This window comes from Castor canadensis, chromosome 13 (genome assembly GCF_047511655.1).
Source record: "Castor canadensis chromosome 13, mCasCan1.hap1v2, whole genome shotgun sequence".
Classification (NCBI taxonomy): domain Eukaryota; kingdom Metazoa; phylum Chordata; class Mammalia; order Rodentia; family Castoridae; genus Castor; species Castor canadensis.
The window spans coordinates 19,480,814-19,552,902 of NC_133398.1; the positions used below are offsets into that span (position 1 = coordinate 19,480,814).

Genomic DNA, 72,089 nt, shown 5'->3' on the forward strand with positions numbered 1-72,089 from the left:
CTCAACTTCACCCTCTTGCTTAACCTGCCATGTAGTTTGAGATGACAGGTGCATGCCACTGTTCCTGGCTATTGGTTGAGATGTGGGGTTTTGCAAAAATTTTGCCAGGGCTGATCCTCCCAATTTCAGCCAAGTAGCTAGGATTATAGGCATGAGTCACTGGCACCAACTCTAAAAAGTGTATTTTTAGTGACCTTGAGTAGAAATCCCCACGCATGGACCTTCCTTCAAAATTGTTATCAAATCACACTTGATGGTTAGGGGGGTGGATTTTCTTTCTCAGCTTCAGTTTCTGGGAAACATTACTTAAGGGAATGAGATCAGATTTGAGCTACATTTCTCAGAGTGAGCTCCAGAATAACAGCATTTATGTGTGTGTGTGTGTATGTGCACGTACACACGTCTTCATGTGCACACACACATATACACATATATGGATTCCTGCAACCCTAACCCAACCTACTGATTAGAATTTCCAGGCATGAGGTATAAAATGTTGCATTTGAAATAAGTAGCCCAAGGGATGCCCACTGATGTTGGACTAAACAGTTCAAGATTTATTGATGCTCATTGAAAATGTCCAAAAGGAGGAAAAATAAGGGAGGGATCGGGGAAGAAGGAAGGGAAGGATAGAAGACAAGGTAAATACAGATCCCAGAAAATCTTATTTTTTCCTATAGCTACTGTGAGAAATAAATGATAAGATGGATGGATATATAGTGGGTGAAGAAAAAAGCAAGGATGACCACGAATATGGTGAAATTTTAGTGTACTGGTACACATATTCTGATATTTGCACTCACATCTATCTCTATCTGACATAGAGTGCATGTCAAGTCCTACTTGTGGTACTTGGCATGACATTCAAAACATAAGAGGAGCAGAAGCAGCAGTGTTGACTTGGTTGTTTTATTTTATATTTTTCAGTGATGTCATACTTGAAGCTTGCACTTATCATTGTCATCCACTCTGAAACCCTTATTTCAAGCCTGGCCCTATGATTGGTGTGTCCTGTGCACAATGAAAATCTGGGCTGCTAATTCAGTCATGATTGACAGCATCAAGTCAGCAACATCAGAACAAGAAACTATCCCCAGGCCTCTACTAATCACAGGACATGTAATGCACAGTTTGCACATCCACAATATGGCCCTGGTCCTGTTAGGACCAATTGCCCTCCTTTTGTTTTTTTTTATTTTTTTATTTTATTGTTTTATTATTCATATGTGCATACAAGGCTTGGGTCATTTCTCCCCCCTGCCCCCCACACCCTCCCTTAATACCTACTCCGCCCCTTCCCTCTCCCCCCCCACCCCTTCAATACCCAGCAGAAACTATTTTGCCCTTATTTCTAATTTTGCTGAAGAGAGAGTATAGGCAATAATAGGAAGGAACAAGTGTTCCTGATTGAGATAAGGATAGCTATACAGGGAGCTGACTCACATTAATTTCCTGTACGTGTGTGTTGCCTTCTAGGTTAATTCTTTTTGATCTAACCTTTTCTCTAGTTCCTGGTCCCCTTTTCCTATTGGCCTCAGTTGCTTTTAAGGTATCTGCTTTAGTTTCTCTGTGTTAAGGGCAATAAATGCTAGCTAAGTTTTTAGGTGTCTTACCTATCCTCACCCCTCCCTTGGGTGCTCTCGCTTTTATCATGTGCTCAAAGTCCAATCCCCTTGTTGTGTTTGTCCTTGATCTAATGTCTGCATATGAGAGAGAACATATGATTTTTGGTCTTTTGGGCCAGGCTAACCTCACTCAGAATGATGTTCTCCAATTCCATCCATTTACCGGCAAATGATAACATTTCGTTCTTCTTCATGGCTGCATAAAATTCCATTGTGTATAGATACCACATTTTCTTAATCCATTCGTCAGTGGTGGGGCATCTTGGCTGTTTCCATAACTTGGCTATTGTGAATAGTGCTGCAATAAACATGGGTGTGCAGGTGCCTCCGGAGTAACCTGTGTCACAGTCTTTTGGGTATATCCCCAAGAGTGGTATTGCTGGATCGAATGGTAGATCAATGTCTAGCTTTTTAAGTAGCCTCCAAATTTTTTTTTCAGAGTGGTTGTACTAGTTTGCATTCCCACCAGCAGTGTAAGAGGGTTCCTTTTTCCCGCATCCTCGCCAACACCTGTTGTTGGTGGTGTTGCTAATGATCCTTTTGTTTTCTACCAGCATTAGACTGTAGCAACAATAACAGTAATGGCATTTGGATCATTGCATTCTTTTGTTGTGCAGAACCTGGCACATAATGTAAATGATGATTAACTGCCTGAGAAGAAATACAGTTTACTTAGTTGCAGACATAACATACAAAGCGGGCTTCTGCAGGTCACCCGAAGATTAGTCATTTGCTGCAGGTAACATGGGGTTAGAAGAATTACAAGTGTGAAGGGCAATTTGAACCAGTCTCTTGAAGGTCTTGCATGCTAATTCTGACCATCTACACAGTATGCAGTAGTCAAAGAAGGATCACTAAACATTTTTCTCATGGGTTATCTTATGTGGCTTGGGTAAAGAATAAAGGAATTTTTTTCTGTTCTTTGACAATGACAATTATAATTACTCTGATATCTCTCCCTCTCTCCATATATATAAACATGTATATATGTTTATACATATATAAATTTATGTACATGAACATGCAGATACACACATATAATACATACATTGTTTATTTTTTCTTTAAACATAACAGGTATATAGGTTAATTAAAGAAAACATAGGATGTAGATCAGTACAAAGAATATTAAAATAACTCAAACCCCATATGAGAACCATTAACACGTTAGACTATGTCCTGAAAATTAATAAATGTGTATAATATTGTATCAGACTCACTTCAGAGATTTATTTACAACCATTAAGTTAATGAGCCCCTGCTGCTATTTATTCTAGAATGTGTAATAATGTTGGCCAAACAAGAAGCAGCTGGATCTCACATCAACTTTGCAATGTAGGGCACACTCCCCTGTGATTAATAAAACACTTACATAGCACTTGCTCTAGCAGTACTGTTCTTAGTGTGCTCGAAAATATTAACTAATTTAATATACAGAACTGTATCAGACAGGTATTAGTATTATCTTCATTTTATAGATTAAGAAAACGAGGGTTGAAATGGTTTAAATAACTCATCCAAGTTCACTCTTCTTTTTTGTTTGCATGTGTATTTTATTTTAAAATAAAATATTATTAGCTGTCAAAGTGGTTCAATTGGTAGGGTACCTGCTTAGCAAGCCTGAGTGCAAATCCAGAACTGCCAAAAAGTATAAATTTATTGGTGCATATTATTGTACATAATAATGGGTATATCATAATAGTTTCACATCTGAATTTAATATACTTTGATACTATGCATCCCTTTATAATCCTTCACTGCCTACTCCTTCCCATTCTCTTAATTTCCTTCCTCTTTTTTATTAGTCCTTCTACTATTTTCATGTCTTCATATTTTTCTAGATGCCACGTATGACAGAAAATATGTGATAATTATCATTTCAAGTCAGGCTTATTTCAGTTAACATGATGATCTCCAATTCCATCCATTTTCTTAAAAATGAAGTGATTTTGTTCTATATGCCTGAATAATACTCCATTGTATGCATATATACACCACATTTCTTTACCCATTCATCAGTCGATGGGCACTTAGTTGATTCCATAGCTTAGTTATTACGAATAATGTCACAAAAGTGCAGGTATGCAGGTATCTCTAGTGAAGGCTGACTTTGATTCCTTTGGGTATAACCTGAGAAGTAGTATAGTGGTATAGTACTGGATCACATGGAAGTTCTAGTTTTTGTTTTCTGAGGAGCCTTTATTCTACGTGCAGTCTTTAAAAGATTTACACTTACAACTTTTTTTCATTTTCTCTACCTATGTCCTATTAAAAATGATGTGGTAGGCAGAAAAATACCCACCCCCAGGGATATCCATACCCTACTCCTTGTACCTGTGAATACATTGGCTTGAATCTCAAATGTTATTAATTTAATGATGGGCAATGTCAACCCAAGATGCCATATAAAGGGGATACAGGGACATTCAGAGCAGAGATGAGGAATTGTAATAGCAGAGCAAAGATTGCAGCAATTTGGGTCATGGGTCAAGGAATGCAGGAAGCCTCCAGAAAATATAAAAGACCAGGAAACAGATTATCCACCTGGAGACACCTTGATATTTAGGTCTGCATGACCTCTTTTCAGAACGGACCTCCAGAGTATTAGGATAATAAGCTTATGTAGTCTAAAGCCTATAAACTTGTAGTCTCTGTAGTAGTACTAAGAACCTAACACAGACACATCTAGAATTTATCTCCTCTGCCTTTGAAGTGTCAATCAGAGTGCCACAGGTGCTACCTAAATCATATTTTAAATGAGAGGATCCCAAAGTCTGGCACCAAACTATCTATGTAATGATCCATCAGTTCATTAGGAGTTGGACATTAATAGCTTTCCTTGATGCAGCTGAGTCTCCCAGAACATCCATCGCCACCTGTTGATATAGGACCAAGAGCTGTGGAATTGGTTTTGCCACTTGGCTCATCCCCTCAAGTTCTAGTACAGAGAGGATGCTAAAGGGTTGATCAGTGAGAGGAGGTGTCTGAGAATTTCATATCTGCCCTGAAATATAGTGAGTACAAAAACATGAACTTGACTTACATATGAATAGACCTAATGAAAAAGATTTGCTGAAGGGGTCTGTAGCATCTGGGGTTTAAGGTGGCTGTTGGAATCCCTCTCCTGCCATGGTGGGGTAAATGCACAAGTGTTCTCTTGAATGAGACAAATCACAAGCTTTCTGGCATAATGGATGAGACTCTGCTGAAGCTGATGCAGAGTGATAAACCATAATAGTGTAGTCAATGTAGTGTATAGGGAGGAATTGGTCATAAATATTTAGCCAGAGGATCACTGGCATCAGGAATTAGCTACCTAAAGAGCCCTGTTATAGCTAGGTTAAAGCAGGAGAACTCCTGATAATCCCCAAGGCACTTCACAAAGAAAGAGCCTACTTTCAAACACCTCCCACAGTCAGTACGATGTCAGCTTTAAGTTGTGCTGGTCAGTAGGGCTGCTTCTTCCTACATTCCCTGTTGAAAATTATAAAAAATACACCTTCCTAGAGTAGGCAGTAAAGCACTAAATATTAAAAAAAACACTTTTGTGATAACTAACTAGCAATAACACACCCTTTCTCCGGGAGGGTGCAGCCCCTCACCAGAGTATATAGCTTCCTTTATGAAAAGAGCAAGATTTCTGCATGGATAACCTTGTGCAGTATGTAAACTACACAATCGTATGCAACAGTCCTGCAAAGCAAGTGAGACATCCTTTGCCTCATTCCTTTCTCACTTCACCCTGACCTTTCAGAAGAGCATCAAAGAAGCTATAATTATGGAAATAGGAATAGAAGAGCACTGTGGGGAAATAGTGAAGAGGGTAATCGCAAATCTCTTTACCTCTCTCTGATTTTCCAATTGTGTCATGCCAAAGCTTGGGAAAGGAAAAGTGTGTTTATATTGTGCATATTGAAGATTCTCAACATGGTGTTTTGAAATAGTTATCTTTTTTTCTCTCTCTTTTTGAGACAGGCTGTCATGTAGCTCAAACTTGCTTTAAACTCACAGTCTTCCTGCCACTATAACCTGAGAGCTGGGTGATAACTTGACATGCATGTTCATAGTTAAAATGATTGCTACAGTCCAGAAAATTAACATAACTATCTTTTCATATTCCTTTTCTTCCTTCTTCTCTCCTTTCTTTCTTTCCTTGTGTTGCCCTCTCCTTTCTTTCCTTCCTTCCTTCCCTTCTTCCTTCCTTCCTTCCTTTCTTCCTTTTCTTTTTTTCATCTAAAGTGTTGGGAAGTTACCAATATGCAATACAACATTGCTAACTATAAACCTCATGCTCTTTAGATGTATTTGTCTCAATAACTGCAACTTTGCACCTTTACACCTTCTGACTTACATCTTACTATTTCCCCCTGCCCCTCCCTCTACACTAGTAAGCATCATTTTATTCTGTATTTCTTTATATTCGAAATTTAAATTCTACATATAAGTGAGATCATGCAGTATTTTTCTAACTTTGTCTGGATGATTTCATTGATCATAATGCCCTATAGGTTCATCCATATCATTGCAAATGGCAGGACTACCATATGACCCAGTCATCCTTCTTTTTTTATAATGTATTTTTAATGAATTTTTATTAAGATATATTCATTACAAAAGGGGGATTCATAGTGACCATTCTGCTTAGACTTATATTGTACATTATTTACATTGCTACCATCGTCTCTCCCCCCCAATCCCCTCCCTTCCCCACTTAAAGCAATTGCAAGAGGTTTCTTAATTCTGTTTCATATAGGTATATGAAGTCCATCTACCATATACTGTCACCTTAATCTCCTTCATTTACCCTTCCCCTCTCTCATACTCCCCCCACACACATACTGTACCTATTTTACAGTCCTGGTTTTCATTATTAATATTTAAATTGATGTTCAAAGGGGTGTTTCAATGTGTGCCCACTGTGAGTGTACTCAACTTTGGTCTGTTCAACCCCTTCCATTATTCTCCCTTACCCCTTTACCTTCCACGCCCCATTTTTCAACAGTTTTCAATACACATCCTTATATCCTGTAAACTTTACATCTTATGTCATGCGATATTACTGATGGTCTATCATTCTTCTCTTTTCCTTTCCCTCTTTCTCCAAGTTCCATAGAATTACAAATATGTTATACAACTGAGTTTGTACATGATCATGCTTGTTTTTATTTATATGTTTATCTTTGGATCTATCTTCTATGCAAGAGAGAAAACATGTGACTTTTGTGCTTCTGATACTAGCTAACTTCACTGAACATGATTAATATGTATATATACAATTTCTTGATCCATTCATCAGTTAGTTGTAAGGCACCTGGGTTGTGTCCAAAGCTTGGCTATTAAGAATAGTGCTGCAATTAGCACTGGTGTACAGGTTTCTCTGCTGTATCCTGTCTTACAACCCTTTGGGTAGATGCCCAGGAGCAGTATCACTGGATCATATGGCAATTCTATCTCTGGTTTTTTGAAGAATCTCCATACTGCTTTCCTTAGTGGTTGTACTAATTTGCATTCCCACCAGCAGTGTATAAGGGTCTTGTTTTGCCACATCCTCACCAGTATTTGTTGTTGTTATTGCCCTTGATTATGGCCATTTTATTTCGTGTGAGATGAAATCTAAGAGTTGTTTCAATTTGCATCTCTTTTATCACCAGGGAAGTTGACCAATTCTTCATGTATTTACTGGCCATTTGCATCTCTTCTTTTGAGAATTCCCTGTTTAATTCTTGTGTCCATTTCTTCATTGGGTTGTTGATTCTTTGGGGGCTGAGTTTTTTAATTCCCTATAGATTCTGGATATTAGTCCCTTATCAGATAAGTAGCTGGCAAAGATTTTCTTCTATTCTGTGCACTGTCTCTTAAGTCTGGTGACTGTTTTCATTGCTGTCTCATCTTTATTCTGCATACATAATCAAAGGAAATGAAATCATCAATTTATGAAGTTATCTGTACTTCTATTTTCACTGCAGTGCTCTAAGCAATAGGTGATATATAGGAACAAAGTGTTTGATGACTGATAAAGAAATTATGATATATGCATATGTGTGTATGTAAGTAATATATATATGCATTACATATTTATCAATATTATTTATTAATCATTATATATAATGGCATATCACTCAACCTTAAAATAAAAAGAGATTTTGCTATCTTCAATAGCATGCGATATTTTTTAATTGACTGAGATTGTCTTTAGTTTTACATTAAGTTGGACATCTTAGTACCTAGAAAGCAAAATTATGTATTGAAACATGAGAAAGACCCAAGAAACTATTGGAATCCCCCAGGATATAAATAAGCAGTATGGGAAAATTTAGTTTGGACGGTAAGTTTAAGTTTTTATACTGTGTATAGTTATGCAAAAACATTCATCTTCTGTTTGTGTCTATGTAGATCAGTGCATCCAATAAGTATAAGTCAATTGAAAATACTGTAAGAAGTATCTTTTAAGTATACATTAGGAAGAGCTCTGTCAGAAACTTCAGTTGGAGAGGTGGCACAATAGTTGCTTAATGACCTGTTTCCACTTCAGTCATAGCAGGTCTTCTATCAATCAGTTGTATTTACTTGTCATCTTTATGAAATTTCTCTTAAATGAAAATTTTACAGCCAAGAATGCTTGGATGCCATTAGTGTAAGACAATTTTTAATAATTGTTGATGATTAATTATGTCCTTTTTTGGCACTGGAGTTTGAACTCAGGCCCTAAACTTTGAGCCACTTAACCAGCCCTTTTTTATAATGGGTTTTTTTGAGATAGGGTCTTGGAACCTATTTGCCCAGGCTAGTTTTGAACCTCAAATCTCCTGAATAGTTAGGGTTACAGGTGTGAGCCCCTGGCGCCTGGCAAATATGTCTTTTATTGTCACAGACGTTGTATACATTTAACTGTCCCTACTGTAATGTACAATTCTTTTAAGAGTATTATTTAATTCCTTTCTGTGTCTGCCAGAATGCCTAACAGTCAGAAAGTTTCTATTTTGCTCACCAAATGAATGAATGATTCTCTACTCCTACCTGTTCCATTGTAATTACAAACTCAATGACTTTTTTTTTTGTCTTTAGGTAATGATGAGATTACAGTTTGAAAGGAAAATGGACTATGCTTCAATCCTTGTATTTAATTACATGAAACTAGGACTTTGATCCATATTGTCTCTAAGTATAGGATTTGGTGATAAATATGAAACAGCCTGGGCTACGAAAATTCATAATGGGTCCAAGTGCCTCCAAGTATTTAAGTGTCACTTGTAGCAGGAAATTGTTGACTTGGGACTGACATAAAGTGGAAAATTATTTCATGTCAATGGATGCTGAATGGCTTCATTTTTACTAAGCAGATGCAAAATGGTTGTATGTGCAGGAAACATTTAGCATTAAGTGAGCTGACATCGATTTGGTTATGAGGTCAGAGGTTCAAGAGGAATGTGGGAACTGAGAACGCCAGAGGAAGACCAAAGTTGTCACATCAGATGAAGTCAGCATGCCTTTCTTTCAGTCACTAATTCTTTTGGGATGCCTGGATGGAAGAGAATCAAGAACCTCAGTCCCTAGGTTATGTGTGGAATGCCATGGAAAGCAGGTGTGGAGTTTTGTTCTTGAAAATACTCTCCCTCAAAATTCACATATTATTGTGTAATTTGGCTTGGGGTTTGCCACTAACCCACTGTGTGACCTCATGACAATTATTTCTTCTTTCTTTGTGTGTGTTTGCTGATCTGTTTGATCTACAGACTCAAGTTTTCCCTTTCATGTTCATATATATATATAAAATATATATCAAACATGCATCTTATATCATATATATGTGAACACTGTACTATGTGCTCAAGAAATATCTTCCTCAATACTCAATGAAAATTCTAAAAAGTGGGCCTCACCTTTGTCAGGTATGCCAGGCAGATTATGGTCCCCTACTGATACCCATGCATCAATATCCAGAATCTGTGAATAGGTTATCTTACATGATAAAAAATACTTTACCTACGTACTTAGAATTAAAGCCTTTGCAATGGAAAGATTATACTTTCCATCAGGGTGGAGCCAATTTAATCATGCAAGTCCTCAAAATGAAAGTGAAAGCAGTCAGCCAGATCTATTATGACAGAAGAAGAGACAGAAGAGATGGAATCGTAAGAAGGATTTAACATCATGTTGCTGATTCTGAGATATAGGGGATCTCTAGGAGCTAAAAGTAGTCCTCACTTCATTGTAAGTAAAGTCACAGTTAATTCTTTAACCATATGAGTATTAGTCTGTTTTAATTACAATAGGGAAATACCTGAGTCAGACTAATTTTATAAAGAAAAGAGGTTTATTAATGTTATAATCATACAAGTTCAAAGGCATGATGCCAGTAGCAGCTCAGCTCTGATAAAGATCTCATGATGAACAATGTCACAATAAGGAGATTGTGTATGGAAGCAAGAGATCATGTGGAAATTACATGCTCTCCCTCATGTGCAGATTACAGACAGAAAACAAATGCAGTAATATTATTGGACATGGGTCACACACTAAGGGGAGAACACATACAGGAGGAATAGGGAAAGGGAAGGAAACCTACAACTTGAATGTGGTTGATGTGCTCACTGTAGAGGAGCAAATATAGTGATCTTAAACTGGCTGAGGCAACTATTGGAAGGAGACTAAGCAGTAGTGAAGAGGTCTGGTAGAGATGAACCAATGTGGGTTGTAATACATATGGGCATGGAAGCAATGCTAGGAATCTCTCTGTATAGCTATCTTTATTCAAGCTACCAAAAATGCTATGTCTTTCTTATTATCGCTTATATTTTCTCTTCAACAAAATTGGAGAAGAGGGCAGAACAGGTTCTGCCTGGAAGTGAGGGGGGAGGGTAGGAAGGGGGCAGGAGCAGCGGGAAGAGATGGCCCAAACAATGTATGCACATATGAATAAATGTATAAACAATTAAAAAACAGAGAGCGATCATGTGGCCAGATGGGGAGCCAGAGAAGCTGAGGCCATATGACCACTACAGAGGGCATGCTCCCAGTGACCTAAAACCCACTTACTAGGCTCTGTCTCTTAAAGATCCATCACTCTCCCATCTCCACAAAGAGGACCAAGTTTCCAACACATTAACTCTTGAGGACAAACCACATCCAATCCATAGAAACATGGAACAGAACTGGTTTCTTTACTAGAGTCTCCAAAAAGGAACACAGCCTCTCATACCTTGGTTTTAACTGTTTGAGATTTGTGCCAAACTCATAACCTACTTTATATAAATCAACAAATTTGAGTTGTTTTAAGACAGTAAGTTTATAGTAACTTTCTACAGCAGTAATAGAAAAACAATGCATCAACTGTAAAGTATACATATCAAACCAGACACTGGCAGGATGGAAGCAAAGACAGAGGGAACATAAAACACAAGTCTGCTTGTAGAGGAGAAGCAAAGGACATCCAGAGATACTAAAAAGTACAGTAACGGAAATCTGGAGGTTCCTTGAAGACTTTGCTGTAAGAGCACTTGCTTTGGGGAGAAGTTTAAAAGAAGAACATAGTGCTTTATTTTTGGAACCAATTTAAATTTTTTTTTTTAAATCTTAGAAATAACTCAAAATCCCTGGCCAAAGACAAATTAAACGTGACAAGGCATTTCTAAATTGCTTATAATCTATCCTAGTCTCTTGGGTTGTCACATTGAAGTCTGAACTGAATTACACTGGATGAGATTGCCAAACTTGGAAAAGGACAAACACTAATTAATTCAATGTTATTCAGGGGCAAAGGGGGAACTTTATTCCAGTGTAAGAGAAAAAGAAATAACCTGTAGGCTCTATTCTTATCCTCAATTAAATTACCCTTTGCTGTAATCCTTTATTGGCTTTGACTCTAAATGTACAGGGATCTGTGATGGCCAGAAGATGTCTCTAGAGAAAAGATACATAGTGGTTTGAGCTCAGACACTGAGGGCCTGATGTACCTTAGCCTGACATAGTTCTAGCTCTTTCTTCTTCACTTGGTACACTCTGCTTTTACTCCCCTTCTCCATATCTCAGTCTTTGAATCTTACTTTCTCATATCAGTTCAAAATGTACCTTTCTGAATCTTATCATATATCAAATAAATGCTTCTTATCCCACAATTTTATCTCTATTTCAAACTTTCTCTCTCAGAGCCAAATTCGTATATTTCATAGTCTGTTTGATATCTATATTTGGAAGTTTCAAAATGTACCTTAAATTACCGGAATTCCAAATCCCATCACTATGGTGCAACCCATTTTCACTTTTCTCCTGGATTTGGAAAGACTCCTAACTGGCTCCCTGGCTTCCTCAAATGATCCCTGACATCTACTGTCTACATAGAAGCCAGAGATCTTTAAAAAATGAAAATTTCCTCCAGGAGCGAATATCATGGAAATATTAAAGTTATTCTTCTGTTTCTTCTACAGAATCTTCCTTTAATTGATCATCTAACCTTAGCCTAAAACTCTGTTTTTTTGCAATTCCCACCCACTGGTCTGAGTTCCATTTGAAGACTCTACAGAGAAAGCTTAGTATCTCTTGCAAATGTCAGATTTTTCACATCCTATTTGTGTATAACTATAATGGGACTTTTTAATTTGATTGATGTAGCTTGGTGAAAAGAACACTCAAGTGGGAAAGGCCTACTGAATTGATCAAGAATTCAGCAAAGTTGGTAATGTAGTGGACTCAGGGGAAAGCAGAGATAACAGCAACACTGAGACTGAAATCTAGGTCTTCTGACTCTGAGACCAGTGCTCTCTCTGTGCCACCTTACTAATTCCAGGCCATAAAGACATTGGTGACAGAGTCTTCATCTTAGGATATGACATCACCTCTTAGTTCTATGAGGTCCACATGTCATTTCCTTCACCAAATACCCAATTCTGTCCTTGTTTCAATTTCAACTAGACACTGTCTGGAAAACATGAAAGAGTGGAAAGTTTTTATACAAGACCAGAACTCCAAGTTGGTCAAAAAGAATGTATCCAAAGCACTTAGCATATCTGGAAAGCACACATAGCTGCTCAAATGTGTGTATTTTCATATGGAAGGAGGTATGATTTGGACGTTGGTTTTGGTAAAATGGGTATTTTTCCAAAGAGTGTAAGAAGTTAGTGATCTGTGAAATATTAGAATTAGCTCCAGGCAAAAAAAAAATTGTCTCATGAGATCTTTGGTAATAAGAGAGCATTACTTTGTATTTCTTTATGATCATGTGATTAAAGTTTCTGAACATGGGGAGTCCTAGTACTGACAGATGTCCACCAACGCCCTATGTGTGCTATCTTCACGTGAGCCTGCCTATGCCTCATTCCACAGTTGTGGAATCTTACAAAATGGATTGGATGTGTACAGGGGGAAGGAAGAGAGGGATCAAGGTATTAAATTAGCATGAAAAATCATCCTCCAGTGGTATGTGTCCACAACTCAGCCACAAGGAGAATAACGGAACTTTGGACTAGAAACCCAGAGAGAGGTCCCAAGTTCTGCTCCTACTTGCCATTACAAGCAAGTGACTCAAAATCTCTGAGCCTCTGATTCCCCAGGTTCAAACTATATCAGAACTCCTCAGAGCATATCGTATGGAAGAGCATTTCTTGATACTGACTAAGGAATCTGTGCTAAAATGAATTTAGGAAATGTTACGACATACCACACTTTATGATTCGTGATGCATATTAGCCATCAAGAGCTTTGATGAACCCTTTAGCAATGAAACTCATTTTTCCATAGAATCACTTAAATGCACTCTTCAGTAACAAAGACCTATAGAATGTCTGGGGAAAGAATGGATGAAGCTCTTTCAAATATTTCTTTGGGATTTAACCTATGATCCTGCGGAAGGAAGGTTCACTACACTTGTCCAGGATTATCTTTCCTTAATTTACTTTCCTTTCCTAGACAACTCACATACATTCACTTCTTACATTTGTATTAGTAATGAATTTTTTAGTCTCTAATTATAAAGTCCTAACTAAAACCATCCAAAAAGATGGGTTGGGAATGAATATATTGACCTGAAAACATGAAAATTTCACAGATAGTATAGTGTAATCATTATCCCCAAAGATGCCCAGGAACAACACTCATCTCAAAACCCCTCAAGACACTCTTCCTATCAGAAATGGAGTCTACTTCACTATCCTTGACCTGGGTTTAAATTTGGTGTGTGGGGGGGTGGCCAATAAATTAAGGCAGAAGTGATGCAGTCCTAATCTTGACATAGCCCTTAAGAAGTTTGATTGCTGAGAGAGAACTGAGACTGGAGTAAATAGTGAATACCATGGAATGTTTGAGACCCAGCCAAGCTGTGAACTGAATAATACATCTTTATCTTTTTACCTTTAGACCCTTGTCAATACCTTATGAAGCGAAAGAACTCCCAGCAGATCCCCAAATAATCATATATTGTTTAAAAATCTTTTTTGTTTTGAGTCACTGAGTGACATTAAGGATTTTAGATAGACCTAGAAAACCAAATAAATAAATTAGTGTTACCATACTAAAAATATAAAAGACATGACTGTAGCTTCTGGACCAGGCTACAGGAAGAGGCCAGAAGGATGGTGAGGAAACTCTTACTGGAGAATGATAGAGAAGTATAGAAGTTGCTACTGGTGGCTGCTGAAAGTGTGCTATGCTATGGATGGTAACATTACTGCCTACAGCAAAGTAGAAAGTTTAAGAAAAAATAGACCCAATGAATTTGTGAGTTTTGCCAAGGACATATTGACTCTGTAATTGGTTCATTTATCTGCCTATTAAGGCAATGGAAAAATAACTTAAGAAAGATCTGTCTCATTTCCAAGCAGAATTTAGAGAGAATATTTCCAACTCAGGCTTCACAGGGTTGGAAAATGAAATCATTTTTAATTCTCAGCTACTCCAGCTGGCATATAATTATAAAAGTAAGAAATATCCCCTACGCAAATATCAAAAATACTGAATACTGCCAGTGAAACGTGAGGATGGAATCAAGATCAATCCAAAAGTGTAGTTATGAGACCTGGTCTCATAGCTCAGATATTTTTAAGCTGATGACATTAAACCTTTCTAAAATAACCCATATTAAGATTATTGTTCCACAGCACCTTCATTAAGAGTCCAAAATAGAGAGATGTCAAGGTAGGGAATTATCTATAGAGTAGATTATAATTTGATATGTAGACAGCTTACAAAATTATGTTGTTTATGATATTCTAATGTTAATAATCTTAGTATCTTTTTAAAAGGTAATTTTATTGGTGAAAACTTATAAAGTTTGCCACTTTTGGTGTACTACTGAATAGTAATAATCATGAATAATAATAAAAAGTTAAAAAAAGATCTTGATTGTTTCACCATCAACAAATAATGAGTGTTCATATCTTATCCATGAACATGGTGTTTCTCTCCAGTTCCTTAGATTCTTACTACCTCTTTGCAATCTTTCAATGTTTTGTAGCTTTCAGTGTAGTCTTTGCATACATTTTAAATATATCCTTTAAATAGTTCTTAATTTTCACATAATTGTAGATATTACCTTTTAAGATTGATTTATTTACAACAAGTAGTTTTCAAAAATAAATTTCTGAGGTGAAATTCCCACAATATAAAAATTAACCATTTAAAAATTTACAATCTAGTATCATTTAGGATATTCACAATGTCATACAATCATCATTTCTATCAAGTACTAAAGCTCTTACCAACTAGACAATTTGTTCTCAGCCCTCCACCTCCAATCTGCTTTCTGTCTGTATGGATTTAATATTCTGAATATTCATATATATGAAATTAAATAATAAATGAAATTAAATATAGGGTAACCTTTTGTGCAATTTTTTCACACAGTATATTCTTGGAGTTAACTCACATTATAGCATGCATTAATATTGATATTTAATTCTTTCTGTGGGTGTATAATACTCTATTGCACGGATATCTCCTAGCGGCATCACTGAATTGGTGACTCATTGTCGTTTTGCTTGTGTTTCCCTAAACTAATAATGTTCAGCACTTTTTACTTGCTTGTTGATTATTTGCATATTTTCTATGGAAAAATATTATTCAAGTATGATCCTCTTTTCATTTTTAAAATGTGTTCTTTTCTTTATGTGATTGAGTGGTAAGAATTTTATATACAGATACAGATATATAATGTTAGGCCCTCATCAAATACATAACTTGCAAGTCTTCTCCTATTTCTTCAAGTGTAAACCCAGTTTGACCCAGGATCATGTTCATTAATTGGTTGTTCTTTCTCCATTTGAATGATTTTGGTACATTTGTTGTAAAATGAAATGACACACATAAATTGGTTTATCTCTATTTCTCAATTCTATCTTATTGGTTTTTTTGTGTGTGTTTTTTCTTATGTATAGTTTAGTAGTAATGCTGAAATCAGGAACTGTGAGTCTTACAATTTTATTCTTTTTCAAGGTGTTCAGTCTATTTGAACAGTTACAATTCCACATGAATTTGAGGATTGCATACTCGGGTTGTTCATAAAAGGCCACTGGAATTTTGGAAGAGTGCATTGACTCTGTAGCTTGCTTTGAGTAATATTGATAACTTGACAATGTTAAGTTTTCAACCCATGAACACAGGATTATCTTCCATCATTTTGGGCCTTAACTTCTTTCAACAATGCTTCAAACTTTTCCATTTCATTCATTCATTTTCTTGATGACAATTGATTCTAGATATTTTATTTCACTCATTCATTTTCTTGATGACAATTGATTCTAGATATTTTATTCTTCTCTGTAGTAATTTTCTTTTAATTTCCTTTTCAAAATATTCATGATGTGCAGAATAACAACTTTTTTTGTTTGTTTCTCTTATATCCTAAAAATGTGATGGCAAAGCAACTGGTCTTTCACCATTAATGTTATATTAGTTGTAGGTTTTTGTAGACACTAAATACTTTTAAGAGTATACATTTAATCTTGTGAAATTATCTTTATGCACTTATTGAGAGAAGTAATTTTTAAAGTCTAATAATATGATTGATTGTATTAATTTTTCCCATGTATATTAAATTTGAAGTTAAACCTGCTTCATCATAATATACTGAGTATTTTAAATGTTCACAGATTTAATTCCCCACATGTTCTGTCTCCCTAGTAAGCCAAGTAAACAAAGGGTGTCATTAAATAATGATTGACTTCAGTTAATATGTTTCCCCAAACTTTTGTGGTGTAGAGTGAGATATTAAATGTGTTCCTCCTTTCTTTTTCTTAAGTAAGAAGTGTGTGTAATCATCACATTTGGTAGTAAAGCAGGCAAATAAAGAGAAGACACGGAGCTTGAAGTTAGGAAATTACATGTTCTATGAAGAGGTAGTTAAGATGCAAAACTTTTATATAGATGCAAGAATTTCTGGGGTTACTTTTTTATTTCTGACAAAGAATCATCATAGTAGTAAGTTTGCATAAAATTAACCATCTAGGGAAAAGTGTCACATATTCAGAACAATATTAAAAAAAAACTTGTAAATACCTTTGGTCCCTCTGCCTGCTGTAAACCCTCTTACAATTGAACACCAAATCTTACGTATTCTACTTTCTGTATCTACTTATTCCATGGAGCTACTTTCATACCACAGCCACTACCCTAATTCCAAGCACCATCAATTCTCCTCTGGTTAGAGTAGGTCTGTAGTTGCCTCACTGGCTACCTGCTTGCCCTTGTCTTATAAAATCCATTCTACAAACTGCAACCTCAATATTTTAAGGACCATTATCTTATTTTGACATTCCTTGTATTTATAGTCAAAATCATTTTAATATATCTTTAAAGATCTTTAACAACATGGGCTTATATTCAGTTTCTGCCATTGCATGTACTAGAGACAATAGCTAAAATAGATATAGCTGTCCTTATCTCAACTAGCAAAAATGCTATGTCTTTCTTATTATTGCTTATTTCTACTCTTCAACAGAACTGGTGAAAAGCACAGAACAGGTTCTGCCTGGAACCGAGGGGGGAGGGAGGGAGAGGGTGGAGGTGGGGGCAGGGGGAGAAATGACCCAAACAATTTATGCACATGTGAATAAATGAATAACAAAAAAAGAGAAAAATAAATAAATAAAAATCAAAACTGAAAAAAAATAGTTCAAACCACATCCATAAGATGGTAACAATAATATTACTATTGCTATTAGTAATGAGATAGTTTAATGAGCCAGTTTCACCTATTGGTGTGATTCAGAAAATATCATAATTAAGAGAAGACTTAAATACACGTTGAACAAAGTTAAACTATGGAAAAATTAAAAAATTAATTTCCAATTCAATATCTTTGATAAGTTTAATAATAACTTGAAATAATTGAAGTTCATTCTCAATAAATTTCTAGGTGACCTGGAAAATAACTCTCTGTCCATCTTCCCAATCAGTCATTTGTGCATTTATTTGTTCACCCATTTACTTTGGCCATTTTTATTGATTGATAAAACTTTTAGTAATTAAAATTTGCCAGTAGTTCTTCAAAGATCATTTATTGATTGTCTACTTGAAAGACCATATTATAGATACAAGAACAATTATACATGATCGGACTTTTTTTCCAGATACGTCCAAAGTGTTAAGGAAGTTTTAGGCAAAGAGAAATTTGGGAAATGCCTGGTGGGAGCATTCCCCAATTTCAATAAAACACAGAGAGTGAAATGAACTGCATCTATAGGTACTGAACATCAGCCAACAAAAATGAAGAGCAAGTCTTTTTTATCACTTTTACATTTACTCACATATGTATACATTGTATGGGCCAGCTTCACCCTCAGACCCCCAGCTTCACCCTCATGTTCTCTGATTTTGTTGAAGAGAAAACATAAGAGATAACAAGAAAGACATTGCATTTTTGCTAGTTTGAGATAAAGATAGCTGTACAGAGAGATTCTTAGCATTGCTTCCATGCACATATTTTTTTGTGTGTGTAAAAGTTTTATTTAATAAAATGTATATACATACACACAAAAGAAAATGTGGGAAACACACAAAGAAGTGAATAAAATAACCTCCAATCCCACCTCAATGGCTAGCCCTCTGGAGCTCTTCCTTCCAGTAGGTTCCACTCAAGGCCACTCAAAGCCAACCCACCAGGCTGCCTTCCTGCCCACAAGGAATCCTGGCACCATTCAATCCAGTAGAACTCTTATTCCAAATAGCACCTTGACTCTACAAAGGTCATGGAGCTCACCCACCATTTGTGAATCAAAGCACCAAGCAAAGATCTGAATTTTCCCATGAGCACTTCAATGCTTCTTTTTCAGCAGTCAATATCAAAATCTTTCACAACAAATGCTTCCCGCCTCCCTTCCTTTGTTTGGGTATTTTTTGTTTTGTTTTGTTTTGTTTTGTTCTGCTTTGTTTTGTTGGGGTTTTTTGTATCCCTGCTTCTTTTTATTATTATTACTCATATGTGCATACAATGTTTGGATCATTTCTCCCCCCCTTCCCCCCAGCCCCTTCCCTTACCACCAACCCCCATCCCCTCCCTTACCCCCCCCCATAACTGCTTGGGCAGAAACTAGTTTGCCCTTATCTCTAATTTTGTAAGAAGGACCAAGGGTTTTTGATAGTTGAGATAAGGATAGCTATACAGGGAGTTGACTCGCATTGATTTCCTGTGCATGTGTGTTACCTTCTAAGTTAATTCTTCTTGAACTAACCTTTTCTCTAGTTCCTGGTCCCCTTGTCCTATTGGCCTCTGACACTTTAAAGTATCTGCTTTAGTTTCTCTGCCTTAAGGGCAACAAATGCTATCTAGTTTTTTAGGTGTCTTACCTATCCTCATACCTCCCTTGTGTGCTCTTGCTCTATCATGTGCTCAAAGTCCAATCCCCTTGTTGTGTATTCCCTTGATCTAATGTCCTCATATGAGGGAGAACATACAATTTTTGGTCTTTTGGGCCAGGCTAACCTCACTCAGAATGATGTTCTCCAATTCCATCCACTTACCTGTGAATGATAACATTTCATTCTTTTTCATGGCTGCATAAAATTCCATTGTGTATAAATACCACATTTTCTTAGTCCATTCATCAGTGGTGGGGCATCTTGGCTGTTTCCATACTTGGCTATTGTTCCATGCACATATGCATTACAACACACATTGGTTCATCTCTACCAGACCTCTTCATTATTTCCTAATCCCCTTCCCATAGTTGCCTCACACAGTTTAAGATCACTATATTTGCTCCTTTACAGTGAGCACATCAACCACATTCAAGTTTTAGGTTTTCTTCCCTTTCCCTATTCCTCCCGTGCACATTCTCCCCTTAGTGTGACCCATATCTAATAATATTACTGCATTTGTTTTAGTTCTATAATCTGCATATGAGGGCGAACATGTGACTTTTGGCCATCTGAGCCTGACTAACTTTTCTTAAGGTGATGGTCTCCAGTTACATCCATTTACTTGCAAATGACAAAATTTCATTCTTCTTTGTGGCTGAATGAAATTCCACTGTGTGTAATACCACATTTTCTTAATCCATTCATCTGTAGTGGGGCATCTTGACTGTTTCCATACCTTGACTATTGTGAATAGTGCTGCAATAAACATGGGTGTGCAGGTGATTTTGGAATAACACAAGCCACATTCCTTCAGGTGTATCCCTAGAAGTGGTATTGCTAGATCATATGGCAGATCTATGCTTAGTTTTCTAAGAAGCCTCCATACTGTTTTCCAAAGTTGTTGTACTAGCTTACATTCCCACCAGCAGTGTATGTGTGTTCCTTTTACCCCCACATCCTCACCAACATTTGTTCTTATTGGTGTTCTTGATGATAGCTATTCTATCAGGGTAAGGTAGAATCTTAGTGTGGTTTTAATTTGCATTTCCTTTATGGCCAGGGATGGTAAGCACTTTTTCATGTGTTTTTTAGCCATTTGGATTTCTTCCTTTGAAAAGTTCTGTTTAGTTCAGTTGCCTACTTCTTTATTGGTTCATTGATTTGGGGGAGTTTAGTTTTTTGAGCTCCCTTTATAGTCTGATTATCAGTCCCTTGTCAAATGTATAGATAGCAAAGATTTTCTCCCATTTTGTGGGTGGTCTTTTCAGTTTACAGACCATTTCTTTTATTGTGCAGAAGCTTTTTAATTTCATGTAGTCCCATTTGTCCATCCTTTCTCATAGTTGCTGGTGTGCTTGAGTTCTACTGAGGAAGTTCTTGACTATACCTATTGCTTCCAGAGTATTCCCTTTTCTTTCCTCTACTAACTGCAAGGTTTTGGGTATGATATTAAGGTCCTTAATCAACTTTGTGTTGATACTATTACAGAGTGATAGGCATGGATCAAGTTTTAATTTTCTGCTGGCAAATATCCACTTTTCCCAGCAACATTTGTTGAAGAGGTTGTGTTTTCTCCATCTTATGTTTTTAGTGCCTTTGTCAAAAACAAGGTGGGCATAGCTGTGTGGATTCATATCCTGGTTTTCTTATCTGTTTTTGTGCCAGTACCATGCTGTCTTTATTGCTCTTTATGCTCAGTTCTGCCTTGGCTGTTTTCAGGAAGACCAGGTCTTGTTGAAAATAAAAATTCCAGTGCAGACACAGTTGAATGCAGACCCAAGAAAGTTAGCCATCAAAATCTTTTCATAGGAAATATTCACCTGGTGACTGGAGTTCATTTCCATTAAAACTTGAGCATTGTCCAGGCTCTGGTGACTTATGCCTATAATCCTAGTTACTTGGGAGGCTGAGATCAAGATCATCACAGTTTGAGGCCAGCCCAGGCAAATAGTTCATGAGACCCTGTCTCCAAAATAACCCAGGAAAAATGGAGCAGAGTTGTGGTTCAAGTGGTAACGTGCCTGCTTTCCAAGCTTAAAGCCTTGAGTTCAAATCCCAGTTCCACTTCCCAAAAAATTGAGCATTGGAGTATGGTAAGTACCTAAATCAGGAAGTCACTGCTCTGAAGACAGTGGGTGAGAGTGAGAATGTATAAGGAAAATGAAAAGATTCTGATGTATTAGGTGATGAGGATGAAAACTTGAAGACAATGTCAAAGAAGAAAGGCAGTACAAATGTCCCAGTGCAGCCATTTGCAGAGCCTCCCTAAAGCATAAAATGAACCAAGATAAAACTATCATTTAGAATTTATTTGGTTATTCCATTTTCCAAAAAGAAATGCCACCTTTTTTATTGCTAATCCAAGAAATATTTTTGCATAGGGAAGAATCTGAAAGAATGAGAACATTATAGTGATTTCTTTCAGGAAAACATATTCACCCAAACACACATATTTTACAAAATATTTTTAGAAAGACTTATGAAGGATGACCCCAATAAGCTTATTTTAACTTCTTTTTTTCTCTCTTTTTTGGTATGCCCTGTATATGTGACATGATAGTTTTCAAGTTTAGGGAGATCTTAGGTATGATACAGGTAAAATTCCAAGCAGGATTATATTCTAACATCTCTCTGCAAAGAGTTCAAGTGTAGAACAATACATAAACTTCTAGGCATTCAAAATACATACATTTTGCTAGAGGTGTCAAAGTTTTATAGACTGGATATCCATTCATTCATCTACTTTGTCATCTGGCAAATATTTACTAAGCAGAATTAAGAATTAAAATGAATGCATTTTGTACTTAGAACAATTTGAGGTCACGACTTTGGAATTTATAAACTTGTTTGAATTGGGATAAATAACTTATTTTGCCTTATCCCTACATCATTTTCCCAGAAGCAAAAATAATCAGCCTTGATTTATAGGGTTATAATAAAAATAAAATAAGACATGTTGACAGGTACAAGTTGAAGGACAAATACATGTGAAATAGTATGAACATATCTAATGTGGGGAGAAAGTTTGGATGTGAAGGTATAAAAGGTGCTTCCTTACCCTTGAATACCATATACACCTGGAGCTGAAGAGAATAGGTCACTAGATAGTCAGTAAACAGCATCAGCCAGCTGTATGATTTGATGCAAAAGAGATTGAGGGCTGAGTTCACTTTGTTCGAGAGAAAAATGAATGTTGTGATAACGTTGAGTATAGCATGTAACTTGCACCCTCTCTACCTGTGTAAAGATAGCTGATAATGAGCTGTCACTATAATTGAATCTGTCAGGCATGTGGACATTATCCTCAAATGTAGAACTGGAGTTAAAAGATTGACAACTGAAGTGAAGTCTGAAAACTGGCATATATAACAATCTTCCCTCCTTTGCCTTGACAAATATCATTGTCAGATCACACTATTGTTTGCAATTGAGCAAATGTGTAAACTCAGGATCTCCAATGTCTTCAGACCAAATAGATATGACACTCCAGAAGAAATATCCCTCACCTTTAGTTTTAGATATTGAGAGGGATTGTAAATAAGGTTTCCTCTTATTGACCAACTTCAATCAAATGGTCATGATTGCCTCACATATAAAAGATGTTTCTGGAACTTTGTTCTGGCCTTTCAAAAAAGAGAACCATTAATGAGGCCTGCTCTGTGTTTTTTCAGTAGTCCAAGAGAAGCATTTTTGGCTTGAAATTTCTCTCTCAAACCTAACATTAATATGATGTATTTATTCAAAATGACATTCACAGTGCTAGGTGTGTAAAATGACAGTCCAACTCAGCTTAGCAAGAGTAACCATAGGAATGAGTACGAGATGCAATGGGAAAACAAAAGCTGTATCATGAACCCTGTGAGAAAGAATATAGATCATGGGATGCTTCAAAGGGAGTAACAGAGGAACTGAGTCTGAGGGAAGAAGAAACTTTTTTTTAGAGGAAAAAAAAGCAAGAGGGGGTAATATTTCAGACATGGAGATTTGAGCAAAGACTAGCAACCAGGATAGCAAAAATGCATGAGAAATGCCAGGAAGAGTCATTGTGTGTGCACATGAAGTTGAAAGCAAGGAGTGATAGGGTTCAAACTAGAACTCGATTGCCATACTAAGGTGCCTGGGCCATTCTCTGAAGATACAGAAGCAAGAAAATAATTTATAGGAGAAGTGACATGATCAGAATTGTGTTATTAATAAAGATATTGCTGGTTTCAACATCTACTGAGGTGTAAATTAGAAGGAAGAGTGGGTTTGGAAGCAGCACTTTTGGCTTCTTCTGTTGCTTTCAGACTAAGTCATTACATGGTGTTAAGTAGGAAGGTTTTCCTTTTCAGGTCTCAGTTTCCTCAAGTGGAAAATGGTTGATTTAGACAATGTGATTTCATTAGGCTCTTACAGAGGTAACAATTTATACAAACCCTTTGGCAACTGATTTTTTTATTTGTTCTTCAATTTTCCCATTTGAATGTAGTATCTCTGAATTTCTTACCATTACACAGAATGTGCACGGCTTAAACAAGTTTTCTAATCATTTTGAATAGTGTGTGAAAATGTTCAAGCAAAGATGGCAAGTCTGCAACTTGTTTTCTAAATAGGCAGCTAGTCCACAGAAAATGAGAGGAAATACAGGATTAATATGATAGAGTGGAGATAAACTATGTCACTTTTTAAAAAACCAATTTATACCAATTTAATGGTCTAAACTTTCAAAACTATAAGGAAATTTATCGATTCCCTAGTCCCTTAGTTTTACTTTGAATGTTTTCTTAGTATATAATAATAGTAACAATAGCTGTGATATTTCCATATATGTACACAATTGGTTCATACTCTGCATTATTTTCCCTCTTCCTTTCCCCTTCCTTAAAATGACTTCTACAGGTTTTAATGTTCCATACTCATAAACATATAGAAAACATATGGACCATATTCACCCTCCTTTATCCTCTTTATTTACCCTCCCTCTCCTACAAATACCCTCCACTTTACATGACATATTTTACATTCTTGTCCTTCATTGTTTAAATATCTGTTCATTATTCAGTGGGGTTTTGCCTTTACCTTTAAATATATTGTAATTTTATCAATCTAAACCCCTGTATTACTCTTCCATATCCTTTCCTCTTACCCCATATTGTTCAACAGTTTTCTATGTATTTCATTTTGTCTCCTTCCTACATAGATGTGATATATTTCAATGTTATCATTCTCCTCTTTCCTTAATTTTCTAGTCTCCTCTAATAGTTTCCCTGTTGGAAACATGTTCTTTCTTTCTTGATAGATAGATATTAAGATACTGATATAAATAGATATAGATATGCATAAATGATAATGCTTGTATTTGTATTTGGATCTATGTTCTACATATGGAATAAAACATGACCCTTATCTTTCTGCATCTGGCTTACCTCACTTGACATAATGTTCTCCAGTTCTATTTATTTACTTGTGAATGACAAGATCTCATCCTTTTTTATGGCTGAGTGATATTGTGTGTGTGTGTGTGTGTGTGTGAGTGTGTGTGTGTGTGTGTGCATGTGTGTATAATATTTTCTCAATCCATTCATAGGTTGTAGGACATCTGGGCTGTTCCCTTAGCTTGGATATTATGTATAATGCTGCAGTAAACATGGGTGTGCATGTGTCTTTATTATATTCTGACTTACATTCCTTCAGACACATGCCCAGGAATAATATTGCTGGGTCATGTAGTAGTTCTATTTTTAGTTTTTGAGGAACCTCTACACTGCTTTCCATAAGAGTTGTACTTATTTACATTCCCACCAATCAGGGAATAAGGGTTCCTTTTTCCCTGAGTGCTCACCAGCATTTGTTATTATTTGTGATTTGATGATAGCCATTTTAACATGAGTGAGGTAGAATCTTAATATGCTTTTTATTTGTATTTCCTTTATGGCCATGGATGTTGAGCATTTCTTCATGAGCTTTTATTTTGTGGCCATTTGTACTTCTTCCTTTGAAAAATCTCTGATCATTTACCCTTTCTCCATTGGGTCATTGCTTCTTTGGGAGCTTAGTTTTTTGAGCTCCCTGTAAATTCTGGTTATTAATTCCTTGTCAGTCCATTGTGTGGCCTGCTTCTTCAGGCTGGTAACTGCTTCCTTTGTTGTGCAGATTTTTAGTTTCATGTAGTTCCATTTTTCAGTCCTTTCCCTTAATTGCTGAACTATTGGAGTTTTACTTAGGAAGTTATTGTCTACCCCTATATTTACAGTGTTTTCCCTATTCTTTCCTTCAGTACTTTCAAAATCTTAATCTTTACATTAAGGTCTTGGATATACTTTGAATTGATATTAGCACAGTGAAAAAAACAGGAATCTATTCATTCTTCTACATGCAGGTACCTAGTTTTCCTACATCATTTGTTAAACAGGCTGCCTTTTTTCCATTGTATGTTTTACAATCAGGTAAAAATTGGATGGTTTATTTTCTGCTTCATAACTTAGGAGTTATGAAAGGGGTACCTGAAGGATCACCAAGCAAAACAAATAAGCAAAATGTCCTTTCTTCTTTAATCAAAATAATTCCAGCTTCATTTACATTTTTATTTCTGATTATATTTTCTTTCTTCTATCCTTCCTCCTTCCCTTTCTTCCTCTTATCTTTCATGTGGAATATTGCCTTTCTCAAATCTGTGTTATTCTGACAGAACTGGGAAGTAGAGCACCTCACCACCTCATCTCTTTAACAACAGGGATATGAATGAACTTGAACTTTCCCAGAGTTTGATGCAGACAGACGGCAGATATGGGGAACAGAACAACTCTCTTTTCCTCCACTGTGTTCCAGAGTCATCTTGTTGACACATGTTGAATTTCTGTTTGAGAATGAAGCCAAGTAGATACAGATACATAGGAAATGGAGACATGGCTGTCTGATGACAGCTTTTGATCCTTCAACAGCCATGTCTGACATTGTTCTTCACCTTTGGTTTTCTAGTTATTTAAGACAATATATTTCCTGTTTTACTTCTAAGGTTTTTTTTAAATATGGAATACTTCATGAATTTGCATGTCATCCTTGTGCAGGGACCATGCTAATCTTCTCTGTATTGTTCCAATTTTAGTATATGTGCTGCTGAAGTGAGCACACTTTTAAGCTTTTTTGAATTCAGTTTCTGTTATGTGAAATGTAGAGTTTCAGGAATTATTTATATATGAGAATTTCATGTATGACTTTATTTAAGGAAAGATTCTCTCCCACTATTTTTCTCTGCCAAAATATAAATTTTGGAACCACTGATCTCATCCAACGTAATCATTTACAGAGAAGGTAACTAAAGCAAAATACAGGATCATTTCCCAAAGTTACACAGTTGCACATGGCAGAGCTGATACCCAAATACAAGACTCATGGTGTTTGTAGTTACTTGTCTTACTCTGATGTATCTGCCTATGTGTGTAATAATACTCTTCATTTCCTTCCAACACTAGTGTGACTTACTCAATATTCAAAAATTATATTTCTACATTGACCAACAGGGAAGAAGGGTTATCTATTCCTGTAGAAGAACAGCAAATAATTCCCACATTAGCCACACAAAGATGTATTGAGCAATAAAAGAGGAAAATATGCTCAATCAAACTGACAGCATAGAAATGACCCTGTGGGATTCTTGGAAGCCCTTAACCCCAATGGGGGCAGTCCTGCTGTATTCTTAGTGGTGTATAATCATGGTACTGGAGCACCACCTCCTGGTTGTGCTGGAAGTTTAATTTACCTTTTCTAGTTAAGCAAGGTCTGATAATAGCTACAGACTTAGAATCTTAAAGCCAAAAGGTCATGTAGGAATGACTGACCCATCACTCCTATTTGATAGATGAGGAAAGGAAAATGTTTCCTTTTATTGTAGTGCCAATTAAAAGCAGAAACAGAATGGGAACCCAAATGCACCAACTACCATCACTGCCCCATGCCTAATTCTGTAGTTGTAGAAATGGTGATGATTACATAAAGAATTGAGGGGCCAATTGGAAAACTATGTCAAAAACAGGAAGGAGGCAATTGGGAATCTAGATGAAAGGAGTTATATGTGTTCTTTTTTTTTTTTTTTCATTTTTCTTTTATTATTCATATGTGCATACAAGGCTTGGTTCATTTCTCCCCCCTGCCCCCACCCCCTCCCTTACCACCCACTCCGCCCCCTCCCTCTCCCCCCCCTCAATACCCAGCAGAAACTATTTTGCCCTTATTTCTAATTTTGTTGTAGAGAGAGTATAAGCAATAATAGGAAGGAACAAGGGTTTTTGCTGGTTGAGATAAGGATAGCTATACAGGGCATTGACTCACATTGATTTCCTGTGCGTGGGTGTTACCTTCTAGGTTAATTCTTTTTGATCTCACCTTTTCTCTAGTACCTGTTCCCCTTTTCCTATTGGCCTCAGTTGCTTTAAGGTATCTGCTTTAGTTTCTCTGCGTTAAGGGCAACAAATGCTAGCTAGTTTTTTAGGTGTCTTACCTATCCTCACCCCTCCCTTGTGTGCTAAAGCTTTTATCATGTGCTCATAGTCCAATCCCCTTGTTGTGTTTGCCCTTGATCTAATGTCCACATATGAGGAAGAACATACGATTTTTGGTCTTTTGAGCCAGGCTAACCTCACTCAGAATGATGTTCTCCAATTCCATCCATTTACTGGCAAATGATAACATTTCGTTCTTCTTCATGGCTGCATAAAATTCCATTGTGTATAGATACCACATTTTCTTAATCCATTCGTCAGTGCTGGGGCATCTTGGCTGTTTCCATAACTTGGCTATTGTGAATAGTGCCGCAATAAACATGGATGTGCAGGTGCCTCTGGAGTAACAGTCTTTTGGGTATATCCCCAAGAGTGGTATTGCTGGATCAAATGGTAGATCGATGTCCAGCTTTTTAAGTAGCCTCCAAATTTTTTTCCAGAGTGGTTGTACTAGTCTACATTCCCACCAACAGTGTAAGAGGGTTCCTTTTTCCCCGCATCCTCGCCAACACCTGTTGGTGGTGATGTTGCTGATGATGGCTATTCTAACAGGGGTGAGGTGGAATCTTAGCGTGGTTTTAATTTGCATTTCCTTTATTGCTAGAGATGGTGAGCATTTTTTCATGTGTTTTCTGACCATTTGAATTTCTTCTTTTGAGAAAGTTCTGTTTAGTTCACGTGCCCATTTCTTTATTGGTTCATTAGTTTTGGGAGAATTTAGTTTTTTAAGTTCCCTGTATATTCTGGTTATCAGTCCTTTGTCTGATGTATAGTTGGCAAATATTTTCTCCCACTCTGTGGATATGTGTTCTTTTAAAGGTACTATCCCAATTCAGGATGAATCAGCTTCAACTGTTCCCATTCTTACATTACATCACTCAAGATTAAAATCTTAAGGAGAGAATGATAGTGTGGCCTAGCTTGAGAAACTTGCCTACGCGTGGTAATAAAGTAGAAGTCCCCTTGACAGATAGTTCTATCAGGACTTTATAGGAAATACTCCTGTATAGAAAGATATTTCCCCAGAGGAAATTTGAATTGTATTCCCAAAAGGAAATGGAAGGGATGCTTGGGAGACAAAAACACCAGATGTCTTCTTCAGGAACAAAGCCAAGGATATTATTCAGGCATTTCCAAATTAGGGTCATGAAGTATCTAAACTAAAACATGTATTCAAATTTAGAAAACTCTTGCATTGTGGATGCTTTTGCTTCAAAGCATGAAAAATTATGAATTTGTCATCACTAAGTATCCAATGCACCTCTGCCTCAACATTATTCATTCTACCTCTTGTTTCTATCTAAGTGGGAGCTGTTTTAATTTCAATTATTTGGGGACATGTGCATTAGGTAATTAGTGCCTGGATTTTAATACTGATTAAAAATATGAAACATTGATGGACAAAATCCCAAACCACAATATATATTATTTTTGGTTTCTTTCTTCCAAGGACAGGGTTCGAATGGTATGGGTAAGAGACACTCTTTAGGTCAGGGCTTCTCTCCTTTGACACTGTTGATATTTTGGGTGGAAATTCTTTGTTGTCAGGGCTGTCCTGTGTATTCTAGGAGATTTATCAGCAATCTTGGCCTCTTCTTCTAAGATTCCAGTAGCAACACCTTAGTTGTGATAACTAAAACTGCCTCCATATTTTGTCAATTGCTTCAAAGATGAGATGGAAAGAGGAGACAGAATTATATCTGGTTGATGCCTATTGTGTTTGGAGATGACTCCAGGGATTCAAGAGACCAATTCCACTTTTACCTCAGAGGGAGCATTTTATACTTCAACAACACTCAACAGTGAGGGATTTGTCCTGGAAATTAGAGAGTTTTCTAGGTATGATGAGCTGTATGTAGGTGAATACTGATCAGAGATGCTGTAGTAAGAAAAGGGACATTAGATAAATGTTTTTTTCTTTGCTTGATTGATTTTTGTTTTGTCTTATTTTTAGATATGAAAAATCTCAAATTCAGTTATTGGATCATTTTCTTGCTATTTATCCAATAGGTATATATTTCTGCTTATTTCTTTTGGTTATAAAGAGGCAATTGAAATTCAGTTTAACACAAAATGAAGTACATGTAGATGTAAGTGGAAATGAGAGGAAATTAAAAATAAATATTTTATAGGACCCAATACTCCCTCTATCTTTCTCCTTCCCACAGGGAGCCCACAATCTTTTGAAATCTCTCTGACTTTTTGCTTTATTGTCCTCTCTCCACCAGCTGAGTACCTTTGCTTATTCAGTTATTGTTTCCTTGTGACTTGAGTTTGGCAATGACTCATTAAGACAACTCCAACATCTCTCCTTAATTAGTAACCTTGGGGATTTAACTATTAACCTAAAATTTCCTTCTTTCTGTATTTCCAAGTCTTATTTTATGAAAAGAAAAAAAGGGGGCCTCATCATTTTGCATGTGGCAGAAATACAGTTAACTGTTCCATGTATGGATTATCATTAACTATTATGTTTGTCACTGTGTCTTCAGCCACAAGTAAAAAATTTATTTCTCTCTCTCTCCCCCTCTCTCACATCAGCCTCACATTTCATTGATCAGAATTATGAAACATATTAGCAAGAGGAATGAGATTATTATGACTACTATCTTGAACTAATCTGGTTTTACATCTGATCAGAGGATAGTTAACTTTCCTAAGCCATTACTGCCTTACAAATATCAGAGTGTATCATAATAACAGAGGAAATGGTGAAATTGGATGTTGGTAGTAATGGTGCCTGATTCAGTGGCCTTTGAGTTAAGTGGCCGCTTCTTGTCCTTTCACAATCAGGGAAGATGAGATCTGATGGTACATGCTCATTGGCTAGGCAACTAATAGCTGTCTGTCATAGGCCTGGCATCCATTCTAATTCAAATAAATTATGCTAAACTGTTCAAGTGATGAACAGCTGCCTATTGACAGGCACTGCGAATAGGACAGATTCCTTCAGATGGGGTTTAGGAAGCTGTTAGTGCCATGATCCTATACCCAGTAAAAAGTTTTATCTTTCATTTATCTTGTGTATGTCCTTGTCTTTCTTACTTATTCAGTTATTTGTGTACTGAACTAGTGTTGAGTGCTTACCATGTGTCAAGACCTTTGGATACAAAAATGAGTAGGACATAATACAGAAGTTGAGGAAGTCCACTGTAGTGATGCCACAAATAAAAGCTGTGTTAAGCTCTGAGAACTCAAATGCATAGCAACTTCAGCTAGGATAATATGTTAGCAAGAAAGTTCCAAACAGTGATGTTTCTGATTTTTTTTAAAAGAATTAAATAGTTTATCAAAGACAGAGATGTTTTGCTTAAATTTTTAAACATTACTTATACTAAAAGTAATAACAGATTTACTATATACTGATACTAACTCCTAGTGTATAATGTATTTCCATATCTTTTAGCAAAGTCCAAATTTTTATCAGTCCTGTGAGTCTCAAAGCATAGATACCATTTTCTCACCTGAAATGGTCCTAGAGAAGATGTGTCAGTTCATTTTGGGTACCAGTTTATCTGGATTAAAGAATATCTAGAAACATGGAAAACCATCATTAGGGGTATGTCTGTGAAGGTCTTCAGAGAAAATTGCCTTGTGAGTCTGGGTGGAACAAGTGAGGCAGATCTGCCTTCAGTTGGGGTGAACACTATCCAATAAGCAAGAGGCCTAGACAGAATAGATGCCAGAACATAAATTGTCTCTTCTCTGAGAACTGGATAAACTTTTTTCTTTGGTGACCTTGAAAAGTAGAATTCTAGGTTCCTGATTCTTTTAGACTTCAGGAGTTATATCAGTAACCCCCCCCCCAACACACACACACCTTGATCCTCAGGCTTTCATTTCACTCTGGGAATTATACCACTGACTTTACTGATGGACTCGTTTGTACTGAGCCATGCTACCAGAATGCCAGGGTTTCCAGCTTACAGATGGCCTCTGCTGGGATCCTGGGCTGCCATAAATTGCATGAGCCAAATTCCCTAATAAATTTTCTCTTGTATATCTATATTCACATTCTATTAATGTGTATCTCTAGAGAACCCTGACTAATTCAGAGATTAAACATCGTGTAACCTAAATTATGTATAAGGTAACATAACTATTAAACTCAAAAATAGTGACTTGAACTCAAGGTGCCAGGTTCCATATCTACTTTTTATTCTATACCATATGCTGTCTAAAGCCCTTTGTTTCTTTTTTGATGGAAGTAAAATCATAGGTTATTATAAGTAGAACTAGCTATAATCTACCTATCAAGGTTAGTATCAATAGTTTTAAAAATTGATGGTGATAAAATAAATGCAAAGTGATTTTTCTCAGGAACATATATACGTGGTCAAACTAAGCTAAATCTATAGGTAGAAATTATGAGGGCCAACTGTAATAAATAGATGAGAACAATCTGTAACAAGCATGCCACCTCTGCATGTATAAATTATGTTTCAAAGATACTGAAAGAAAGTTTACTCTCTTAAGGAAGTTAAATATTGCTGCCTGCCGTCCTGTTTACATTGTTAATTTGCTTTCCAAATCCTTTTAGCCAGATAAAGCAAAGGTAAACTTCAGAATAGGCCCTGTACAAATTATCACCAATTCTAAATTAATGAGCTTTTTGCTTTATCTGAGTTGCAGAAAGACTAAACAAATGTGGTGGGATCATATGTTTTCTTTCTATCTTAAGGGCTATATTTCCCCTTTTAACACTGTTTCCTCTCTTGGGAAATTCAAGAGTCCACTATTTTAAAAAGTCCAATATTTCAGTATGAAGCAGATGCCAGGCCTACCTCCTGACTATCTTTGTTCCACCTAATAGGTGACTAAGCTTTACTTACTGGTTTAATTTAATGTTTCTGTTTCCAAACTCACAATCAGCATCACTAAACAGTCACATAATTGTGTATGATGTCTCTCTTTCCCTACAATTCCATGATGAGAGGAAGAGCTCTTGTCGGTGAGAATGGTATTATACACAGTTTAACTGGAATAGCAATGATTTGTTCTTGCTCTCTCATCCTGAGGCCCAGGTGAGGCCAATTAACTCCTATTTGTATGTGATTCTTTACTTCTATTTATGCCAGGTGGTTGGGCCTACTCTTACCAATTTATGAATTTTGAAACGGAGAACATTGGATACCGATGAGTCCAGCTTTAAACTCAACTCTTCACCCTCAGGCAAGTTACTTCCCCTCATTAAGACTCAATCTTGCCATATGTAAAATGAGAGTATCCGATGTGATTAAGATCTCTTCAAAATATCAAAATGTTTTACTTCCACTTTGCAAATTTTTGTCAAAGCAGTATTCTTTAATTGCCTACATCATCACAACTACTCTGATACTGTTCAAGCATTTCCCAGAGCACTTTAGAAAGCTTCAACAGAAATGGCTATCTGCTAAACCCCAGGTCACGGGCAGTAAGCACAGTTTATGGCATTCTCTTACAAAATGTCTGATGGTATCCATAATGTAGAAAAACAAACATTGATTTTGTGACAGAAAGTAGAATAAACCCTTCTACATAGAGACATTTGCCAGAACAAATGCTTATTTAAAAAATTTATCTGTATGTCCCACCATGAACTGACTGAATGTATATGTTCATGACCTGAATGTTTTCCCTGTTGCCTCCAAAAAATTAATTTATCATCACTTTTCTCTCCATCTGTGCATGATGATTTCAAAACATAATAAAAACTGTGCACATTTGGTTTGTTTTTCTCTCTCCAAAGAAAACAATAAACACATAACCAAAAAAACTAGTAAGTTAAAAGCAGGTACATTTTATAAAACTCATCTGCTTTCTCTTAGAATATTCAGTTAACAATAATCACACACACAAAAAAAGAAAAACAAACAAAATAAAACCAACCAACCATCCCACCACCACTCCAATGACAATAGGAAAAGCATGGCTCTCATCATCACCGATTTGCAGAGAGCTCTTGATTCCAAAGACCCAGGCCAGATCTCTTTCCTCCTGGGCTGGAGACTTGGGTATTCTGTGGGGTGGGGGTGGTGGATGTCTCCTGGGCATTTCTATATGTATGTACCATAAGCACTTCTAACTAAAAGTGTTCAAAAATGAATTTTTACCATAATCTCCTTCCATTACCCTTGTTACCTTATTTCATTAAATGGCAAAACCAAGCCAAAAACTTGGCACATGATTCTTGACTCTCTTTTCACTACAACTTTCAAATTCCTGAAGATACTAATTTCTAATGTTTCTCAGATATTTCTACTTATTAAATCTGTCTACTTTTCTTCCATCTCTAGTGCCATCATTTGTGTGAGTGTGTGTGTGTTTGCATGTGCATGCATCCACACTCAAACTACCACTATCTTTGCAACTGGTATGAGAAGAAATAGGAAAGTGTGCTGAAAGAGAATAAAAAGTTCTGGATTTAGACCTTCACTCTGACACACAACAGATATGTTAGGATCATTATTTAAATACACTGAACCTCGGATTCATTATTTTTAAAGAATACAGAATCCTATCCACTGCACAGAGCTTTGTAATAATTAAACTTGATAATACGTGTACATTTCACACAGCAGAGAACAGAGACCAATTTTAGTACAGAGTACTAGTTTTGGAACTACCAAACACTCACAATCATGTTTTAAATCCTATGATTAATAGCAATATCACCTGTTAAGCAAGTTGCCTACACTCTTTCACCCTCAATGTTACCTCAAATTAGCGATGATATTACCAAACTTAAAGCTCATAATGTGGACTCAAATATTCCTGGAAAACATTTATAATTCATAAAGATCTTCTGCATTACACCTGAATGAAAAGTTGAAGTCTGTATGAGTTGTAGATTGTATAATTATAATAAAATGCATTATTATTTTGTCCTTATTTGCACAATTTACCACTGTTCATTTTCTCTGCAATTTCATATAAGCATAAGAATAGCCTTTCTTATTTTACATGATACTTTCCACCACAAAAGGAAGCATTTTTCCATAGCATAGTATTCTAAACTGATGTTGGAAGCATTTTTCCATAGCATAGTATTCTAAACTGATGTTAGAAGCCCCAAGTAATAATTCCGATGATCACTGCTGAGCATATATCAACTCCTTTCTTCAGGTAATTCTATCTTTATATCTGGCTACTAACTTCAGCAATTGGAGACCATTGCAGCATCTCTCTGAATTAATCCCATCTAGAGATCATGTCAGCTCATAAAATGCGAGTCACTCTTCAAACTGGTTAGTGTCAAAGGATTTTTCTATAGTGTATATGATGTTACATGTTGGGAAATTAACTGGCTGTTATTTCTGGATATGAAATGTGTGGATTGTGCCCTTGACATGCTCAGTAGTCTCACTTTCCTAAATTTATGCATTCATTGTTTACCTCCATTTATCATATGTAAAGAAAATTGAGTTTAATAACTTTAACAAGGGTTTGCTTTTTTAGTTGCTTATTACAATACAGTGTTTTAAGATGGTAAGTTATACTTTAGATGGAAGATGTGCTTAGCCATTTGTAAATGATAGTTATTTGGAAGATGTAGAGAAAATGGTTAGCTGTAAGAGTCAGTATTAAGAGAAATAAGAATGGAGTGGAACAAAATTAAATTGTCCCTAACAAAATCACATTTGGTAGAAATAAATTCAAAGTCCTGCCTTAAAGTTCAAATAATAGTTTCCACAAGTACTGTTAGAGCAGTTGTCACTAAGCCAGCAGACTGAGGGAAACAGCTATGTTTAGGTGACATAAGCCAGCAGCTCAGTTGTGCAGCCTGCCATCAGGAGAATAGGGAGCAGACCTTTACTGTGTACTGTACTGGGTTGTTATAGTACTTTATTTAATCATCACAACAACCTTGAAACAAGCTGTATTGTTCTGAATTTAGCTGGATAACTAGGATGCTAAAAAAGAAAAGGTTTTACAGGTTCATAAAGTAAATAGAAAAACCAGAAATAAAATCTAAGTAAGTATAGCCTTTACTCTTTAGTTCTTTTTGATTTCTACCTCCTGAAATCTGTATGAGTTTTGCTTCCAACCAAGACGAAGTAATAGGAACAACTTCTTTTCCCATCAAAAACAACAAGAAGGACAATACCTTACACACATACACACAGAGAGAGGTGGGAAGGGAGGGAGAGAGACAAAATACATGGATAAATACTTTTTGAGACACTGGACATTAAGCAAAAAGGACAGTAATACCTGAAATGTGGCATAAATATGTATAACTCATCAAATTCTCTTGATTTTTCCAATCTATATCCAAAGAGAGGAAATGCAGAGAGTTCAGTGAACTCTATGATGTGAGAAAACAGACTGGTAAATCAAGAGAAAAGAATTTAGAATTCATGGAACATAACCCAGGAAGTAGAAAAACACACAAAGACATTCACAGATATGATGAATATCTGTTTCTGGTATTCAGTTGGAGGTATGGAAACTCCTGGAACTTGGAGAAAACAATCAAAAGAATTAGAGGCAAGAAATAGTTTCTGCCTGGTAGCAAGGGGGTAAGGAAGGAGAGGGACCGGATGGGTTAGGTAAGGGAGGGGGTGGGGTAAGGTAAAGGAAGGGGCGCGGAGAAGGGGGGAGAAATGACCCAAACATTGTATGCACATATGAATAAAAGAGGGAAAAAAAAGAGTATCCAATACTCATTCAGAACCAAGAATGGAATTTCCCAACAGCAGACTTGAAAATCTTATAATTCATGAGGCACTGGGTAGAAAATGTAGAAGGATCATGTCACAGTAGTGGATAATAATTGGCCCTAAACTGGACATTGTTCTGATCTCAACTAATAACACTTAAAAGCAAGGCACAAAAGAATCAAACTATTTCTAACTAGCTATTTTGAAGCAAAGTTCACTAACATCTACGCATTAAAATATGTTCAGCCCTTAACAAGGTAATATTTACAATGTTCAGCATCAATCAAAAAATAGAATGAAAGAGTAAAATATAATCTGTAATGAAAAGAAAAAACAAGCATGTTAAACCAACCCAGAACTGACACAGATGTTATAGGTAGCAAATACATTACAACAATTAAAACACACATAAGAACAACAATGAAGCAATATATTAAAGTATTGGAATTATACTTTTAAAACACTGCAAACCTGGTTTTATGCTGAGAAAAAAACATCTTTGTAAAACAAAGGGAAAATAATGACACTTTCAGACATATGAAAGCTGAAAAAATTCACCAGCACCAAATCTGCAGTAAAATAAATGGCAAAGAAATTATTTGAAGCAGAAAGAAAATAATACCCAAATGAATTATGGATTGTCACAAAAGAAGGCAGAATAGTGTAAGTGACAAATATGTAGATGAAAATATTGTTTTCTCAATATTTAAAGAAAAAATGTGTAAATAAAAAGACAACCATTATATGCTAATAAACCATGTAATGTGACATTTATGACATATGTAAAAGTAAAGTAATGACTTACAATAAAAATTATAGGGAAAAATGTGGTAATAAAAAGTTGAAAGTTGACTGAATAAAGGGTTATAATTAATAAACCAACAAAGGAAATATAATGGAATCATAAAAATCAAACAAAGAAGGATGAGAAAAATGGGAACAAAGAGCAGATTTACAAATAGAAAATGAATATCTATTTAATAAGCCATGATTATTTAAATTTAACTATATCAATGAATATATAAATATAAATGGTCTAAATACATGGATTAAAAAGCAGAGATTTTCAGACTTGTTTAAAATCTAAGACTGTCTTATTTATGCTTTGTTTTCCTAAAAATTTAAATCCTAAAGGACAAATAGGTTAAAATCAAAAGAGTGGATGAGGATATACTTGCTAGTGCTAATCCAAAGAAAGTTGGAGTGGTTGTATAAATATTAGAATAAGTAGGTTTCAAAATAAAGAATATATCCAGGGATAAAATAAGTACATTTCATAAAAGAGAAAATTATTTAAGAAGACATAATCCTAAATCAAAAATCAAACCTTCAACATACATGAAGAAAAAGTCAATAGAACTTCAATAACATGTTCTACGAACACACAAGTACTATTCTATCAAATTAAATTCAAAATACTATGGAAAAAGTAAAATAGCAAACCAATATCTCTTAAGAATACAGGTGCAAAATTCAAAACAAACTTGTATTAAATCACACAAACAGTATGTAAAAAGGATAGTCCATAGTGATGAAGTAGATTTTATCCCTGGAATACAAAATTTGTATTATGTTTGAAAATAAACTAATGCAGTTCTCTATATTATCAGACTAAAAAATAAAGACATGATCATCTCAAAAGGTGAACCAAAAATGTTGATAAAATCTCACATACATTATTGATCAAAACTGTAAGTAAACTAGGAAGAGAATGGAACTTTAACAATTAAAAAAGGCATTTATTTAAAACAACTAAATACGACATTTCACTTAATGGTGAAAGATTAAGTATTTTCTCCTAAAAAATCTGGATCAGGACATGTCTGCTCTTACCAATAATTTTTAATATTGTACTGAAATTTCTAGCCAATACAACCAGACAAAAAAGTAATAAAGATTCCCAGAATAGAAAATAAGGAGTAAACTGTCTTAATCCACAGATGGCATAGTCTTCTAAGTAGAAAAATCTATTTCTCCCCAAATTAAAACAAAATGTAGAGAATAGACTCAAAATTTTGAAAGGCAGGGGAATAACGTAAAAACTAGATTTTATATTTTTATATATTAGCAAAAACATATCAGAAATTAAAATTAAAGAAATAATAATGCTTACAATAGCCTCAAATATGCAAAATACTTAGGGATAAACTTGACAATAGATTTCTACACTGTCAATTGCATAACACTGAAGGGAAAAGTCAAGTAGGATCTAATATACAAATATGTTATATTGAGGACCAAAAACTCACCATTAATGTATCAATATTATTAAAATATCAGTATATGAAGATGTCAGTATGATTAAGGAAGAAATCTATAGATCAAGTTGATCTATAAATTGGATGCAATCCCAATAAAAATCCCCAACATGCATTTTAATAAAAGCATGATCTATAAAAAATTTATATACAAATTGAAAAATAAGTTAAATTGATTCACTTTTTCAAAAAGATTAAGAATAGGCTGAAGATTGCATGCAGATTTGGATTCACTGAGAGGAATTCCTTTTAGTTACCATATTTGTTGAAGTTAGGTTGGAATTCGCTTCCTATCAGAAGAAACAATTATTATAAAAAGTTAATAGTGGAACCTAGATGGTGGGCACATGGATTTTCAATAAAAATCTCTTCAACTTTTCTGTATGTTCAAAAATTTTCATGGCAAAGATGCTTGAAAAAGTCTGTGTGGAATTTCTTAGGTGCTTGTAAACTCAGGAAAGTCTAAGCTTTCTCCTATGCCCAACAGATCCATTTTAAGGGAGATATGCTGTTGTTAAAAAATGTTAAAATTAAAGTTCTCTCTACCATGTTCTCTCTCAACTATGGGAATTTTTTTCACTTTGATGTTTTTAAAAATCATATAACTCACACTGATATCTACTCTCTTTCTCCTCCTACCTTTCCACTCCTGCTTAGAAAGCAAAGCAAAAATGAAGTAACTACTGTGCCTGGTCCAGTACTGAAAGCTTCCACTTTAAATGTAATTCCCAATTGTGTGCATGTATGAATCAAGGTTCTCCAGAGCAACTGAACCACTAAGACATTTGTTTGTTTGTTTTAGTGAATTTGTTCATGTAGTTTTGCAGACTGGCAAGTCCCAAGATCTACAGAGTGAGTCCAAGACAGAAACCCAGGAGAGCTGATGGTTTTGGTTCCATTCCAAGATCCAGATGCCTGAGAATCAGAGAGTCACTAGTACAGTTCCAGTTCAAATGCTAACAGAACCAAGATCCAGTAAGAGCCCATGTTTCAATGTGACTATAAAGGGAAGAAAAAAAAATAGATGTCCCAGTTCAAATGCATAAGATAGGAAGAGTTCTATCTTATTTAATGAAAGCCAGTCTCTGTTCTATTCAAGTTTTCATCCTATTTAATGAGGTCCACATATATTAGGAAGGGCAATGTCTTTATTCAGTCTACTAATTTAAATGATAATTTCAGAGGGAAGATCAAGATGGCAGATAACTGAGGGACCTAAAACCCTAAGCTCCACGATTTCAGAAAATACTTCTTATTCATGGTAGCAAGGATCAGGTAACTCAGGTAATCCTGTTTTTTTTCTGCCATGTAAGACAATGCCAATACATAAGGTGCATATAATATTCAATGACCAAATCTTAAATTAGTTTTTTATAGCACATAACAGTCTGGCAAGTGCCTGTACTGTTATTGGTAGCAGCTGCTTGTCCGCAGGTTGGAAAGCACCCCCCCCCCCCCCGTGCAGCCTTATTATTTTGCTTCTTTTTTCCAATCTTTGAAAAACAAAAAAACTAAGAGAACTGCAGAATGAGTCCTGCAAGTATCTGGGACATTCTGGACCCACTATAATTTGTGGACATGGAGTCTGCCTGTGCCACCTGCCTGTGCTGTCCCAGAAACTGCCACCCTGAGTGAAACAGCAACCCTGTCAAGTGAGCGCAGCATAGCATCTTCTCTGTAGGGAATCACATAGTCCAGTGCAGCTGACAGGCAGAAGATTTCATGCCCTCTGGACAAAACTGGAGGTCAAATAAATGAAGGGAATATTTCACCCCTGCCAGGTGGGAGTGAGGCAGAACACTGAGCTGACCCAGCCTGTGTGGGAGTTGGGTGGCCCAGCTATAGTCTGGTGAAAACACAGTATTCCACCACCTTGGAGAAACTGGTAGTGAGTTGAAACTGACAAACTTCCAAGAAAAAAGCTGTTGACCAAAAAAGCTCAATTCTAGCTCCTGGACTTACTTTTCAGGCAGTAGGAGCTGGCAGCTATTCACATACCAGTTCCTCATAGGACCACTTCAGAGAACCTGCCTCCACTAGACAGCCCATCTCACCAAGAAAAGCCTGGGTTCAAACACCTGGAGTGGCTCCCCCCAAAAGCTGTCCAACAGGGAGGGGCAACATCCACTGCCACACAGTTCAGCATACCAACCATAAGAAGAGTCAGAGACACAGAAAGCCCCTGACAAAAGTGTCAGCACTTGAATTTGAAATCAGAGGAAAGACTACAGAATATTCATTGAAATTATTTTTTATTTAATATTTTTACTTTTTTAAATTTTATTACCCATCTCCTCTTCCACTCCATATAAATATCAATTTGCTTAGCCCTCTCTTGCTCCACTTTCCTTTCTCTCCCCCATTTTATTAGTTTTGTTTTTTCTTCTCTTTTCTTCTTTTCTCTTTTCCTCTCTTCTTTCCTTCCTTTCTTCCCCCTCCCTTTTCCCTCACTGTCCCTACTCTCTTCATACTCACAACTCACTGAATAGTCCACTGTACCAACTTTACACACTACCCCCATCTTTCCTATCCCTCTGCAATCCCTGACAACAGCACTCTACCCCTAGTAACTGTGCTACAAGTTCACACACATTAGGGACTTATTACCCAATACTCCCACACCTCACAACTCTTTTTCCCCTTGCTCCATCCCCTTTCCCGTCCCCTCTTCTAGTGTCATCTTTCTAATTATCTAAGTACCTATCTATCCAAACAACAGTGTTCCCCCAATACCTGCTGTTGATAGATAATATCACCAAGGTGTTTCTTATATATTATGTAAATAACTGGTTTCACAATGAATTTGTGAATTTATTATTGCTGAATTATATCTCCAGGACAGGGAACAGAAATATTACAACAACCTAGCTAACAACTAAGCTACTCAGAGCACAGAGATCAAGTCAATGTAAAACTAACAGGTGATTAAAACCTGCAACTAACTAATCAATAACACACGAACAAAGCACAAAGTGGAAACATGAGAAAAAGAAGGCAGAAGAATATGACTCCTCAAAAGACTAACAATAGTATAATAGAGGATTTGGTGGAAAGTGAAGGAGATGAATCCCCAGTTTCTGGCCTCAAAAAACGATGATAAGACTGTTCAGTGAGCTTACAGAGGAGCTTAAAGAGAACATGCAAAAATAACTCAATGACTATCTAGAGACATGGATGAAAAACTTAAGACACAGAAACAACTAAATGAACTCAGAGAGGACTTCAACAAACTTCAAAATGAAACTAAGGAGATTATATAAAAAAAGAGATACATGAAATAAAAAACAGCACAAGATATAAGAGAGGAGTTTAACAAAGATATGAAAAGTCTCAGAAAAAAAATCAAACAGAAATCCTGAAAATAGAAATCCTTTAAATCAAATAAAAATACAGTTGAATGGCACTCCAGCAAACTGGAACAAGTGGATGACAGATTTTCAGGGGTTTAGGACAAAATATAACAAAGAAAAAAATAGAATAATTCTTAGATAAACAACACAAGAGCTGTGAAAGGAATGTACAAGAACTCTGCATTTCCATCAAAAGATGAAACCTGCAAATCATGGGCATTGAAGAAGAAGAAGAGGTACAAGCCAAAGGTATACCTAATATATTCAACAAAATAATAGCAGAAAATTTCCCTAAACTCAAGAAAAAGATCTCAAGCAACCTATCATTCTAAATTAAAGGAGGAATAAAAATCTTCCCTGATAAACAGAAAGTAAAACAATACATGAGCACTAAATCATTACTATAGAAGATTCTGAAAGTAATCCTAAACACAGAAGATGAAAACAAACATAACCATGAAAGAATGTGTTTTATTATACCTCAAGAAAAGAGCAGATAAGTAATCAGAGAGTAGCATAGAATTAGTTGCACAAACACAAATGCTCACACAACAAAAACAACTAAATAACAGGAAACACTACATACCTCTCAATATCACCACTGAATGTTGATGACCTCAACTCCCCCACCAAAAGATACCTTTTGATTGGCAAACTGAATTTAAAAAAAAGACCTGACAATGTTGTTTACAAGAAACCCACCTTATAGACAGGAATAAACATTGCTTTAGAGTGGAAGGGTGGAAGAATATCTACCAAGATAATGCCCCCCAAAACAGGCAGGAGTTGCAATACTTATATCACATAAAGTAGACTTTAAACCTAAATTAGTCAGAAGAAACAAAGGTCAGGTCATATTAATAACAGGAGCAATACATCAAGAAGAAATAGCAATTGTATAATTAAATTTACCCAACGTTGGTGTACCCAACTTCATTAAACATACATTAGTGGACTTAAAAACACAGATATACCCAACACAGTGGTGGTGGGAGACTTCAGTACTCTTCTATCACCAATAGGTAGATCATTCAGACAAATAAATCAACAAAGAAACTCTGAAATTCAATGATACCATAGATCTAATGGATCTGATAGACATCTACAGAGTATTCCATCCTGCAATAGCACAATATACATTCTTCTCAGCAGACCATGGGATTATCTCCAAAATAGGCTATATTCTAGGTCACAAAGCAAGTTACTAGCAAAATAAGAAAACTGAAATAACCCTCTACATGCTGTCTGACCACAATGCAAAAAATACTAGAATTCAACAACAAAAGAAACATCAGAAAATACTGCTATTCAACTGGAGGCTGAACAACATGTTGCTCCATGATCAGTGGCTCATTGAAGAAATAAGGGAAGAGTCAAAAATTTCTTGGAATTTAATGAGAATGAAAGCACAATGTACCAGAACCTATGGGACATTGTAAAGGCAGTCCTAGGGGGAAGTTTATAGCCATGAGTGCATATTAAAAAAGCACAGAAAGGTCTCAAATAAATAATCAAATATGCTGCATCACAAACAACTAGAAAAACAGTAACAAGCTAAACCCCAAACCAGCAGGAGAGAAATAATAAAAATAAGAGCCAAAATCAATGCAATAGAGACCACAAAAAAAAAAATACAAAGAGTCAATGAAACAAAAAGACGGTTCTTTGAAAAGGAAGATAAGATTGACAAACTCCTGGCAAATCTGTCTAAAATGAGGAGGAAAAAGACATAAATCAATAAAATCAGAAATGCAAAAGGGGGGATAGCAATAAACACCAAGGAAATCCAGGGAATCATAAGGGAATACTTTGAGAAGCTATAATCAGAAAAATTAGAAAATCTAGAAGAAATGGACAAATTTCTAGATACACATGACTACTTAAAATTGAGCCAAGAGGACATTAATCGCCTAAACAGATCCATAAAATGCAAAGAAATTGAAGCAGCAATAAAAAGTCTCACAAAAAAGAAGAGTCTAGGACCTGACAGTTTCACTGCTGAATTCTAACAGACCACTAAAGAAGAAGTAACACCAATACTCCTGAAACTTTTCCACAAAATAGAAAGGGAAGGAACACTGCAAAATTCATTCTATGGAGCCAGTATTACATTCATCCCAAAACCAGATGAGGACACAAAAAATAAGAGAATTATAGGCCAATCTCTTTAATGAGCATAAATGCAAAGATTCTCAATAAAATATTGGCAAACAGAATTCAGCAGCATATCAAAAAGATCATACACCATGATCAAGTTGATTTCATCCCAGGGATGCAAGGATAGTTCAACATACGTAAATCATTAAGTGTAACACAGCACATCAGTTGAAGCAAAGACAAAAACCACATGATCATCTCACTAGGTGCAGAAAAAGCCTTCAATAAAATTCAATATCCCTTCATGAGAAAATCTGATGAAACTAGGAATAGAAGGAATGTACTTCAAAAGAATAAAGATGACATATGACCAGCTTATAGCCAACATCATACTAAATGGGGAAAAACTGAAACCACATTCTCTAAGTCAGGAATGAGACAAAGGTGCCTACTCTCTCTATTCTTATTCAATTTAGTCCTGGAATTCCTAGACAGAAGAATCAGAGAGGAAGAAGAAATAAAAGGAATACAAATTGGAAAGGAAGTAGTCACACTATTCCTATTTGCAGACAACATAATCTTATGCTCAAAAGACCTGAAAAATTCAACCAAAAAACTCCTTGACACCATAAACAGCTTCAGCAAAGTAACAGGAAACAAAATCAATTTACAAAAATCAGTAGCCTTTCTATACACCAGCAATGAACAGATTGAGAAAGAATACAGGAAAAAATTTATACTTACAATACCCTCAAACAAAATACCTAGGGATAAATTTAACAAAGGATGTCAATGACCTTTATAAGAAAAGAAGACTACAGAGGATGGAAAGATCTCCTGTGTTCATGGACTGATAGAATCAAAATAGTAAAAATGGCTATACTGCCCAAAACAATCTACATGTTTAGTGCAATTCCCATCAAAGTCCCAATGGCATTCATCACTGAGATTGAAAAATCTACCCAAAGTTCATTTGGAAACACAAAAGACCATGAATAGCCAAGACAACACTGAGCAAAAAGAGCAATGCTGGAGATATCACAATACCCAACTCCAAACTATACTACAGAGCCATAGCAATAAAAACAGCATGGTACTAGCACAAAAACGGAATGAAGACCAATGGAGCAGAATAGAAGAACCAGATTTGAATCTACACAGCTACACCTACCTGATTTTTGATGCAGGCACCCAAAATATATGATGGAGAAATGACAGACTCTTCAACAAATGTTGCTGAGAAAACTAGATATCTTCATGCAGAAAATTGAAAGTAGATCCACATCTGTCACTCTGTGCACATATCAACTCAAAGTGGATTAAGCATCTTAATATAAAACTGAAACTTTGAAGTTTCAGGTCTTCAGTGAAGGTAAAAGCAGGGAATACACTGGAATTAATAGGCATAGGCAAAGACTTTCTCAATAGAACTCAATGGTTCAGCAAGTAAGAGAAAGTATTGATTACATGAAATTTAAAAGCTTCTGCACAACAAAAGAAATGCTTTCTAAATTGAAGGTGCTGCCCACAGAATGGGTCTCCCCATTCTCTTTGCCAGCTATATGTCTGACAAGGGATTGATAACCAGAATATATAGGGAACTCAAAAAACTAAACTCCCCCAAAATCAATAACCCATTGAAGAAATGTGCAAAAGAACTAAACAGAGCATTTTCAAAGGAAGAAGTCTAAATGGCTAAAAAACACATGAAGTAATGCTTAACATACCTAGCCATAAAGGAACTATAAATCAAATCCATGTTAAGACTCTACCTCACTCCTGTTAGACTCGCTGCCATCAAGAACACATGCAGCAACAAATGTTGGTGAGGATGTAGGGAAAAAGTAACCCTCATACACTGTGGATGGGAATGTAGTTACTATAACCACTATGGAAAACAGTATGGATGCTCCTCAAAAAACTCTAAATTGAACTGTCATATGATCCAGCAATCCCACTCCTAGGGATATACCTGATGGAATGTAAGTTAGGTTACAACAAAGGCACCTGCACACTCATGTTTATTGCAGCATTATCCACAATAGCTAAGCTATAGAAAGAGCCAAGATGCCCTACTACTGAAGAATGGATTAAGTGGTATTTATATACAATGGAAATTTATTCAGTCACAAAGGAGAAGGAAATTTTTTTTTTGCAGTTAAATGGATGGAACTGGAGAACATCATCTTAAGTGAAGTTAGCCAAATTCAGGAGGCCAATAGCTGCATGTTTTCTCTCATATGTGGAATATAGACCAAATACAAATACAGCAATATTATGAAAAACAGGTCATACTAAGGGGAGGTCACATGCAAGAGGGGAAGGGTAATTGAAAGAAGTTAAGAAGGTGAATATGGTTTATGTGCTTTCTATAAAAGAATGAACATAGAATTTTTAAACCAGTTGAAATCACCATAAGAAAGGGACTAAGATAGAAAGAAGAAAAATAGAGGAGATGAACCAAATCAGGCTATAATACATGCATACATGGAAATGCCACAGGAAACTCCCTGTGTAGCTATCTTAAACAAGTACAAGTGTCATTTTTTTCTTTTTTTCTTATACATAATTGGAGAACAGGAGGGTGGAACAGGTCTTGCCTTGGGGGCGTGGTTTGGTACCAGTCAGAGAGGGGAGGAGGTGGGGAAAGGGTGTAGGAGGGTAAATATGGTGCAAATCCTGTGTACCCATGTATGTAAATGGAAAAATAATATCTGTTGAAACTATCCTAGGAGTAGGGGGGTACAGGAGAATTGTGGAGGGGAATTTAAGTATGATATGCTTGACACATTGTAAGAACTTTTTTAAATGCCACAATGTACTCTCACTCAGCACAACAATAAAAAATAAAATAATTAAATGTTAATTTCATCCAAAAGATGGTAAAATTAACCTCATATGTTTACCCCCTTTCAACCTAGCACGCATACTTGTCTCCTTAACACAAAATTAATATTTAAATAAACATAATGGCAAAGTCATAATGCCACTTTACCCGAGCAAATGTCCTATGTATAACTGAAAATACACCAAGTCCTTCCCTAGAAGTGGAAGTACAGAACATGAATGATGTTTCTTCTTCTTGATATCTTGTAACTTAACCATCATGGTGTAAAGATGAAATAGTTAAATACTATGACATAAAACCAATAATCTTATGATAGATGATAGGATAACAAAAGGAAGAAAATAAGTATATTTGCTTAATATAGAATTACCTACATATTCATAACAAAACAAGGAGAAATCATTCATGGAAATTATAGCTCTCAAATCTATGACTGGTCACATGGTCATAACTGGTGTTATAACTACCTTCTTCCACGATCCATTCTACAGTCCCATTGCCTTCAGCACATACCTCAGATGGCCATGGTTCTTTACCCGGTGGGATGATTAAATCTTCATTTCTAAAGGTTCTGGTACATTAGTAGTCCTGTCTAGTTGGATCATTGTAATTTTCCTTTGAGTTTAATCACAGATCATGATAATATTAAGAGGTACACTATGGAATCTCTTGTACTTCAGAAATACTCTTTATAAATCTCCATTTTGGAATAGTAGCTCAATTTTTCCTTGGTAGTCAGGATTAGTGCCCCAAACATAGCACCTGTCTTTTCCTGTTGATTCAAAGGCAGGGAGAGACCAAAGTGGCTAGACAGTGTCTTAACTCCACCATTTAATGAGATCGTTGTGATATCTTCTAGTGGAAGCATTCCTGCCTCTGGAACTAAGACTTCTAGGCCAGCAGAATATAAGGTTGAGGTGACAGGAAGCAAAACTTTTGCCAGTGGGTCATTAGAAGAAACAGGAAGTAGAACCAAGCCCAATCCCATCCCTTGATTCCTGGACCTGTCCGTAGTGGCTATTGGAGAAACAGCAAAACACAGTGAATGCCGATTTATTTATTTATTTATTTATTTATTTTTTGGTTGGGACTGATGCTTGAATTCAGGGCTTTGCACTTGCAAAGCAGGTGCTCTACCACTTCAGCCACACCTCTGGTCCAGTGGATGCAGATTCAGATTATATATAGCTTTCTGGAGAATCTTGCCATGGCCTGCAAGGTATTATCACATAGGGGCTCTATAACTGAGTCTTCAAAAGGTCAATCCACCATTATATTTAGCCAGCTGCTTTTAGATGGTTGGTATACATGGCAAATTTAGTGAATTTCATGGGCATGGGTCCATTGCTGCCCTTCCTTTGCTGTAAAATGAGCCTCTTGATCAGAAACAAAGGTGTGTGTGATGCATTGACAGTAATGCTGTGTATAAGGCATTCCGTAAGACCATGGGTGGTAGTTTTTTCAGAAACATTGTAAGCAAGGAAGGCAGATTACTACCCAAGGTAAGTTTCTACTCTACTATGTACAAAATACTGACCTTTCCATTGTGGAAGGAATCCAATGTAATCAACCTGCCACCAGGTGGCTGGCTGATCACCATAGGGCATGATGCTATATTGGGACTTAGGGTTCTTATCTGCTTCTGGCAGACTGAGCACTCAGTATTCTCCCTAGCCTAGGTAAATCTTGGTGAATGGAAGTCCATGTTGCTGAACTCATACATAACCCTGCTATCATGGCTACTTTGCTCATCAGCTCATTGGTGACAGAAGAAAGAGGTTGACCAGTAGCCACATAATAGGTCATTCTATCCATTTGATTACTAAAATTCTTTGCTGAGGTCATACCTTGCTAAGGATATACATCTGGTATCTCAGAAAAGGGCTGTAGTGCTATAACTATTCACATAGGGTTGGGCTTGCATATAAAGCAGAACAACCTATAAATCAGGGTCAATCATCTTCTGTAAATTGATCACAGTAAGTTCCCCAATTACAACATAGGTACAGACTTGGGGAGAGAAAAGAGGTAAACAGGAGTGGGGACTATAGGCATTTGGTCTACTTTTCTATGTAATACATATGTGGCTTCAGGATTTTCTCAGGCTTAATCATATTTATACTGCTTTCATGACCAACTTTATGACTTGGTAGGTCAAATAACATCTATTCATGGTGGGCAGTTCAGGTTATATGTTGGTGGCATGTGATTAAGTATTCAGTCTCTACTAAGATCCCGCAATGTTCTCAGAACTGTTTCTCTAAAAGAGAGTACTTATCTGCAACATGCTCCAACATTCTAAGAACATGGGCTACGATTCACTTAAGGAGCCTGCCAAAGGCTCCAAACTGCATCCCTATCTGCCAATGACAGTTCAAGTACCAAATCTGCTGGATCATGTAACAAAAATAGCACATGCACAGCTACCTTGGCCTATTGCAGATCCCTCTCTTTTGAGGAGGCTCCATAAAAACTAGCAGCTTTATGGTTCCAAGTATGGTGAATGAGTAGAAATAACACATCTAAATGTGGAATAAGAGGCTCTTTAGTGTGCTTCTATGTTGATTGTAGGAGGGTCCTTTAACTTAGAATGGAAACCTTGACATGCCTTACATCCCTGGACCCCTAGAAATTTTAGTGAAACAATGAGTCCCTGAATTTTATTACATATATTTGTCACCTTATCACATGAACAGTGTGATACCATTAGGGGAAGGGAAGGTGATCAAGATTCCTGCAAACTAAGTTATGACATGGGGATGAAGTATTGCTGAACCCTTGGGGTAGGACAGGAAAGGTATATTGCTAGGCTTTCCAGCTGAATGCAAAATGGTTCTGGTGATTTTTATTAATTGGTATGGAGGGAGAAATCTTGCAAAATAAATGGCCTTATATGAAGTGCTGGGTATATGTTAATTTACTGATGCAATGAAACCATATCTGGTACAGAAGTGGCAATTGAAATCAGTACTTTATTAAGCTTACATCATGCCATTGTCATCGATCAAGATCCTTCTGTATTCCACACAGACCAAATAGGCACGTTGAATGGGAATGTGACAGAAATTACTAATCCTAAACCTTTCAAATTGATGGTAGCATTAATCTCTGAAATCACTCCATGAATGTCAGGAGTGGTATGTCTAGTGACTGCCTCTTGGCCTTTCCACTTCACTAACTTCCATTTCATGGGTTGAGGACCAATGTGGATATTCTACCAGTTGCTATGTACAATTATGCATCCTGGAATTGGAATTCCAGAACCATTATGAGACAGGCCTGAGCTAAAACTCTATTGATAGATTGATCTGCATAAGTTCCTACTCTGATTGATGGACTATAGTGACATTTAGGTTCTCGTGGGATTAGTGTCTTTTTGCAGTTAGTGTTTAATAGCTTTTGAAAGGTTTGATTATTTCTTTTTGCCCAGTCTTAGTGGCCTCTACTTGGTCTTTTCCACAATACTACCTCTCACTCTATATATAGGTTGGAGAGACATAGGACCTTTTGAGTTTAACTAAGAGAATGATTAACCACACAGATTTTAGCAGTGTTGAAATCTTTCCTCAGAAAGACTCAGCCTCTCCTTCAATCAAAGACCTTTATCTGTAAAGTAGCTCAAGTCTTAGAATTGATGGAGGAGGTATGACTCTGTTTTTATGATTTAGGTTATATTTTGTTCACTTTAGTTAGAAATTTTCTGCTTATACAGATCAAAAACAGTTTTAAAAGCTCACTACTATCTTACTTCACATCTAGGAACATCATGATCAGTTAGCCAACATCATAGGTCTACAAATATCAGACCATTCTTATTGCTGTTTTGACTGTGACATCCATTACAGAAACTACATCTACCTTTCCTTCAGTAATTTAATGGCTTTATTTCACCTCTGCCACTCCAGAGTCCAAATAATATCATTACCTGTAGATTTCCCAACTCAGTAACTGTTCTCAGTGCAATGTCTGGCCTACAGAAAAAATCTATTACAGAAGTCTCTGAGAATTTGGGGTCTCCCTCACAAAATTATTTCTCCCAGTTATGGTAAAAGGCTTGTCTCAGAACCTCCAATGAATGGGTGAGTAGGCAGTAAATGACAGATCTACTCTAATGTTCTAATCTCCTGAAACTATAATCCCTTCTTCTATATTAATCCAAAGCAGATATGGCATTTATAACTTGCTCATTTTGGACAAATTCTTAATTCATATTTCAGTGACCCAACCAAACCATTAGAACCCTTTATAACTCCATGAGCCTATATTAATAATTAAGACAGAGCCCATATTAATAATTTCCCCAGATCCAAGTTTATGTCACCACCATCACTATCCCACAATCTTATTAAATATTTTCACACAAATTCCCTGGATTCCTAGTTCTACAAATTTTTAAATTCAAGTATTCTTTTGAAGTATATCATACCTTTCATAGGTCATACTTTGTACCGTATTTTCTGGGATTTAAGTTATATTCCTAGAAGCAATAAGGACTATTGGGGGTGGGTCCTGAGGAGAATCATTATTGACTTATAAAGCAACTAATTAAGTGCATCTATTATAATTTCCTAGGGCAATGTATGGTTATTCCCCTCAACTGGGTATGGAGAAGATAGTCCCATTATAACTTCTACTAGTACAAAATATTTTAAATTTGGTGGTTCAATGTTCTCACTTTCCCAGACATCCACATTTCAACTTTCAGGACCCTATTTGTTTACAATCCATGTCCTCACTTTAACAGTAGACACCCTGTGAGGCTGGTGGTTCAGCTTACATTTCAGTTCAGCCAGTATTAAGATTCTGGTTTGGCTTTTAGCAGTATCAGTACTGTGGCAAGAAGAAAAGGGCACACTGAAGATTTTAGGTCATTTATGTGGCCCTTAAACTTGGAAATTTGAATCCTTGAGTTCACTTTATCCAACAACACTAAGAACAACTAACCAATCTTATTTTACTCATATTTTGACAAAGATGATTGAAAGTATCACATAAGGTCTTGAGAATCCTTATAAGATTCTTATAAGAAAGTGATTATACACCAATGGTGATATTTTGTGTATCTCTACTGTCATGTCATACCATGGACTATCAGTGCTCTCTTTTCTTCTAGAAATAGAATCAATAGCATATTTAAACTAACCATATCAGAAGACCAATTCAAAAAATCCCAGACTCAATTCAGAAAACTCATGCCTAAAATTCTGTTCCTTTAGAACCACTTTCAGTACCAAACCTGCATTTGTTGGAATTCTCCCTAGAAACAGAACTGGCAGCATATATTTGGAAATACATAGAAAAGTTTATTATAAGGAATTGGATCATGGGATCATGGGGGCTGGCAAGCCCCAAGATGCACAAGGTGAATAAACAACATTAAGTAGAGATTAAGGAGAGCCAATGATTTCATTCCAGTTTGAATCCAAAGGCATGAGAAAGGATGCAAATGATTCTGTCCTGAAAACCAATGTCACAGTTAGAAAGCTGGAAGAAATCTTTTATTCAGGCAATGATCAGTCTTTTAGTTCTATTCAGACTCTCCATTGATTAGATGAGGACCACTTACATTAGGAAGTACAATCTTTTTCATTAAGTCTACTAATTTAAATGTTACTCTCATCCAAAAATACTCTTATAGAAAACCCACAATAATGTTTGATGAAAAAGCAGTACACACCATGGCCACAAAGTTGATACATAAAATTAATCATTGTAGTACTACTAAATCTTGGAGAAAATCACTTCTACCATGGCAGAACACAGGACTTTCCTAAAATGCAATGTTTGAGAAAAAATTAAAGGTTATGAAGAAGTGAGCTTCAAGATTCTTGTGGAAACAGTCTTTCATCCAGTTATAGATGAAATAGAAGTGCCAACCACCATGAATCTGAGGGTACTTCTGGAGTCTAGGGATAGCAAGGACAGGAGAATAATTTGTATAGGGATGAATGTTGGAGGTAGTATAGACTTCTGCCAGAAGTCAGATCGTGAATGGCTTGACATCAAAAGGCACATGGATTATGTTCCATTTTTTACAAGTAAGCACTAGATGAATCTGAGCTGTTAATTTACATTAGGTGCTTCGAGAAAAGGCATGAGTGTGGGAGACAAGAATAAAGGTAGGAAAATCAATCAAGACCCTGTTTCTATAATTCAAGTTCATTTCCTTGAAATGGGAGGACAAAATGTGCACTCACTGGTGGTTGCTATAAGTGTCCCAGTTTTCTCTTTACCACATACACAGCCTCATCTCCTATGTACACCTTCCTTCTTGGTTCTGGAGTGAAATGTAGAAACTGGCATACATCAAGACCATTGGCCACCCTGATCTCAGAGGGCAGATTCTACCCTCAGGATTTCCTTTGCAACATCAGAAGCTGTAGGCTCATTAGACTAAACTATGTGAACCACCACCACAAGTCAACTTTGATTTAAAGCAAAGAAGCTGGCATTTCTTGAAGGTGAGGTCACTGGAATCGGAGACTTGATGAAGTTTCTCAGAAAGAAAACATTGTGCTGTGTTTGTGTCTCCCCCACATTCCTCCTTCCCTCTCGCCTCACTTCCCACCACATGTGGGTTGGCTGTTCCTAAGGCTCCAGGGATTCAACGAAAATTCATTGAATTTGGAGCATGTCAAAGAGTCTATACAAAACCAAGAAGTCCCCTCAACCTGGGCAGAGTTTTCCTAAGAAAAATATTCTAACTATGATGGAAGGAAGCTACTTCAGTCTTTATAGAAAACAACACTTGTGTGTTCATGGAATTTGCTGCATAATAAGAAAGCTGATTATTCAGCTGTGAGTCAGAGTCTGGCTGATGTAAAACTATGGAGGAAAAATGTCCTGAGGTTTATACACATACAAAGTTTCCAGGATTTTTATCCTATCAATAAGAGCTGGGATCAAGCAGCCAAGATACCTGGGTTTCATGAGAAGCCCATCCATAAAAGTCATACAAGCCTGGGCTGGTTAATTTTTTTTTTTGCTTTGGCTTCAGTTTTCTCATCTGTAAAGGTGCAGTAATAATATATGTCCTCTTTAGGATTAATATGAGGATTAGGAGATAAAAATGAATGGGAAAGTGCTTTATAAACTCTGAAGTTATTATCAGCATAAGTTTCCTTCATTTGTATACCATTTAATTAATATTTATACTGAAGACACTCTTTGTCTATCCCTGTTGTAGGTTTGAGGATTGAACCACAGGGAGTATCTAGTAGAGACAAAAAAAAAAAACCCTTATAGTCATGTCTTAAAAGGGAGACTATTTGAGGGGAAGGGGAACTAATAAGAAAAGAGAGCAAGAGAGGATGATAAGGAGGTGCTTATAACCAAAGTACATAGTATGTAAGTATGGAAATGTCATGATGAAACCCATTATTTGTACAATTAATAAAAATAAAAAACACTTAAAAACTCAAAATCATTTCATTTGTGAAAATAAAAGTATAGGTGCTTGTATTATGTATGAGTAGCTTCCCTAGTTCCTTAGAAGTGAGTTGGAATTCACTTTAGGAGACAAATATTCATTATTTGTCAAAATTCCTTCTTCCCCTAGTCTTTCCATCTCAGAAGTTGCTATCATATGATACCCATATAATGCTCAAGACAAAAACATACAAGTCATGTTTGATTTCTCTGTCCTTCCTCCTTCCACATCCAACCCATCAGTGAGTCCTGTTGCCTCAACCTGAGTCTCTTCCTCCCTGCATTTCTCCCTCAATCAGTATTATTCAGATGCAGGCCACCACTCTGCAGGCCCACCAGGCCACTGCCCCACTGCCCCACCAGGCTTCTGCCCCGCCAGGTCACTGCCTACTGGCCCAACAGCACACTAGCCACTACCCACCACAAGAGGGCTCCAGCACCACCAAATGCCAGCTCCAAACCTGCCTAGGAGATGCAGACAAACAGGACTGGATGCTAAAGGAATAAAACCAGAACTACTAAGACTGAAATTCTACTGTTCCTGACCAGGGATTTTTTAATTTTTTTCTTTTCTTTAACTGTTTGTCTTGTTCACTGTTTGATTGTCTACCATCTCTCCCTGTTGATTTCTTTGGTTCTCCTTTTTGTTTTTTCTTTCTTTTTCTTCTTCTTTTTTCTCTTTCTTTCTTGGTTTTGTTAATTTTACTATTGTAAGTTAGCTAATACTAAATTACACATAGATCAGGGACAGAAACAGTACCAAGTGGAATGATGGGAAGACAAAAAAGGGAAGGAAACCATTCTCCCCACAAAAATAAATTAGTACAGGATTCAGAGGGAAATGAAGAAAACAGATACCCAGATCCAGACTCCAACAAACAAAAGATAAACTATACCAAGGAACCCAACAAAGCCCACAACAACAATCTGAAAGAAGAAATCCTGCAGGTAATCAATAGGAATTTCCTAAAGATGTTACTAGACATGGTCAACCAAAACGTACATGAGGCACTCAAGAAATTCCAAGACAACAAAAATGAAGAATATGAGAAAACACAGAAACAAATAAATGAAGTCATAGGAGCCCTAAATAAACACCAAAATGAAGCAGAAAATGCCATAAATAGAGAGATAAATGAATTAAGGACAAAAATTGACAACATTAAAGAGGAAGTGACCTATGATATGGAAAACCTCAGAAACAAAAATGAAACAGAAATACAAAACAAATGGAAGGCCACTCCAGCAGACTAAAACAAGCAGAAGACAGAATCTCAGAACTCAAAGATGAAATGGATATTAAAGGAAAAACTGAACAATTATTAGTCAGACAACTCAAGTCCTGTGAAATGAATATGCAAGAACTCACCAACTCCATCAAAAGACCAAACCTGAGAATCATGGGCATTGAAGAAGGAGAAAAGGTGCAAGCAAAAGGAATTTGTAATATATTCAACAAAATAATAATAGAAAATTTCTCAAATCTAGAGAAAACTATAACCATTCAGGTATAGGAAGCCTCCAGGACACCAAACAGACTTGACCAAAATAGAACTACCCCATGACATAGTATCATTAAAACAACAAGCACAGAGAATACAGAAAGAATATTGAGGGCTGTAAGAGAGAAAAAAGAGATAACATACAAAGGTAAAGCCATCAAAATCACAGCAGACTTCTCAACAGAAGCATTAAAAGCAAGAAGAGCGTGGGGTGAGATCTTCCGGGCACTGAATGAAAATAACTTCAACCCCAGGATACTCTACCCAGCAAAACTGTCATTCAAAATAGACGGAGCAATAAAAGTCTTCCATGATAAGCAGAAACTAAAATAATATGTGACCACAAAGCCACCACAACAGATGCAAGGAACACTCTTCTTCCACCCTGCTTATCACAAGAGTTTTACCAACAGCTTTCTCTGACTTTTCTGTTACCTTAACCTTCTCCATTGTCTCCAAAGCAGTCAAAGGAAGCTTGTAAAAGCACCATACCATTTCTTTGTTAAAACATTGAATTGACTGTCTCAGAAGACTAAGGTAGAAAGGAGAAAAATTGACGGGATGAATCAATTCAGGACACAGGAGATATACACATGTAAATGTCATGATGAAACTCTGTATAGCTATCTTAGACAAATAAAAATGTGTCCTTTTTTTTTTTTACTTAAAAACAGGATAAGAAGGTAAAACAGCTCTTGTCTAGGAGTTGGTACCAGTGGGAAGGAAGAAGATATAAAGAAAAGGTGTAGGAGGGTGGATATCATGGAAATATTATACACTTTCATGTATAAAAAAGAAAAATGAGACCATTCTTGACAACTCTTCTAAGAATTGGAGGGAAGGAGAATGATGGAGGGGGTAAATTTAAATAAGATATATTGTAAGCACTTTTGTAAATGTCACAATGTGCCCCCAGTGACACAATAATATGATAATGAAAACAAACAATATATTTACACATGGAAATGTCACATTGAAACTCTCTTTATAGCTACCTTATACAAACAAAAATGTTTTTTTTTCAAAAGTGGAGAACAGGAAGGTTAAAAAGTTCTTCTCTGGGTGTTGCCATCAGTGGAAGGGAGAAAGATATAAGGAAATGGCATAGGAGTAAGAAATGGTGGAAATATAATGCACTCATGTATTAAATAAATAAATAAAATGTAAATGAATAAAATTAAAAATTAAAAAATATCCTTTGCCTGGATTTCAAACTCCTTAACCTGGTTGCTCATGCTGTCCATGACTTGTCCAATCTCCTCTCTGACCACAGTTAATACCTCTTTCCAACAGTCCACTCTCCTAAAGTCACACTGTGTTCACACTGTTTCTTAAGATATCTGTCTTACCTCAAGGCATTTCACCAGCTGTTTCCTTTGCCTGGAGAGCCCTGGCCACAGGTCATTTCCTTGTCTAGCTGCCTCTTTGTCTATCAGGTCTTAGCTGACTTAAACTCTGAGCAGCATCTCTGAGTACCTAATCTAATGACCTTGTCACTTTGTTACTCTGATGCCTTTTGTCTTCATATCATTTATCATTACCTGAAATGATCTTGCTCACTTGTTTGTTTCCTGTTTTCACCTACATCAGAAACTCTATGAAAACTGTAGTCTTCCTTATCTATCTACTCAGTGTGTGGTACCCAGCTGCTGATCTCACCACGATGCACACATGGAACAGCACTCAGTCCACCATCAGTATCTTTACACTACATAAACTAGCCCCTTTTATTTTAAGAAAAATCACCTTATAGTGCATTTTAGATATAAACGCAAAATAAAATCCCCCCAAATCTACCCATTTTCATTTAAAAGATTTGAGTTCAATGAAAGAACCTAAGGTAAATTCTTCAGATTTAGATGACAAGTGCTCTATCCAGTGATACAAATTGTGTATTTTTAAATACAAATCATACTTCAGAAAAGTGTTTAGGAAAAAATGTGTTTTCCTAAATATGAATTTTCACTGACCCAGGGCTGCAAATTGTGGCATATTCTTGGGGAATTAATAGCAACTACATATAGGAAAAGGAGACTGGATGGAAAGGAATTAAATAGTGGTGTGTGGTCTGATATGTTCATTATCTCAATCTAGTGTAAAACTTATTGAAAATAAAAGGACAGAAGAGAACTCAGTAGTAGAGATTGAAAGTCCCCAACTATTTATTATTTGCCAGAGAATAGAAATGTACCAATCAAAGATACTGTCTACTTTGGATTCCCTACCTTTATGAATGACTGAGATTTTCCTTCCCCACCATCAGTCATATGGGAAAACTTCTCAATCTGTTGCTAAAGATGAGGCTTGCAACAAGAAGGTGTTAGAACGAAGGGAGGATGTGTTCCCTTTTTGTGGAGGCAGCCTTTGTTACACTTGACACATACCACATGTCTAGTGATAGGGAGATACTTGAGAAACCTCAGGAAGTTGGGGGTTAGGAAATGGCTGGGAACTAGTTCCTACAATTGAAGGAAGACTGAGAGCGAGACAGGTATGTCTAGGTAAAGGACCACGAAGTTGTATTTGACCTGTAGATCCTGAATGAAGTTCTTTGGAGTGGCAATTTTGAGTTATTTCTCTGTGTTGCATGTTCCTTTTATTTTCACCAACCTATGAGGAGTGTTCCTTCACATACTGTCAAGGAACAGATAAGAATAACCCTCCCTCACTGAGGACACTGCTCCCAGTGGAATGAAAGTCTGGCGAGGACCATTGGCAGCCTACAAAGTTAGGATGAGGTCACAACCAAGAGGCAGATGGTGTGGAGGAAATAAGGAAATTGCTCTGCTGACATGTGTTGGAGTGTAACCTGGAAAAGTCTTCTAGATGGCCAAGAGACAGTAGGTGGGGTAGAGCACCATTTTTTTGGCATTTAAGCTGGTTGAAGCTGATGCTACAATAATTTTTCTATAAAAGTAAATATGGTTAATTTTACCTTACTTTGAGCTGCTTGTGCGGAAACAAATAGCTCATGCAGAGGTGAAGGGGACACATGGCTGCCCTCAGAAAGCTCACAGTTGGAAGAGTTTCAGGGTCTCTTGGGACTCACATAATACTTCCTATACTCCTCCATGAGTTAGGCATGAAGGTGTAATTTTTCAATTTCCATTTTGGAAAAATAGGTGAGCGTTTCCTAAAGCGTAGCAAGAAATTCACATGGGAAGAAATGTGAAAGGGGCTTCTGCAAGTTTCTCCTGTAAGGAAAACATGTTTTTCATTCTAGAAGGGAAGATCAAGTCAATCATACACATCCAGGAAAAGGTCAGTTTTTTACCTATTTTATGCATGTGTTGCTCCTTGGGCATGAGATCAGTCCACCCACACTCAGCAGAACTCTAACTTTAAGATCAATTCTCCCTAATCTCTTCTTATAAAATCCTTAATGTGTTGTCTGAATTTGTATTGTGGAAGTGAAGTCCAATGGGAAAATGGAACATTGTGCTAAGGGTTAGGGCCTTTGCTTTTTCAATCCTACCACCTGTAGACTCCCCATCTCCCTGAAATAGGTTTTTGCTCCCTACCACCTGATGCTTAATACTCCATTCAGCCTCCCCATCCAAGGCAGTGTCCTGTCCTTTTGCTGAGTTCTACCCAGAATCGTGAGGATACTGGTACTGTAAGTGGGGCTGAGAAGCCTATATTTAATTGTTGCTCTCCACTTGCAATGGTGGCCTGAAGACGGCACAAGGTGAGTGAATCAAGGCCAGGAATTGACACCTTGCAGTATTTCAGGGAAGAGCCGATGGCAACCTTCCCTGCCCCAGGTTGGTAGTGCTTCAGTACATTCTCATGTGAGTCATTGCTGGGGATGAAGCTCTCACCCACCAGTGAAAAAAATATCCAATATATTCCTATGTAAAAATTGCCATTCTCTAGCAGTCACTTGTCCCAGTGGACTGTCAACAGTGATCCACTGAAAGAAATGACTGAATTCTCAGCTTCCATTCTGGATAATTCCTAATTAGTCTAGTGGATTGTGGGGACAGGAGCCAGATTGCCAGGTTCTCACAACAAATTGTGGGTCCTGCAGGGCCTTGGGTACCTTGGAACATCTGCACTTGCCCAGTGAGTGTCCTCCTGTCAAAGAAAGGGCAACACTGAATTCCAAATATAAACACCATGCAACTTGAAAGCAACACTATCAGAGAGAAAAACAATGTAATTTAGCATCTTTAATGGCACTCTGTTCATGCTTTTTGAATAAGGAACCCCACAAATTGCATAGCAAACCTTGGTTACATCATAGTGTTTTTGAATATCCAGATAATCCCTGCATTCCTGCCTCCAGTCTTCATCTGCCCTAGAAGGCAAGTTGGGATGTTTGTCAAAGGCAGTGTGTGGTCTTAGAAAAGCCATGGATGAGACATTGGTGGAAGGACTGAGAATGGGAATGGGATCTGAAAAAAACTATCCCCAGAGTTTCCCTCTAGCTGGCTCAATTCTCTTTCTAGAAATGAAGGGTTGGGGGAGCTTTAAGGAAAATCTACCTCTGGAAACAAACCTCCAGCATGATATGACATCGATAAGTGCCTATTACAATGTGCTTCCTACTGAATTTTTAGGCTTTTGGGGTGCTTTTTTCACTCAGTTTCTTTCAAGATGTTACATTTTATACATGCAAAATTCCAGTAGGTATAGGAAGTAGAAAAATAGCAATGGTTCTATAGTTCACACCACACAATTGATAGCTGGGAAGGATGATATCTGCATACCAGTTGAAACCAATAGAGTAGTGGCAGAACTCAGGGAAGGACTTCTGAAACATACTCCAGAGTAGTTTCTGAGTGTTTTTGTTTTCCTGTGGGCTGGCCTTCATTTTCACAAAAATCAATTGTTCTAAGGGCAGCATTTAGTTTAAAAAGCTATTACCATGTATGGAGCGACTACTAACTTAGAAGGTATTCAGCATCCATACTTACTTTCTTCTTTTGTTTTTTCTTTTCTTTTTAGTACTGATATTTCAATTCAGAGTCTCACAATTCCTACATAGAATTCTACCACTTGAGCCCCCCCTCCTAGCCCTTTTTTACATTCCTTATTTTTTCAGGTTGGATCTTGAGTTTTTGTGCAGAGCAGGCCTCAGACTGCAATCCTCCAGATCTCTGCCTGTCTCCTAAGTAGTTGGAGTCACAGGCATGTACCACCATGCCCAGGTTTCCATGGTTTCTTTTCAGGTATCACAATCTTGTGAAGACATTATCATGGCCCCATTTTATAAGTAATGATAAGAAGGCACAGAGAGTGCATATTGCATAGTAAGTATTATGGGGCTGAGATTTAAATTCCAGTTAGTATGACTCTAAGTCTGTTGTAGTGGATTGAGTAGAACCCAAAAGGTAAGTCATCCTGGATCCTGTAAATATGACCTTATTTGAAAAAAGGGTCTTTACAAATGTAATTAAGGTAAGGATTTTCATATGAGGTCATCCTGGATTATCCAAATGGGTTCTAAGTCCATTGAAAAGTATCCATATAGGAGACAAAAGATAGAGACATAGAGGAGAAGGTGATCTGAAGATAAGGGTGGAGATTGAAGTAATCTATCTATAAGCCAAGGAATGTCAATGATAGCTGGCAGCCAGTAGAAGCCATGAGACAATAATGAAGTCAACTGTCTCTCAGAGTCTGCAGAAGGATTCAATGCTGCTGACACCTTGATTTCAGACTTCTGGACCTCAAATCTGGGAAAGAATAAATTTCTGTTGGCCTAAGCCTCCAATTTTATAGAAATTTATTATGATCTGGACACTATAAGCATAATAAGTACCTGTGCTCATTTTCACATTTTACACGTTTTTCTATATACCTTTCATTCTTTAGCTTATTTCCTAGTCTCAAGAAGGAGATTCTATAGATAATGGATAGAAAATGAATTAAAAGAAAGCTTATATCTGATTGCAGGTTTGAAAGCTATTTCTGAATCAGTTGATTGCATTACACAAGTCCTTAAAATGAATTTCCTTGGAAAAATAAGGGTGAGCACTCTTGTTGAATTGAAAACCATTGGTCCACTTGCTTTTTGAAAGAAAAAGAAGGGGAACAAAAAGCAGGAGAAAGAGGAAGAGGAGGAACAAGAGAAGGGTACAGACTTCTGGAATGATTCATAAGTAGTGTGATTTTGATAGTGATGATACCACATAGAACTTTTTTTTTTTAAACCAGGACCTTTATTTCACAAGCATGATCTCATTTTGTTCTTGTGTCATGCCTGTATTTTTCATGTTATGTTATGCATGAGAAGACAGCTAATCAGTGAGGCATCTGCCCAACGTACCATAGTTATTTTATGTCAGGACAGGGACTGAAACTTAGCTTGTTTGCTAAAAATATCTTTTCCAATATGAAATAAAGGAATTGCTGGTTGTTGTTTAAGGGGTATGATCCCCTTATTTTAATGATGGAGAAGCAAATTTTATGTTGAATCTTTCTTGTTAAAAGCAAAAGAGAGGTCAATAAGACAACTGGAAGGATAATACTCTAGGCTCTTGATTTTCTTGTCTGGTTTAAAGCATTTTCTGAATAAAGGAAAATTATTGTGTGAGGAACTTTGGAATTCAAAATGGGAAATAAAGTCATAAAACAACCAGATGTTTTGGAGCAAAACCTCTAAATATGGTAGAAGATGTGCCATGACACCCACAACTCAACCACATTTGAGGTAGTTTTGTAAAAGGACCCTCACTTTTCTAGTTTGTACTAAGTTTCTTATTCTTGATGATAACTGAAAAGGGCCTGGGGATACAATTTACAAGTTTATAAATGTTAAAAGTTTGTAATGTTTCCTTCCTCAATGTGTTAGGAATATATAAGATATATATGTATTGTTACCATGTACAAGATGAAGAAACTAAGGTTTAGAGGGTCTAGTGATTTACCCAAGATGGGACAGCAAGAAAATCTTAGTGTCTGGGATTCTAACCTGGGATGTACATACCCCCCATGCCTTCAGACTCTACAATTAAATCACATTCTAATGGTCATTTCATGAAGTGTCATTTACAGGATTGGATTTTGAGGTGATAGAGATCACAAATAATCCCAGGGAGCTCACAATCAAGTTGGGACAAGGCAGAAAAAACTTCAGCACAGCACCTACATTAGAATTATCCTTTGGCGTATGTAACATTTTGAAAATTTATATCTGAGTTGTTGCTATAAGTTATGCACAAGTAGGCACTTTTTTTCACTAAGATTTCAGTTAGAAACACTAAACTTCTGACTAATAATAGTATATAAATACAGATATTTTTATACCTTTTTGTCATGAAGGCTGGTAATTGACAGTTCAATGGTTTGAAACTGTGTCTCAGTGAGGCCACCAGAGAAGATCTAAGTGTTTAGTTTTGTTCTTGCTATCCCAAGGTTGTAAAATGGCAGACGTTGTACTAGACCTCACATATTCAATGCAGTCACTGGTAGAGCACTTGACAAGCATGTACAGAGCCTTGAGCCCAATCCCTAGCATCATAAAACAAACAAAAACTGCTAAATATTGTACTAAGACAGGGCAAACATTTCCTATAAAAATTTATATCAGAGACTTATTCTATGCCAAGTATTGTGTTTATCCTATTTAATTTTCATCAAAACTAAAGAACTTTGAGAATATTATAATATTGCTCAAACATTACAGATAGACAATCAAAGGGTTCCTTCATTTGCCTATGGCATGAACTCAGAATTAAAACTCAAGTCTAAAATACTCCAAAAGGTGAACTTTTAATAATTCAGGTGCTATAAACTTGCTTTTCTGAAAGCTGTAATCCCCCTACAGTGACATTCAAACAATAGACATGGATTTGTAGGCTTATCACATGGCAGTTCAAACAGCTATTAGAACTGCATTTCCCTTTACATTTGTCAGACAAGGACAATGCAGCAAAAAGGAAAGAGTCCTCCAAGGTCATACCACCATTTACTAAAGAGCCAGATACCAGACTCTAACTCAGACCTCCTGCTCTGATGTATAGAAACTTACTTTCTTTTATCTTCTCAATTTGATTCTATTTCAATCTAGGAAACGGTGGCCTTAAGAGGAGCATATGTTTCAAATGTTTCACTGAGAAGGTGGGTGATGAGAGTGGAGAGAGCTGTGCATTGCTGTCCTAGCTCCAGCCAGGCTAGAATACCAAGAATTTTTCTCCCTTTCCCATAAAAAAATGCCACAAAAGAAACCACTTCAAGATGCTGCTATCTCACTATATAACAGTAAGAGGTGGGAGGGAATAAAAAAGAAAGAAAAGGGTAATATAGACGGGGTGAATTTAGTCAAAGTACACTATATCCATGCTATAAATATCACAATGAAACTTCTTTGTAAAATTACTTTTAATTTATGCTAATAAAAATTAAATGAATATAAATAAATAATGTTTCTTGCCTGAAATTCAAAGACCAAAGGGGAGAAAAAAAGAAAAGAAACTAAAAGAGCCTAGAATATCTTCCAATCTACGTCACTAGGAAAACTGACCTGCCCTCCCCTTTAAGATAATTTACATTACATAAAAAACTGTTTACCTTCTGTCTTCACTTTTTTCATAATTATTTTCACTTCTTGAAGTCTAAGACAATGCTGACTGGGCAAGGGCAAATGAGGTAGAGGAGGGTGCTTAAGTTTGCCCTGGTGAAATGAATAATTTCTCTAATCTTTCTTCCATTCTTTTTGCATTTTTAGCCTGTTTCTTGGCTATGCTGTTGTTACTTTCTCTGCATCAGATTTTAATACCTTCAAGACTCATGATTCCTTTGTTTTGATAACAATTTTCAATTATCTTAGTCTCTGGTGGCTTTCTCCAAACTCCTGTCATTCTCCATATCTCATCAAATGTAATTCATGACTTAGGGTGGGGGATGGAGTAAACTTAATAAAGAAGTCCACCTCCATAAGGGAAAACTAAAGCCAGTAATATTTTTACATACATTCTAAAAACTTTAAACCATAGGGACAAGGTAACAGGCATGTTGGGGTCTTAAATCAGCTTAATTTGCCAGATAAATTAGGCAATTAACAAAGATCTCCTTAAAGGATCATTAGCAAAGTTAAATTTGAGCATGTGACAATTGCAATACGTATTTTTCTCATAAAAAAGCCAACATGATGACTGATAATTAACCAAGGAGCTGACAGAGTATTTTTCCTTCTGTTCCTTTCTCAAGCAGAATGGTGCCACCATGATGAGAAAAGCCCAAGAGAGCTGTTAATTTTCTCAGTGCATGTTAATATCTTCTATTTATTATTTATACCACACACTTGTCCAAATAAAATCTATCTGCCATTTCAGTGGCAACAATGTCAATATATATTTTTAAAATAAATTTTACCCTGTATATTTAAGGTATACAATGTGATAACATATATAATGAAATGGTTACACTACAGGAAGAAATTAACATATCATATTCTCACATAATTGACATCTTTGTGCACCTATGGCAAGAGTAGATATAATCCACATAGAAATATCCTGAAACCTTACCTATTTCTCATAATCATTGGTGAAATGATTCTAAATAATATCTCCTTGTTACAAAGATAATATGCCTAGATTTTTCATGAAACAGGGCATCTAGATACTAGTTTTCATTAAATGGCAGGTAAATTAGTGTTTGTTGAGCACATACACAGGGCCAGGAATAAGATTCAGTAACTTTAACTTATTTCATTTAATTCTTCCAACAGTGATATGAAGTAGGTTTTATTACTCCCATTGTATTGAGAACACTGAGTTTGAGAGAAATCTAAAAGTATTTGAACTAGCTCCACTTATTTTCCAATTCTACACTCCTTCTTGTACACCACAGTGTGTGTACATGCTGTAACATACATGTTCCCATTTATATTTTGCACTAAAATTATTCTGATCAGACGTAAGGTGAAATAAGAAAAATGATCCATTTAGAGTGTGTCCTTCCAGAATCACAAATTTAAGAATCAGCGCACACAAAGCATCCTATTTTAATTTGTGATCCTTTCCAAAAAGCTGAGTGTATTTGTGAGACACACAACCCCTTTTAGCCCAAGAACCTTCATTATATGGGCTGGCTGTGAGTCACTCTGAAGAATGTTAAGAATAAATGGTAAACAAAGAATGACTGTACCCTATCCATCTTCTTAGGCTGTGTTGAGTCTTCTTCCTCTATAAACAGTTCTCATTGCAAGCTGGGTGAGATTTCTTTTTCCTTTGATTTCCTGTTTTTTGAATAGTGTTGCTTCAAAATCCAAGTGCATACAAATCATCTGAAAATTATGTTAAAATGGATTAGATCTGGAGTGGGACCTAAAATAGGTTTTTTTTAAAGCCCCTGTGTGACACACATGCTGCTGGTTCATAAGCCACTCAGTAAGTATAGCAAGAGTTTGGAGCACTGCCCACTTCTTGACTTATATTAAAATTACTTGCTTGCGTGTCTTACTTCCCCAGCTGGGTCATAGTCACTGTCTTGACAATCTGATTTCAACTTAAAAAAATGTTTCTCAAGTACTTCCCTGGCCAAACGTAACCAACACTGCGTAACTCTTGTCATATATGATGGTTTTAATTATCTGTAGAATATTTATCCTCTGTTTGTCTCCTCACTTATATTACCAAGTAACAGCATGGTCCATTCAGCTGAAGCTCAAGTATTGATATATTATCCAACACAAAGTAATCAAACTATTTTCTTACTGACCTACAAGTTCATTTTCCTAATAGTTAATGGAAGATGCAACCTTAAACATGGCAGAGTAACTATGATGGTTAGCTTTCTAAATTCATTAAAGTTTATCCTTTTTTGTAGTGCATAAGTATTGTAGGAAGACATATGTTAAATTGAGGGCAATCAAGGAAGTGAATGTCATTTGAAACCAAAAGCTATTGTACATGGGTGCAACTCTGTGTAAATGTAAAATTTGTGTAGCTTAAAAATACATAATTTGTACATGTTTTTCTTTTTTTCACTTGAGTCCCAACTCTACCTTTGTGTTTTTTGAAATTCTTGACTAAAATCAGGTAAAGAACAATCTTTTTCCTGGGCAACAAAAATGAACTATTGATTTTTCTTTATTGACTAATCATACATTGCAATATAAATATTTATGATGGTTACACATAATAAAAAATAAGTTAAATACCACAGAGGAAAATGAAATGGAAAAGATTTCTCGTGGGTAATACATCATTTTATGATCCTACGTTGCTCTGAGAAGTACCTAACGGCTTTCTAGAATCAATGCTCAGATTACAAGACCTCCATCATCACAAACAGACATTTGCAATTTGGTCTCCTGTCCTCTTGGGGCACACCCGTGTCAGGTTTATTTGACGATTTAGCAAGTGAAATACAATATATATGCAAAGCCTTTCTAAAGTGGCCAGGTGTTTAAATGGAACTCTTCTAATATGTTACAGTATTTTGTAACTTTTCCAAATGTCATGGAGATTATTACCACAAAGCTTTCATTTTCTGGTGAAAGGAAAGGAAGTACAGAGAGGGAAAGTGATGTCCTGAAGTCACACAGCATGTTATTAGTAGAACAAAAAATTAACAGAACTTCTAGTCTTTCTGTACAATGGTCTCTCTTGAGTCCATTGCAGGTAGAGTGTGGATAGATCCAATTGTGTTTGTTTTTTTCTTAAATACTTATCCAGGCAGGTTAAAATTCCAAAGAACATGGTAAACAGCCACAATTCTATTTTGCAGTTATCACTGACTTGCAACCATTTGGTTTGACATAAATTTCTCCTTTATTTTCCTCGGAAGGAACTTTACTGATACTGATGGGTTTTGAGATCAACAATGTCTTCAAATGTTAGTGTCAGAGATCTTTTTAGAAAACTAAGTCCTCCCTACCACAAGTTTTCCTATCCTGTGGTCTCCTTAAGGAAAAATTAGTTTCCACTTTTATAGATGAATACCATGCTCTGACAATTCAAGATGGTGGAAGATGGAAAATGCCAATGGAAATAACTGACAGAGTTAGAAATTGCCATAGTGTAATGAATGTCTTGAGTGCAAAAAATACCAGCAAATCAAAATCTATGTAACAAAGCTAAAAAATATCTCTACATTACTATTTATGGGAAAGATAAAGTGATCATAGGATTTTAATGTTTTATTTTCTTCTATCATCTTTCAGGCTTCTCATAATTTTTGTAGCAGAAGTTACACAATGCCTCCTTTCCGTGTCATTGACCTCTTAAAACACACAGACTGAAAGTCCCAAATGGAGATGGATATGAAAATGCACCTCAATGAGAGATCTTGAGGGGTCAAACATGTATTTAACTGATAAGAAATCCTCTTTCAAAAATGTCTCTTTGTGGGAGGCTGAGATGAGGAATTTCACAGTTTAAGGCCACTTGGGCAAATAGTTCATGAGACCCTATCTCCAAAATAAGAGAAAAATGGACTGGAGGTATAAATCAAGTGGTAGACTATCTGTTCTGCTGGTACAAAGCCCTGAGTTAAAACCTCAGTCCTTCCAAAAATATTGAAAAGAAAAAGAAGCATAAAATGTCATGTTTGTCCTCAGAAAGAAATGCCTTTTAGTAAAATATTTGTGTGTGTGTGTAGGCATGTATTTTTTTTAAAGGAAGAGGCAGAAGAAAGTAACAGCTGCTCTCTTGCTTTGGAAATGCTGATATTCCAGGTAACTTGAGTGTTCATACCAGGTCAGCAGTTTGAGATTTGACAGAACTCCCTCAATAGCTCTAAAACCAGAGTCTGGATGATGAGAAGGATACCCTAATGTTTGAATTGCCTTTGCAACTACATTTTTTAGGGCTTTCAAATTTTGCACGCTAACATTTACAGTTCTCTGCAGCCATAATATTCCTCCATGGGATTTGGGAACAGATCAAAGACACAAGAAAGAAATTGCTATTCTCAAATTTTTACCAGTAAAATGCCAGTGCAAGGCAAATAGCTTTTAATGTCCACTAACCCAGTTCTGTGTACACACAAGGCTGTTTCCATTAGTAAAACCTATACTTTCCTCATTGAAAATGTGTTCGGCTCCAAAGAAGAAAAAAACTCTACCGTTACTCTTCATAGTTTTAGCTTTTAACCTTCAAAGGGACTTTCTTAACTTTTAAGTCCCTTTCTCATTGGCTATAGAATATAAGTGTGTCTTTATTAGGAAAACTTGCTTCTTTGCTTAAATAATTACAGTAGGTATAGGAACATAGAATATTTCAAAGAAAGGATTCTTCATTTTCCAAAGAAAGCCTGATAAAGTCCATTTATAGTACACAGTATCTCTTAACTAAACCATATTGCGCATATGCAAAAATAAAAGTAACAAAAATAAACAAATGAAAGTGGTTAGGTTCAGGTAGATTGTCCTTCTTACTATCTTTAAGTATCCTACAATTACTGTAGTGGAAGTATACAATGCATCCGTTCCCTGTAACCAACCTCCCAAAATACACTAAAGACTCTCAAGCTGCAAATGAGTATAAAATTCACCTTGGTAAGAAAACATCCATAGCTGAACATATATCTAACCTGACTAAAAACACTCTACATATGGAGGTTGAAAATAAAACCTAGGTTTCTCCAAATGTGTCTCATTTTGTAAATCTGACTTCAGAGGCATGCAATTATTTTACAACATTCTAAAAAAAGAAATCAAAAGGTTAAAATGGCAATCCATAAAAATGAATAGCAAAATATAACAAAAGGATCAAATTGTATATTAAGTCCTTGACTTAGCCACAAAATGCAAGCCTTATTTTGACTATAAAGCACAATAAAGTGGAGACATCTACCATTGACAAAATGAACTGCAAACAAAAGAAAAACAAAAAACAAAACTTAACTTGCTCTCAACCATCATACTGATAATAATAATATTGGTTAAATATTAGCTCTGCTATTCTACTAACATCACACATTGTAGCTGGATAAGCCAGATAAGAAATTAGGAATCAAATATTTTCAGCAGATGAGATGATTTGAAATCAAGGTAACAAAACTATAAATTGCCTAAATTTGAATGGGAAATAGCATGATTTTGTGAAATGTGTTCTTTAAAAAAGATACATATGTTTAGTTCTGTCCAGAATAAAGGTAAGAATCAATTTCTGTCCACTACTAACAAGTACCAATGAGTAACCTTAGCTCCCAGATAGTAGAAGTCTCAAAATGTTGATTATCACTAAAACAAATAGGTGCACCTCAGAGATAAAGTCAATTACTCCTAGAGCTTGTGTTAGAACCATATGAGATAAGCCTGGGACATTAACTAATACCCTTTGGTATTAGTTAATTTTTGAGAGCAAATAACAGAAACCCAAATCAAAAGAGTTTAAGATAAAAAGAAAGGGAGAAAAGAAAATCAGATGTATTTGTTCTTATTACTGAAAATTCTAGGGATGGAGCAGGTTCAGAAACTCTGAGGAGGTAACACCAACAATTTCTTCATCTCCCTTCTTCCCCTCCTTCTGTATTTCCACCCCTTCTCTTTTCTTTCCTCCTGGTTCCAGTTTCTTCTGTGTTTCCATCTCATTTCTTCTCTGTGTAGCCAAAATTATTCCATGGGAGGAAGGAGATAAAGCCAATGATATACAATCCCAGTTAAGTCACCCTGGAAAAAAGGAAGACTCTCTCCCAGTGATGGTCTTATTGGTTTCAAGTACGGGGAATTAAAATAAGTTGATCAAACTTTCCAGTCACAGCTGATCTGAAACAAAATTATTACTTCAAATTTAAAAAAAAAATTTTATATGTCCTTTTCTGTATAAGTATCTTTTTAAGTTTCACATTGTGGTCTTACATGTGTATATGCATAGTTACATTTATCTCATCTGAAACTAATCTTTTTGCCTTTATAATTTTGCTTAAAAATAATTCTTTTAGGGTATTTGTACATACAGTAAAATGTGCATGTCTGAAGCATAGAGTTAAATGAGTTTGACAAATGTATGTTCCTATGTAATGAACACCCCAGTCAAAACACAGAGCATTTCCATCACCCAAAAAATTCCATCTACTGCCTTACAGTAAACCCCCAAATAACATGCAACCACTATTTTGATTTTTATTACCACAGAGTAGATTGCATGTTTAATGACCTTTACAAACAAGAAATCATACACTGTATACGCTTATGTGTCTAGCTTCTTTTACTGAACTGAGTATCTGTAAGACTCATACAAGTTTTTTGCATGTATCCCTAATTTTGAAGTTGTTATTATGAAGTTGAGTAACAGTCCACTTTGAAAATATAGTAACATGATTTAAAGAAATAGGAGTGCGAATCTTGTCCCCCGCTTTCAACTGCTTCATAGTATTCTTCAGTATGCATCATTTTTTAATAAAAATTAAATCCCAAACCTTGCACATCCTAAGCAAATACTGTACCACTGAGCTACAACCCCAGTCCTACAATAGGCATTGTCTATATTTACACACCCAATTCCCTGGTCACAAAGACTTAAGTTGTCTCCCATATACCACTACCACTAGACATCATCAAATATATTCCTTTTGAGAACTTTGTGAGAGTTCTCTGGAGTTTATAAACAATTTCATTTAAACCATTACTTTCTAGTGTGCTCATATCATTTTACATTTTCTTCAGTAGTCCTTCAGGCATCATTTCCTCACGTGGCCAGGTATAACATCACAATACAATAAGGCAAATAGTACTAAACAGTTTTCATTATTGAGAGTAAAGATGTCTAGTAGAAATTTTAGCGATGAAGGAAATATTTTGGATCTTCATTGTCCAAAATGGTAGTTATTAGCTACACATATTATTGATTACTTAAAATGTGGTTAGTGTAACTGAGGAATCAAATTTTACATTTTATTTAATTCTACGTGATTTAAATAGTCACATATGCCTAATTCACATTTAGAGTTACCCAGAATGAGATTAAACTTAGTTTCTGAGCCTAGTGGGGTCACTGGAAAGAGATTCAAAAGAATTACACAGGACAGTTTGTGTCTTAGATCATTCCAGCTGGAGTGAGGCAAGGATGGTGTGGAACTAGACAGAAATTGGGGAATAGTACTGGAGCTGTTATTGTAGCTAGTTAGATAAGATGGTGACTTGGGGAGAAGCAGTGGAACTTGAAAGAACAGAGAA

At 36.2% G+C, this 72,089-nt stretch overlaps 1 non-coding gene across 1 annotated transcript; it reads right to left on the reverse strand.

The window, feature by feature from the left end:
* Positions 1-26,413: 26,413 nt before the first annotated feature.
* LOC141415878 (U6 spliceosomal RNA) lies at positions 26,414-26,520 on the reverse strand. The gene has a single exon (XR_012440830.1). It is a non-coding gene; the product is annotated as a U6 spliceosomal RNA (small nuclear RNA).
* Positions 26,521-72,089: the final 45,569 nt, after the last annotated feature.